This window comes from Propithecus coquereli, unplaced genomic scaffold (genome assembly GCF_000956105.1).
Source record: "Propithecus coquereli isolate 6110/MARCELLA unplaced genomic scaffold, Pcoq_1.0 Scaffold79, whole genome shotgun sequence".
Classification (NCBI taxonomy): Eukaryota; Metazoa; Chordata; class Mammalia; order Primates; family Indriidae; genus Propithecus; species Propithecus coquereli.
This window is the reverse complement of record NW_012154062.1, coordinates 5,191,597-5,261,382: the sequence shown is the minus strand read 5'-3', so window position 1 is coordinate 5,261,382 and position 69,786 is coordinate 5,191,597. Positions and strand designations below refer to the sequence as shown.

Here is a 69,786-nt window from a genome sequence, read left to right as displayed (position 1 = left end):
GGAGCATTCTGTCTGGGCTGTCTGGGTGAAAGAATTCAGCTGAGCTCTGGGCTGCACTGCCGTAAGCAAGTGCCCTTGGCAGTGTGAGCAGCCACTGGTCCTGGCTGGGAAGGGTAGGGCTGTTGGTGTGATGCTTCACATTTGGGGCAGGCAGGGCTGTTGCTGGGAGCTCCAGGGCATAAGATGTGGAGCAAGTGCCTGGAGGGGATGAATCATTTCCCCACCTACCAGGGGCCTTGGCATCAGCTGGGCCAGTCATGCAAAGTGGGCCTGATGGAAGCTGGATGAAGAGTCCTCTGCCCCAGATGTTTGTGTTGGGGGAGGGAACAGTTATGAGGATCCGGTTGTGTAGGGCAGTTTGAAGAACTAAAAGCACAATATCCAAATACAGTGTATAATTCTCCCAGTGTGTTTTGCCCCTTATCTGTGTGTGACTAGGAGTTAGGATTGCTATTGACTAGGAATCATTTGTTCATGTGGGGCATTACTGCCCTGAGTGCCACAACGTCAGGTGTCAGTGATCAGAGGCCATGGTTTGGGTTTATCCTGTTGTTTAAGAATGTGCTAGAGAAGCCCATGGCCACTTTGGACAAGTATCAGTAGGCAGGTAAGTTCTTCAACACAGAATGCCTTGTTCAGGTAGTTGATGAAGCGATTCAGAAGGGACTGCTTTTGAGGCCGGGCGCGGTGGCTCATGCCTGTAATCCTAGCACTCTGGGAGGCCGAGGCGGGCGGATTGTTTGAGCTCAGGAGTTCGAGACCAGCCTGAGCAAGAGCGAGACCTCGTCTCTACTAAAAATAGAAAGAAATTAATCAGACAACTAAAAATATATAGAAAAAATTAGCCGGGCATGGTGGCGCATGCCTGTCGTCCCAGCTACTCGGGAGGCTGAGGCAGGAGGATCGCTTGAGCCCAGGAGTTTGAGGTTGCTGTGAGCTAGGCTGACGCCACGGCACTCACTCTAGCCCGGGCACCACAATGAGACTCTGTCTCAAAAAAAAAAAAAAAAAGAAGGGACTGCTTTTGGAGGAAGAAAAAATTCGAGTAGCCTCCAGGAAGATCTTGACATTCAGAGCATTGTATGGAGTAGGCCTTTCACGTTCCTTCCTAGGCACACTGCCTGACACGCTGTCAAGATAGTGGCCTAAGGAAAGGACCCTGGAAATTCCAGTTTTATATTTTATCCTCTTCCTCCTGTAGCTCTATTGGGGCAAAATTAAGTAATCTTCATAAAATATTTTCAAATATTCATGCACTATCGGTACAACGCCACCCCTAGCATCATAGAAATCAGGGATTCTGGAATGTGCTGGAAAGTTTCTAGGGTGACGGATGCTTCAGGGCTTAAAGATGTCCTCCAATGAATGATGTGTGTCAGACAACAGAAATAGCACTGTTCATGATCAACTTAGAACCTTGAGCAAGCTCAAGGTCTAGAACCTCTTTCTCTCCCTCTCACCAGACCCTCCTCCCCAACTCCCAGCAAAGAGCAGCGAGCATTGGTTGACATGAGCCCTGCTTGAAAGTCTTATTTGCAGTCTTGGGCACAATTTTACACCCACCTCGTTTATGCAGCACATGTGAAGATACCTTTTTATTTAGATAGTTAAGTTTTTTGCCAGTATTGTGTATTCTTTGGAGCAAATGTACATTTCTAGTTTTCAAGTACATTGTTGCAAGGAGCAGGACCCAGAAGGAACTACCTAGGCTTGGTCTTGGGAGTGCCCAGTTCCCCAAATAACACTTGGGGAGGTTGAAAATCAAAATTAAATCCAACCAACTGTAATATGCAGCTTAGTATCAGTCGAAACTATAGTTGGTGCTTGAATAAGTTGACCCAAGTCTAGCAGGCAGCATCTATTTGAACGAAGATATGTTAGCTTATATTTTTTGACCACCTGCTATCCGCCAGGAACTTAAGAATGATCTTTGAGTTTTACAACAGTCCTGAAAAGTAGATGTCCCCTGTTTTTCCTTAAAAGGGTTGTTTTTTTAAAATTTTCTATTTTATAGATGAAATACTGAAACTTAGAAAATCTCAATGGGCCTGAGGTCACAGAGCTACTAAGTGGTAGAAATGAGACTCAATCCAGTTCTGCGTGACTCGAAGCCACTAGTCCATGCTGCTTACTTCAGTGGCAAGGTGGCAGTGCATTCAGCCTGTTCTTGGAGGAAGGGTGTGTGGCTGTCTGCATGGGTCACTGCTCAAGGCCCTGGGCAAGGTGAGCTGATCCCAGCTGGTGTTTGTCAGGAATACCTCGGACCCTGAATCCCAGTGATGCGAAATTTCTTTCCTCATCTGTCTCAGACACCCCCTGGGGACACAGTACCTTTTGTTAGCAAAGCTTATACTAGTATCAACCGTGTGAACATTGTATCCTTAAATGGATTGAATTGAATGTGAGAATGTCCTCAGCCACTTAGTCAAGAGCCCAGTGAGAAAATATTGGGGAAATAATTTCTCTCTTTCTGATGAGCCAGTCGCAGCCAACTTCTTTCTGGCACTCACTGGCTTTCCTTTGTGTCAAATGGGCATCTTGCCCTGAGTTCTCGGATTATAACCCACTCCTGGGCTCAACTGCGTGAATAATTAAGACCATCTGTTAAAATAGTCCCCAGACTTCACTCGGATGAGGTCTGAACAGAATACTCTCCAAGGTGGACCTTCCTCTTGCAGACCATACCCCTGCGTGCCTGTGAAACCTGAGCCTGGTTTGGTATGTGTGACGTGAGCTGCTGAAATTCTCGGCATATGTCTGCTTTGTCCCTGCTGATCTAGCTAGCAGACTGCTTTCTGCCTGGATTCAGGGTAGAGGATGTTCCCGAAATTTCCATGTGTGCTGATGCAACCTTGCTAGTGTAGACTCTTCTTGGGCTGTCGATGTGGAGACACTCTTGAAGGTCTTCCAAGGTGAATGCCAAAAATAGATCTTCCTGTCATCATCTAAAAACTCTCCCAACTATGGGATCAGAGAGGTGTCTTACCAGGCTTTTTGATTTCTTTTCTGAAATAAAGATCTCTGATCGACTTTAGATAGAGCAGGTATGAAAAAGAGAATGTGTCTTCCATCAATCTAAATGTCTTCAAATGTCCAGAAAGGTAGATAGAGAACTTACCATATTTGTTTATTGGTTAGGCATCAGAAAAGGTAAGAGACATATAGCACTTCTGTTTTGTTTTCTTTCTTTTGTTTTATTCAAATTAAAATTCAATCTTTTCTTTGTTTTTAATCATTTGGATCCTAGTAAATTTCTTAGTGAAGCTCAAATCCTTTAACCCAAGGCAACTTTTTCAGGTAAATTGTTTGCCGGGCAACACTGGATACAGAGCACACTTGTCTCAGGGACGGGGATAATAATGATCAGTGAATAAAGGTGTCTGCCCTGTTGGCTGGTTGGCCTGGGTGCACACTTTTTAGCAGTGTGACCATAGGAAAATCATGTAGCCTTTCTGTCCTTGCTTTTTTCTCAGGGAAATAGGGATGCTAATGGTTCTGTGTTCAGAGGGCTGTCTGAAGCTGCATTGTGCAATATGGCAGCCACCACCACATGGGGCCACCAAGCACTTGTAATGTGCTAGTCAAAGACTTTGTACAAAAAAATGCAGAATTTCTCATTAATAATTTTTATATTGAAATGATAATCTTGGGGATATATTCCATGAAATAAAATGTATCATTAACATCAATTTCATCTGTTTCATTCTACTTTTTGTATGTGTCTACTAGAAAATTTAAAATTACACATGTGGTTCACATCATGTTTCTATTGGGCAGTGCTGATCTGGACTAGAGGAGGAAATGAATTAATACCTGTCAAACACTTCTCACATGGGGATTGATACTGACCAAATACAGATCGATATTGTTGCATAATCAATAAATATTGGTTTTGTTTTATTTTTAAAAATCCAACTTGCTCTTTAAGAGAATCCCACCTTCAACACCAGCTTGTGTGGTGTCCAGGTTGCTGTATAAAAGTAGATGTCATCTTTTTAGAACAGCAGGCAGTAAATAAATACATAAAACAGGCAGAGAATAAGAAAGTCTTTATATTTGTAGCTAGGGAAACTACTGTGGAAGTGCTCAGTCCAATCTTTGCATGATAAAATTACCAGACCTCTAAAGGTTAAACTTAACACAATGCCTCTCAGCACGTTATTTATTGTTATGGCACAAAGCAGAGGGAGTCTTTCTTTCTTGTTTGAGCTCTGGCAACAGACCATCGCTCCTTCTCCTCTCTGAATTCTCACAACTGAGAGTTGACACAAGGCACCCACGGCATATCCAGGTGATCACTCTATAGGATGAAGCTGGGATTGGAGAAGTCAGCATGGGCTAAGATGGGACTCCCCATACGGTCATAAAGTTTCTCCTTGGCTTTGTTTTCATTCGCTGATTATGTTTTATGCGGGTCAGAATGGAGGTGTCTATTTCATAGAGACAAAAGCTGAAGAAGGGGAAAATGATTTTCTGGGTGTAATAGAGCCCACCCATTGTGCCAACCGAACTGTAACCTCAGAACTTCTGCCTGGTGCTCCACTCTGGTGCCTCTGTGAGCTCTCAGTTGTTTATAAATAATACTGTGGCTCTATCCACCATCAATGGGGCCTCTCCCAGGAATGAGGAGTCTTCTCTGACCCTCTTATTATCCTACCTGTTTTAAATAAGCACCTAACATGTGCCAGGCACTGTGCTAGGCTTGGGAGCCCAGTCGGGTGCCCATTCACCAACAGTATCCCTCTCTGTGTGAGCAACGTGAGCAGAGCAGAGAGGGGACTTTAGCTGCCATAGAGCCTGGCACAGCCTCTCCAGCACCTTCCTGACCTTCGGGCTGGGGCCAGGCAGGGAAGCCGAGGCCAGGGAGGCAGTGTGGTCCCAGCTCTGCAGGGTCCCTGGTCACCTGGAATGCCTGGCAGTTTTTCCCTCCTGAGGTTGAGTGGATACCAATGTGAAAAATGAATCTTCCAAAGCAATATGGAAAAACCTTAATAGAAAAAGGGGTAAAAGGCAGGAAGTCATAATCTCCAAAAAGAAATAATACCGTGGCCAATAAGCATGGGGGAAGGGAGCAGCCTGACCTCTCTCGTAGCAAAAGGAATGTTCATTCAAACAAGATACGCTTTTTTGCTTATCGGTTGGAGGAAAGCTTGAAAACATGGTCACAGCCAGAGTTTTTGAGGTTTGGGGGAAACCTACGTACTGCTGGCAGAGGTGCAAATTGGCTCCATATTTCTGGGAGGCAGTTAATACAGTTTTGCAAAAGTGTTGACTTTTTATATAGCCTTTGGCCCAGCAATTGCACAATTATCCCAACATTGTGCAAAATCTCAGCTGCAAGAGTATTCATTTTAACAATGTTTACAGCAGTCAAAACTTTAGAAATGTGTTATTGTTTATCCATAAGATTGAATACTAAGTAATGGAAATCTTATAAAAGAATACTCAGTGAGGCACAATGTTTGCAATATACTATTCGATGTGAAAAGCAGTTTACAAAGTAACATGTAGAAAACTATTTCATTTTTTAAAAGGAAATACATGCAGGGAAAAGACGCAGGGATATACAACACGATTTTGATAATGGTTACCCTGGATGGTGGTATTGCAAGTTATTTTCTTTCTTTTATTTGTTTGCATTTTCCAGACTTTTATCATCCGCTTGCATAGCTTTCGCAATAAGGGACATAAAAATCTTAAAGGTTATTTTTTAAAAAAGAGAGAAGCAGCTGAGTTTAATATGTTACAATCCCCCAGAGGAAGGAGTAGAAGGTCCCATAAAAGAAGCAAAAAAATTCGGGAGCTCTTCTCTAGGAAAGATTTAAGAGTTGAACACTGGCCATTCCCACAGTTTGGAGAAGCCAGGAAGATGGGTGGAATAGTTTATAGATACACAAATCCTGAGATTAAGATTTCTTTAAAAAAAAATTTCAAGACTGTACTTTTTTCTTTCTTTCTTTCTTTCTGGGACAGGATTAGAGGCTCTAGAAGACTCTGAAGCCCTGGTGGGGGGTTTGGGGAGAGAGGGAAAGGTAGGCAAGTGCTGGGCTGGAGCAGTAAAGCATTGTGGTGGGGGACACAGCAGAGCATCAGCTGCCCCTCCATTCAGATCCTGGCTTGCACTTACCATCTATGCAACCTTAGGCAACTTACCGAACCTCTCTGTGCCTCAGTTTCCTCCTGAGGATAATAACAGTGCCTACCGCATCAAGGGAATTAAAACACTAGAGCACTGTATTGGGAACGGTGCCCACACACAGGGGCGCTTTACAATGTTAGCTGTTTGTGAATCACTGTGTGTGACGTTTGGCAAGTCATTGACTTGCTTTCTGTCTTTAATTTCTGTAAGATGAGGACAAAGAGGCAGTGTAGAGGAGGAAAACCTTCCCAAATCCAAAGCCAGGTCGCCTAGGTGCAGGTAGTTCCATCCATGACGTCCAGGAGGCAAACCCCAGCTAGACTGTCAGTTTCATGTCAGCGCGCGGGAAAGAACATTCCTGTTCCACTCACAGCAGTAGCATCTCGATGAACGCTTGTTGAATGAGTAAATCAATTTGGTACTGTGAGCTGGATGGAGGTTAATCGTAATAGATTTATTTCCTTATCCATCATTTCCAAATATTTGCGGATGTTCTAGCCGTTCTTTTATTGTTGGTTTACAGCTTAATTCTACTGTGGACAGGCAACACATTCTGTATGATGTCATTGAGTGTACTGAGACTAGATTTATAACCCAATTTAGGGTCCATGTGTCCTCGAAGCAAACCTGTCTTCTACAGTAGTTGAGGACAGTTTATGGAAACTTGTGAATTGGGCAAGTTTGTTAATCATGTCATTCATATCTTCGGGGCCAGGATTTTTTGGTTTCTTTCTTCTGTTAGTTACTGACAGAGGCATATAAAATCTCCACTATGGTTATGGATTTGTGTATTTTTTTCCTTGTAGTGTTGTCAATATTTTATTTTATACATTGAGGCTATGTGTACAAATTTAGAAGAGTTATGTCTTCCTAGTGGGTTGACACTTTCATTATCATAAACAGTCCCTTTCTGTCTCTAGTAACGTCTCTTGTCCTAAAGTCGACATTATCTGACTTTGTACCAGTTTTCTTGTAATTGAGGTGTGCATGGTGTATCTTTTCCCATCCTTTTACACTAAACCTTTGTGTCTCTTGTAAGAAGCAAAGCTGGATGGTTTTGTTAAATCCATTCTGATGATGTTTGCCTTTTTATGAGAGTATTTATTTCTTTTAATGTAATTACTGATAGAGTTTTAAATCCACCCTCTTTGTGTTTTTTCTATTTGTGACAAATTGTTCTATGTTGCTTTATTGCTTCAATTTTGGATTAATCACCTACTTTTTATAATTCCATCCTCTCCCCCCTTTATTAACCTGTTGGTTGTACTATTTTTCGTTGTTTGTTTATTGTTTGTATAGTGATTACTGTAAATTAGGTGACAACATGCATCTATGAGACTTGCTAAAGTCTAACAGAAGATAGTGTATGATACTCTTACCACTTCCCCGACGACATAAGAACCGTAAAACACTTTAACTCCATTTAATCCCCTCTTGCCCTTTGTACCACTGTGCCTTGCATTTTAATAATACATGTATTTGGAAGCCCACAAGACACTGTTACTGTTTTACACAGTTGATCTTCATTTAGATTTACCTACAGCTTCCTGTTCTATGTCCTCATTCCTTCCTAAACCTCCATGCTAACATCTGGGATTATTTTTCCTTTAGCCTGAAGAACACCCTTTAGTATTTCCATCTTGTGGATCTTCAGGGGACAAACTCTCTCCGTCTTTGTTTGTCTGAATTGTCCTCATTTCACCTTCACTCTGTTCAGCGGGTACAGATTCTAGGCTGACTGCTGTTTTTTTCAGCCCTCTGAAAATGTTACGCCGTTATCCTCCCTCTCCTTATGGTTGTTGCAAAGCCAGCTGTTCGTCTTTCTGTTGCTTTCGAAGGCAATGCACTTTTTACGTTTTGGCTGGATTTAAGATTTTCTCTTTTTCTTGGATTCTCCACAGTTGGATTTCGATGTGCCCAGATGTGGTTTTCTTTGTAAACTACACTGCTTGGGCTTGCTATCTTTTTCAATTCTGGAAAATTCTTGGCCATTATTTCTTCAAATATTCCTTCTGCACATCCTCTCTTGGGATTCCAGTTATGTGGATGTCAGACCTTTCTAACAACTCCCTGCCCTGACTTCTGGACCGTAGCCCTTCAGGGACCCACAGGAAAGCCTGGGGCTGTTTAACAGGTCCCTTCGTCCTTAGCAGGCTTTGAACTCCTCAGTCCCTGGAGGCTGCCTAAGGCTTTGCTTAGCGCTCAGCCTGCCAAGCGGACCACTGACTGCCGTGGCAGAAGCACGTGCCTTCCAGGGAGCAGCAGAGACAAGCGTGAGCCCTCCCCCTCCTCCCATGCCCCGTGCAACTCTCTGTATTCTTGGCTCCTTGAGTCCCTGCTGTCTCAGAGGTTTCCCACGTGTTCAAACTTGTTTCTAGTATTTTATCTACCTTTCCTAGTTGTTCTTGGCAGGAAGGCTTACCTAACACATGCTAGTCGGCCATACCCAGAAACAAATCTGTTGCTGTGCAGAAATGACAAAAGAGATGATTTCTGTCCCTTGGGGCTGGGGGCCTGGTGGCAGAGCCAGACATGACAACAGTGTGAAGCACAAGCAAAATGTGATTTGAAAGGGAATTGGAAAGATACTCCATCTGATTAGGAGAACCTGGGAAGGACTGTGACAATTGCCATTTGGAGGGAGGAACATTGCTGTAGGTGGCGAAACTGAAGCCCAGCAAAGGCCGATAGGATTGGACATGTGCCATGGGAAGGCTGGGGTGAGGGAAGGGAGACACTGTCATTGGGACTGAAGCCGACGATGTAGGTGTGTGACACATTGCAAAGGCTTTTGTATCCCAGACTGAACCTGCACCGTTTTTACATGCGATGGTAGTTGGGAGTGACCCATTCTGGCTCTGCCTGCACTAACTGTGCAACTCTGGCAAAGTCCCTAATCCTCTCTGGGTCGTGATTGTCTCCCTTGTAAATTAAGAATCCTAATCACACCTGCCTCCACTGCCCGCCAAGGCTCTCTGGAGACATAGCTGAGTTTGTGGATGTGCATGCGCTTTGATGGGAGTGAATGTGGCTGGGACACTGTTTCCCTGCAGAGCCAGGTTACTAGTTGGACAGGCTGTGGTCTGGAGGGGGCTATGGCTGGACTCCCCCACCACTTTCTGGCCTTGCTTGTGAGTCATAGGATGAGGATGGTTGGCTCTCCGGTGATGGGCCTTCCAAAGTCCTTGGTTCCCACTGTCCTCTGGGCACTGGCATCTCCACCCCAGCATCCACCTTGGGGCAGTGGGCACTGCTGACCACCCGGCAGACATGGGACTTCCTCTGTCCGAGGCAGATCATCCTTCCATGGGCAGCACAGGACAGCTCTGACTATGGGAAAGTTATCCAGTCTTCCTCGATGGTAGCACAGAGAAGTTAATTATGTTGCCCACAGGTGCACAGCTAGTGCACAGAATGAGGATCCAAACTCAGACAGTCCCCACTGTGCTGGCTCACCCTCCCTGGCCTGATGACTGGCTGCTTGGCCCCTCTCGTGTTGGCCTTAAAGAGCTTAGTACCTCCCCTTTGAGCTAACAGCAGGCTGGTCTCAGCCCCTGGCACCCCTCAGGGACAGACTCCATGAGAAGGAAGAGAATTGTCACCAGGGCGTCCTTGGCTTCTCTGAGGGTGAGACACAGTTGGCTCTCTGAGGCTGCCGCCTGCAGAAACACAGTTCCACTAAAGACGAGCCCTGTCCAAGAGCTGTGTAAAGGGTCTCTGCCACTGACCTAAACCCAATATCCTGTGCCCACCCCCTTCAGACCTGCTGCCCTCCCCCACCAGCCCCTGTGCCCCAGGAGGCTGACCCACATGGGTCCCTCATTGTGGGTCCTCTCATCTGGGGCTTCAGGCTGGGTGTGGTTGTGTTTGTCCAGTAGGAGGCACCAGGAAGAAATTCAAGGCCAGGAGGAGAGTGAGTCAAGTACTTACTCTGCCTCCCCTTCCCCACGGTTGCTGTGGGTTGGTGCTGAGACCCTCCAGTGAAGGCCACAGCCCCTAAGAGGTGGCCCCCAAAGCTGATTCTGGTACCCACTCCCTCCCCCGGGGGACCCTTCAAGCCTCCCAACATAACTCCCCTGTGTCGCCAGCCCTGGGACACTGGCCTTTGTTAGATCCCCTGAACTCTGCTTACATCTCCGTGGTCTTTCTAAAACCTCTCCTCTAGTTAAGTGTGAGTGTGCCCGGCTCCCTGCCGGGAACCCCGCTGAACACAGCATTCCAGAGATACGGGAAGGCGGGTGGGCAAAGGAGGTGGGAGCTCCTGGAGCTGCACAGTGGAAACACGAGGTGGGAGCGGAGCCGGGGTGGCGTCTAGAGCAGAAGAGCTTTTGGTATTAAGCCAAGGACTGGGAGATAACCAGGTGTTTCACAGGTCCCTATAGCCCTATGTCTGATCCTACCGCATCTCCCCTCTCTTCCAGGAAGCTCCTGCCACCCCGCCCCGCCTGCCCTTCCTCACTGCCCCGGTGGCATCCTCGGCTGAGACAGGATGGAGAAGCTTCTGGTCTCCTGCCTGTGCCTGTGCGTGGCTGTGCTGGCCCTCCTGCCCTGCCCGAGCCTGGCACAGTATGACAGCTGGCCCTACTACCCCGAGTACTTCCAGCAGCCGGCCCCCGAGTACCACCAGCCTCAGGTGCCCGCCGACGTGGTGAAGATCCAGCTGCGCCTGGCCGGACAGAAGAGGAAGCACAACGAGGGCCGCGTGGAGGTGTACTACGACGGCCAGTGGGGCACCGTGTGCGACGACGACTTCTCCATCCACGCCGCCCACGTCGTGTGCCGGGAGCTGGGCTACGTGGAGGCCAAGTCCTGGACTGCCAGCTCCTCCTACGGCAAGGGGGAAGGTGAGCCACTCTGTGCTTTGGAACCAAGTGCTGTGTCACCCGGCACAGCCCAGGAGCAGGCTCCCGTGAGGTCAGCCTGGTGAAGGGGCCGTAATCACCAGGAAGTGTAAATGCCACCTGGGGATGCCATCCTCCTGTGCCCGCACAGCCTGTGGCCTGCGGGAAGGCGGGAGGGGAGGGGTGTAGGGACAGGTGAAGTGACCATCCTGATTGGCCTGGGACTGTCCTGGTTTTAGCATGGAAAGTCTCACATCTTAAAGAAACCTCTCAGTCCAGGCAAACTAGGATGATGGGTGACCCGAGGTCGGGGGTGAAACCAGCCTGTGCTTCTCTCTCCAAGGAACAGGCCCTGCCCTGCAGAAGTTGTGCCTCACTCCAGATCCTCCGACAAAGGAGAGCCTTTGGGTCTTCCTCACAAGGGCCCCCACACGCTAGCATTGGAGTTCCCTGCCTCACCCCACCTTCCTGCCCCCGTCCAGTTCATCGTTTTAATCCTACATGCTGTCATGGGCTCAGTCATGACAAGGAACAGAGTTGCTTTGGGTTTTTCACCTCTGGTCGGCCTATTGTTCCCTCCCTTGTTAGGTTCAAATCAATTTATTTATTCAGTTCTAAACTGTTGTAGGCGCCTTGAGGGAGGTGGGTCTTGGAGCCCCAAAGGTTGAGCTCAGTCCTGGTACTGACCTAACTGACTGTGTGCTTTGCAGAAAGACGCACAGCCTCTTTGGCCTCAGTTTCCCCATCTGGAAGTTGGGGTCTCTAAGAACGCTTGAAACTCTGATTGTCTGACCAAATGGGAAAGCAGATAAGAGTCAAGGGCATTATTTTTTTTAAAAAAATTTTTTTTCCAGGAGCTAAGAGTTCCCCATCCCCAGGTTAGTGAAGCCCCGGCACAGGCCCCAGCTTGGGCCTGGCTGCCGGCCTAAAGCAGAGCTGCCCACACCCCCTTCCTGGACAAAAGGATTAATGCCATAGTGACTGCCTAAGAATCGCCTGGGAGGGCCTAAAACACAGACTGTCTCAGATCTCAACCCATGAAAACCTGGTTTAAAAGGTCAGGGCTGGAACCCCAGGCTCTGTAGCTTTCAGAAGCCTGGGAAGGGATTGCATATGGTGCCAGGTTTGGGGGTCGCTGAAACAGACAACCGTCATGCTCCCTGCCAAGCCTCCTTTCTGTTACTCTAGAAATTATGGGAGGGAGGAAGTGGCGTCTCATGCACGTCTCCCCTCCACAACTGAAAATTTCCTTTTGGAGTAACTGGATCAGGAGACTGCACTTAGGGTCCAGTGTTCTCTGAAGCTCACTCTGGGTTCCTCGGCAGCCATGAGAGAGTGGCGAAGATGAGTTAGCACATGTGGGACTTCAGAGCTCATTTCCTGTCTTCCGTAAACAAACTCCTGATACCCCTCTGCACTCCTCTGGCTGGCTGAGCCGTCCAGAGCCAACGGCAGATTCATGTTTTCTGTTCCAGGCTCTCCCATCCTCATTACTTTATAACAGGTACTTTCCAAGGATGGTGGGTGTTTTCCAGGGACAACTTTATTTTATTTCTACCCAAATTTAAAATGTACCTGTCATCAGACAAGAGGGTTGTGGTTTTTTCCCATCGAGAGCAGAAGGGGCTTTACCTGGGTGTGACTTTGCCATCCAAGGATGATGAAGGGTGAAAAGTTGGAGGGAGTAGAGGGAACACGGAAGGGAACAATTCAAATCATGGTGCACGGAGTCCGTGCTGGGCAAGGAGGGAAGGAATCCGTGGAGGAGTTGGAGGATTGTGCAAAGCTGCTGGGACCGATGGGCTGTGGGTCTTTGTTGAGTTTGGGATCCAAGAAGAAGTATGCTAGAAAGATTGGGGGGCCATGAATTCAGGGCAGGAGGGTGAAACAAATTAAGGGGTACAATGACTGGTGGTGACAAGGGGCAGAGCAATGACCATGGGGGCAGCAGCTACAGTAGGGTGGAAGAAAGTCACTAGAGACTGGAGCTGTAATAACTAAGAGGCCGAGAGTTCTGGAAAGGTCATCTTTGTGGACATTGAAACCATCAAGGATTATGACAGGAAGAGTGTCAAAGAGAGGACATGGAGAAACAGATGCTTTAAAAAAACAAGAACCCTGTCTTATGATCAGGGCTTCATGAGTTAAGCTGTTTACATAAAGTGGTGCTTGATTTATATCCTGAGAAACCTTTCAAATCTAAACGTATTTGAATTTCATCAGCATCAGTGGAGGATTTTTGTTTCGTTTTATTTTTTTTAGCTCTGGGTACATGGTGGGCACTTGGTGGATATTAGCTGATTGATTCATTTTGATTAGGGAGAATATAAAAAAGAGTTGGCAAAAAGTGCTTGGTAGAGTGAGCCCAGAACACGGCCAGTGCCCCAGGGTTCGCTCTGGTGGGGTCTAACCTTCAAGTCGGGCTCTTTGGAAGAGCTGGGAATGCCGCAGCTGCCCCTCTAGGAAGCCTCACGCTCTGAAGTTCAGGCTGCAATAGTGGAGCTGGGGAAACCACCAGGGACTCTGGGTTTTCCAGTCTGGCCTGTCAGCAGGTCTCTCTCCCAAAGCATCTTGGAGTCAGGTAAACCATGGGCCCTTTTAGAGAGTTCTGGAGGGAGCAACTGTCCCATTTCTCACCCTCTGGGTGGGGCCCACAGCAACCTGAACCTGAGGTGGCTGCTCTCTTACACCTGCCTTCAGAACCAGGAGGCTGAGCCTGTTCCCAACCACCTGCCCCACACTTCAGATCAGAGTGACAGAGCCAGCGATAACCACATTGGGACCTTGAAGATTCTAACTCGAGCAATTTCCATTGCCCTAACAGAGCCCAGGGGCTCTGGCGTTCAAATGGAATCTCATTTATGACTTTCATCTTCCAAATGACCTGTGAATCTGCTCATATAGCTCTTCCTTCATCAGGAGAGGCATTGCGTAGAGTAAATGGGCGCAAAGTGTAAAATGAAATTTCGCCTCCGATTGAATGGCTTCTTTGTATCCAAAGTTCGAATCTCATCTGTGTCTCAAGGACTGCTTTCTTGGTAACTCTGAGGTGGCATCTATTGGACTGTGTCTAGAAGCACCCTGCATTTCAGCAGGCAGACCCAGAAGCTGGCTGCACTGGATTCAGGGCAGTCTAGTAAATGGGCACTAAGCATAAACAGGAAAAAAAAAAAAAACATTATCATGAAACCAGACCCAATGAGTAGACCGTGCATGGTGATGCTCTCTTGGGCTAAGTGCAGATTTTCTAATCTGCCATCTAAGAAAAAAATCATTGACCAAACATGTGCAGAGGGTAGATTATTGGGGGTCCGTTGAAGGTTCATAAGAGAGCAGCTCTTTGGGGCAGGCCCCTGGTATCTCTACCTGCGCGGGCCGCTTCCGGCCCTTAGCGAGGGGGATCTCTCACTGCAGAGGGAACAGGGTACTGCTGTCTCTCACCGTCTCTGTGGCTTCAGCAACTTAACTGCAGAATGTTCCAAGGAAGAGGCCCTGCTTAAAAACGCGGAGGGTCTTTTCCGTTGCTAGCACTTAGCAAAACAAACATCGGTTTGTTGTTGAGACAGCAATCGATTAGGGAGCATATGTTTCAGTGGAGCCTGACGGCTTGGAAACCCGGCCAAACTGAGAAACCAGTTGGAAAACCTCAGCCCAGATGTTTTCAATCAGCTCTTTGTTCCTCACAAAGCCTCCGAGGTGCTCTCGTTTGAGCCCTGACTGGCAGCCATCGGAGCAGACACGTTTCAGCAGGGCCTGGAAGTCGGGATACCGGATGCATGTCCTCCCTGACCTCGAAGAGCCTCGGCTTCTCTCCTTGGTTTTCTAATCTCTACAATGGGAGTGTTTTTATCTGCTTTTTCCTTGCGTCCTAGAAGCAGAATTCATTGCTTTTCTGACCATCTGGAAAAAGGAAGGGGACAGGGAGGTTGAGAGTGTGCTGGGCACACACATTACTTCGCTGAGTCTCCATGGCAACCTGTTTGTTGGACTCCATGGTTAGAAATGGGAAGCAGCCTTGGTTAAGCAGATGGAATTTGAGCCCAGGTTTGTTGGATTCTGCTAGTCTGAAGACTCCTACCAGGAGCTGTGAGAAGAATGAGAGGTTTGGTTTTGTTTTCTTTCATTTTGGAGTGGCACTTACAAAATCACAATTTGAAAACCCTCTAGCACTTTATAAATTTTTTATTTTTAATTGTAAAATACACATAACATAAAATTTACCACCTTAAGCATTTCAAGTGTACAGTTGAATAGGGTTAAGTACACTTAACATTGCTGTACAGCCGTCACCACCATCCATCTCCAGAACTTTTTCATCTTGCACAACTGAAAAACTCTGTCCCCATTAAGCAACCACTCCCCGTTTCCCTCTCACCCCAGGCCCTGGCTGCACTCTTCTAACTTTTGCTTCCGTGATTTGATTAATACAGTATTTGTCTTTTGTGACTGGCTTATTTCACTTAGCATAATGTCTTTACAATCCATCCATGCTGTAGTATGTGTTAGTTTTCTTCCTTTTTAAGGCTGAATAATATTCCATTGCATGGATAGAACACAATTTGTCCATGGATACTTGAGTTGCTTCTTGGCTATTGTGAATAATGCTGCTATGAACAAGGGTGTGCAAATGTCTCTCAGAGACCCTGCTCTCAATTCTTTTGTGTATATATATCCAGAAGTGGAATTTCCACGTCATACAGTGATTTGAGTTTTAATTTTTTTGAAGAAGCACCATACTGTTTTCCATAGCAGCTGCACCATTTTACATTTCCACTAGCAGCACACAAGAGTTCTAGTGTCTCCACATCTTTGCCAGCACTGTTATTTTCTGTTTTTTAATAGTAGCCATCCTAAGGGTATGAGGTGGTATCTCATTGTGGTTAATCCTCTAGCCTTTGCACACTGAATTCCCTACTTCGTGCAAGTGAGGTAAAAGAACAGGAAATGAGTAGAGTTGCATGGCGGCCTTCGGGAACACGAAGCAGTGGCCGTGTGGGTCAGTCCAGCTAGGCTGTCTCTGAATCAGCGCTGGGAAACGTCAGGCAGTGAGAAGAGCACTGGACGGGCAGCCGAGGTCCAGCTTCTGGGCTCAGGGGATGATGGGAATAATCACGCCATCTCATCCTCTTCCCTGTCAGATGGGAAGAGCAAGGAGGTAGCACATGAAAATGCCTTCATAACTTCAAGCCCTCAATTGCAGGATAGCTTAGCTTTTCCCTGAGGGGTCAGAGTTCAGCCTCTGCTGCAGGTGGGAAGTGAGGCTGGCTTGTACCACAGTCAGAGTCATTAAATCATCATCATCATCGTTACCGTGTTTGAGTAACTACGGCCAGCAATAAGCTAGGCATGTGCCATGTATTGTCTCTAATCTGCACACACCTCTGCAATTCAAGTGCCATTGTTATCCCCACTTTACTGATGAGAAAAAGGGCTTTGACCGAGGTCATACAGCTAAGTGGTAGAACAGGAATTCAAACCAAGCTTATACCCTAAGCCAAAACTCTTTCCACTGTGCCATGTGACTTGCAGGCTTAAGTCTGATTCCTGTCCTAATCATGTTCAATCTACCACATCCTCAAATCACATCAGCTGCCCACTCTGGCAAGGGAATCCAGATGGTCTAGAACTATATGTGATATCCTAACATAATAAAAATCAATCGATGGCCACACGCAGCTGCCTAAGTTAGAGAAGAATTCTCCTTCCACGTAAGAAACTGGCAGCCCCAAAGACTCAAACCTGCACTGACATGGTGCTTGATTTCTCTCTTCTCTGCTTCCTTCAGGGCCCATCTGGCTGGACAATATCTACTGCACTGGCAAAGAGGCGACCCTCGCAGCCTGCTCCTCCAACGGCTGGGGCGTCACTGACTGCAAGCACACAGAAGATGTTGGTGTGGTGTGCAGTGAGAAAAGGATTCCTGGGTTCAAATTTGACAATTCGTTGGTCAACCAGATAGAGGCAAGTCATATTCTCTTGATGACTTCTTCATATGGGCATTTTTCTTCTTCCATGGAACCCAATTCTTGCCTACTGATTGCAAGAAGTATGTGCGAACTCTAAGGAGGGGGACCCAATTCAACAGGATTTGGTGGAAAGGCAGTTTAGGGAAGGGTTTCTGGAGAACGCGGTCCCATCAGTGGGGAGAGGGTATTCCAGGCATGGAGAACAGCTTGGGCAAAGGCACACAGATGCGAGGGTGCAGACTGGGGTTAAGCAAAGAGTAGCACACAGGAGTACCATGTACATCTCGGAGCAGGGTGAACTGAAGCTAGAAAGATGGACATGAAATGCCTTCTGTGCCATGTTCAGGAGCTTGCCCTTTGGGTTGGGAAAATGTAGCAGTTATCAATTGCTGCATAACAAATTCCCCCCGGATTTCGTAGCTCAAAACAATGAACATTTATAATGTCACATAGTTTCTGAAGGTTGGGAACCAAGCAGCAGCTGAGCTACTTGATTCTGCTCAGAGTCTCTCATGCAGTGGCGGTCAGGCTGTCCCGAGAGCTGGAGGAGTCTCTCCCATGCCGACTCATCGGGCTTTAGTTTTGCTGGCTGTAGACTGGAGCCCCCTGTCCCTCTCTGCACGGCTTCTCTCTAGGCTGCCTGAGTGGCCTCAAGACACAGCAGTTGTCTTCCCCTAGAGTGAATGCTCCAAAGGAGAATGAGAGAAAGAACATGAGATGGAAGCCACAGTGTTTCGTAACCTAAGCTTGGAAGTGATACACCCTCATTTCTGCTGTGTTCTACTGATCACACAGACCAGCCCTGCTATGATATGGGAGGAGATTACTCAAGGGTGTGAATACAGAACGTGGGGTCGTTGGGGGTCAGCTTGGAAGCTGGCTACAACTGGACAGTTTCCAAATCTAGCCAGGGATCAGAATCACTTTAAAAATGCAGGTTCTGGGGCCTCACCCTTGACCTGCTGACTCAGAATCTTCCATTATGAGACCAGATTATTTTTCTTAAACTTTCCCAGATGATCCCAATCCAGTAACCCTTTTTCTACGTTTATGGCTAAATCTGAGGTTTAGCTTTTCTTCGCCCAAACAACTACATTAATAAGCACTTCTTGTACTACTCTTAAGTGCAAAACATGTGGGGCTTAGGACAGGAGGATTCGGCAGGCAAGACTCTTGTCCTCAAGGAACATGCTGGGTGTCACCCCAAGTGACTGTGGGATCTGCCAAGAAGCCAGGCCCGGGAGCTATCACTGTGCTTTGCCCTCCAGCTGCCCCCAGCTCTGAGGGAGGAAAGGTGACTTGAAATTGCCCTACTTGGGCTGCAGAGGAAGTTCTGCCCAGACTGTGGTCTTTACTCTCGTGACTCACACTGTCCCGCTCTTTTCTCATGTGCTCCCAGAGCACAGCAAGCACACTGGGAATTCGTCCACGCCTGCATTATAGCACGGAAACGGCTTTCCAGCCTTAGCTCAGCTGGAAGGATGAGACCACTTCTACTTGAAATCTTCGAATCTGCTATTTTATTGGTGATCACTAGAGAGATTGTTATAGAGTCAATGGACTTCATTTAGTGTTGCAATCGCCGATGACAACTTTGCTTGACCACAAAGTTTATGATTTAGAGGGTGGACCCAGTTTTATAAAACTTTCTATCTCCACTCTTTTTAACCTCATATAATAGAATAATTAGCACCCTGTTATATGTCTCTCATCTCTCCCATGAGATTGGAAGCTCCTGGAGAGCGGACAGGGGCTATAACTTATACATCATTGTATCCAATAGATAAACTGTAGGTACCTAGTAGGAATAATATCTCCAGCTCTAAGATTTTCTTCTCCCCAAAAATGTAAACCAGAGGTCATTATCTCCTTAGGTGGAGAATCTCCCGGGATAAAATATTAAACTAAACAGCAATGAGAAGCACATAGGAGCAAATCATTGCTTCATAGCATTGCCCCGCCTCGTAATAGGACAATGAGCTTAAATTCACAACATCTTTCGTAGGCCTCTGTTCAACCTAGAATTTGAGGGTAGTCCACTTGGAGTATCAAGTGAAGACCCCGCTTCTTGGCACAAGAGAGTCATTGATGGCTTGAGTAAAAGGAAGGAGGGCCAAAATGCCAGTGAGTTTTAGGCTGAGAAAACGAGAAGACTCATTTGCCACTAGAAAAAAATGATTTTGGAAAAAGGACTCTGGGAGTGGCACTTCCCTAGATAAATGTTTATTGAGTACCTACTATGCGCCAGTTCCAACGCTTCACATTTGAAGGGGATATAAGACGGGTCATATCAAAAGCAGGACCTTAAGCGGGTGGAATAAGCATAGAAAAGGTCGAAAAAACTATGTTGGAGAGAACTTTCTTACCTGGAAAGGCTGGGATTCTGTGATAGGAAAGCTTAGTATCTACCTTTATTCTGGACGTTTGTTGAGTGCCTGCTGCACACGCACTGTGGTCTGGGACATCAGGAGAGAAAGAAAACATGGCCCTTGTTCTCCAGGCCTTAGAACGCTCAAAGACAAGATGCTTGCCTTGGGGAAAGTGGGGTGGGCGGGGAGATCATGCTGAGGCAAGGAGCATGGACCCTGGTGAATTTACAGAAACCTAAACAGGGCAGCGTGAGAGACATCTGGTTTAAAGGGCCTTCCATGCTCTGCAATTTCCTAGAAGGCCTCCCTCTCACTGTCACGCAGATCACACTGGTTCCCACAAGCCAGGGTGGAGCTTTCTGGCCCAACCACAGACACCGAGGGAACTTTCATTGATGATTGGTGCCCTGCAGCTTCCCTTTGGTAGCTGCTGAAAGTAGGTCATGAAAGGGCCTAGACCACAGGATGTCTGAGGAGAACCTTTGTGAGTCGCCAGAAGGTTCTTGCATTCACGGCTCTGCGGCTAAGGCTCATGCTTCCTGGCAGTGCTGGGCTGATGGGCAGGGAGCCGCCCAGACCACCTACAGGGGCTGTTTGTGGGATATGGAGACATTTCTCCAAAATACCTCATGGAATAGCCTGTGTCAGTAGCTGAAGTCACGGAATCATTCCTTTCAGCTCAAGAAATGCTGCCTGTTAAATTTTTGTGGACAAGAGGAAGAGACGCAGCTTTGGTGGACATGCAGTTAGGCGGAGTCATAGCATGCTGAGTGGTGGCACCACAGGGCGAACTGGTGACTAATGAGTGTGGACATGGTGGATGGCCCCTAATGGTGGGCCTGGGGCCCTGCTCCTGCCTCCCCATGTGTCAGGAATTTTCATGGAGATTGAAATGCATGCTCATAAAATGTATAGGAGATACAAAACCAGGACGAGTTGCTGGAATAAAAAATTATAGAATGAAGAATCAGAAAAACTGCAGTAGGCTGAAGTAATAGGCCTAAGCCTATTATTTCATATTAACATATTAGGGATGAATATAAGGTCCTAGATCAATGTTAATGGAAAAAAAATTAGCCACAGAGTCCAGGCTTTATGGAAAGTGACTAAAAAAATCATTGATTATTGAAATAAAGAAAAAATAAATCTCTGAGAGGGCAATGATTGACTAAAAACTCAGTATAAGCCAAAACTTGGTATGGTTGCTAAGAAAGTGAATACAAACTGCTTTCCTGATAGAATTCTTTCCCTAAACTCTGCTTTTTGGACTAATACCTGACTGAGTGCAGGATTCACTTCTGGGCCCAGCTCTTAACCACGTCACCCAGAGGAGGGGCCAGCAGGATGGAGGCATGTCTGGAAACCACATCATATGAGGAACTGAAGACTTTTCGTCAAGAAAAGAGATATGGGGGGAGACGTGGTTCTCTTCAACTATTTGAAGTACTATTATGCAGAAGAATGTTTATAATTTATTCCAATTCCCAGAGCTAAGACGGAGGGGAAGGTAATAGGAGGTAGATCACAGCTCGGTGGAATCCCACAGGGGGTGGTGAGCTCCTCGTCATTGGAGGAGTTCAAGAAGGAACTGAACACCTCCTGCCAGGAATATTGTGGTCTGGTGCCTATGAGGGAAAGGAAGTGGGATTAAAGTGATTGCCAAATTCTAAGATCCCTTGTGCCTATGAAAATGCATCATCCCTGTAGAGGGTGAGCCCTATTTGGATATTAGCAGTGTGCACCACTGAGTAAATTGGCATCACACACACACACACACACACACACACACACACACACACACACACAGAGAAGGGGGATGCCTGCTGGTGTGTATGTTGTGTGCTCGGGCTTTCTCCCTGCCGCTTCTCTGGCCCCTCATGACCTTGGCCTTGAAACCAGGTGCAGGCTTTGCGCCCTTCACTCTTCCACACCAAAGTGTGAGAGTTAAAGCTCTCCCTCGATTTCCCCCAGTCTGGGGTCTGCGAGTTCAAAAGGAGCCAGGAATGAAGTGTCAGTGATTGCTTTCTCCATGTCCTGTGACCCCAGCTGTAAACCACCAGGCTGATAAATGGGGTGAGTACATTGCCGCCCCTTCCCATGCCTGCTGTGCGGAGCTGTGGCCAGGCTGTATAACATTCACCCTTGTTGACTCCTGGAGATTAGGGACAGATCACAGACCGTTGCAGATAGCCCTCCCAGGCTTGTGCCTCCTCCAGAGCACACTGGAATTCTCCAAGCAGAGAGGGGAAGAAAATGGCATCAGTCTAGACCAAGTTCATCCTACTCTGGGATGCCAGAGGCGTGAGTCACTAAGCCCTGGAGCCTGGCTGATGGAATTTCACTTAGTGAGCTAACTGTGCTCCCTGAAACCTTCTACATCTGCTTGGGGCATCCTTGGGGGGCTCCTTGGCACTTTGTAAATTCCCCTCTTGAGGAGGGGAAAATCACACCTTCTTCCCAAAACCAAGGAAAGTTCGCAGGGTTGGACCCTAAGCTTCCTGTAGAACAGCAGCCAGAACACTCTTCAAGTGTTGAATTCAACTGGGCAAGGGTTGAGCGGGTTGAATTCAGTCCTTCTGTGATGGTCTGTAATCCGCAGTAGCGATGGTTTCTCCATCAGAATGACACAACCTGCGCTCATCATTTATAAGGTCGTCTTATAAATTCTGTAGGGGGAAAAACAGATGATTTCTATAAAAGTGCATTTAAAAATCAGATGATTTCTATAAAAGTGCTTCGCAGACTATAAAGTGTTGAGCTAGGTTAGCCCTGCCACTGATCACCAACCTTGGTGCATTTCATCCAGGAAATTCACCCGGCAGGGTCTCAGCTCTCCCCCTTTCCGACACGGGCTGTCCCGCCATATCTTGCTGTGTAGTCTCAGTTTTGGGCCCCAGAGTTGAAGGTGGGGCCCCTGGGTTCCAGTCCCACCGGACACTGGAACTTGCAGCTACGTGTCTGCAGTGACTACCCTTCCTGGGTTGCTGGACACCACGCTGTAAAACAGAAGTTTGGCTGCATTCAAAGCAAATGAGATCAGTCCTCAAAACTTTCTTAAAAGGAGGCAAGTGGGAGCAAATAATGAAATATGAAATACTGTTGGTTCCAAATGAACAAATAAATCTTTTTTAAACCCAGAAAACAGAACCCCAAACAAACCTCCCAGGATTTCAGAGGCTCTTAAATCCCGAGGCTGTGTTTCCTGTCTGTGCCGAGTGGACAAGTTGGAAAAAGCATTGATAAGGAGAGATGACAAATCCAGATGCCCTGCTCAGCAAACCTCTGCTCCCTGGCAGCTCGCACGTTGCTCTCTCACGTGCTCCTAGGAGGCTCGTGGCCGGGGCCACGTGTTGTTAGATCAGGGAACGTTTGGGTCTCTTTTCTTTACCCACCCCCAGCCTCATCTTCTCTACTCGTTTTTAAAGGCTCTTTTGCAAGAAGCAATTAAGTTACCAGACTTGATTAGAAATCCTCAGGCTGTGAGATTTCAGTGCTGTCTATCCCCTAGGGGACCTCAGAGGGGCCAATAGAGGATGACAAGGACAGAGCCAGGAGAAGGCCATTCATTTTCAGCAGAGGGGAGAATCTGGTCCCCTGGCCTCTGCTGGCTCACATTTTCCTGCCAGGACGCTGAGACCTGAAAAAGCCCTTTTTTTCTCCTCTTAACCAACAGGGACTGTGGCTGCTGTGAATTTTTTAAATTCCAGGAATCCAGGTTTTTATTAGTCACGGTCAGCTGCCAAATGTTTCAGCCGTTGCCTCCTAGCAATGACTTTATCTGTGTCATCTGGGGGCTCCCGGGGGTGGAGGCCTGGCGCCCAAAAGGGACAGGTCTCTAGAAAGACTTCCAGAAAAGTCTGAGCATTTCCTAGCCAGGAGTCTTGTACCTCCCCCACACTCCCCCTCACTAGAGAGTAGATGGGACAGGTCGCACTGGGTGGCGGAGGAAAGAAAGGGAGTCTGTTTTCATCTCTGTGCAGCTTCAAAGGTAGGTGGTGGTCCCTCCAAGCCTAAATAGAGACCCCTTTTCTCTGGAAAAGGGCCTCCCTCTGTGGTAGGAAGTGAGATGGTAGCAAGAGGGCAGTCTGTACCAGACTTTTCAGCAAGGGAGGGGAGAGCCACAGGGAAGCCCACAGCCTCTGATCCCAGTCTCGCTGAACTGGCCGCTGGGCAGTCAGATGAAGCTCTCTTGGATTTTGTCTCTCCCACTTCACAGGGAGCTTGGGTAGGAGGTTGTGTGAGACGCTGTCAGTGTTCACATTCCGTGATTCTGTTTACCCAGAGCCTGTGTGTGACCGGGGCTTGCCAGCCACCGCAAGGGACACAGGAGAAGTAGCTCTAAGATGACCTATTTTCCCAACTAAAAATAGGTCGCAGCATCTGAAATGCAAAAGGGTGCTTATGTGGATAACAGAACAAAATATTTGAACTCGTGCACATCCCAGCAAATCCAGGAACCTGGATTACATTTACAACTCTTTGAAAAGTATAAATACCGTTGTAATTATCTGTGAAATGAAATAAACAAGTAACATTATACTGAGTTGTTAGATTATACAAATGAATGAGGAGCCTTATAATATGTTTTAGATGAAATAAATGGATGAACAGTATGTACTCAAACTCTGAACAGTGTGGATGGGAAGTTGTGTGGCAGTGTGGAGAAGAGAGAGATGAATGAGGAGAGACCAGTGGAAGAACTGCTGCGTGGAGGAGTGGACCCTCGAGCCGGGTGGGAGGAAGCCTCTCCCTGGCCCGGTTGAGCAGGTCCGCTGTGCAGGGCAGTCTGATGACATGACTAGGGCGGGGTGGGCAGTGCCCAGCCTGGCTCTGCCGTGGGCTCATTTGAATGGCTCATTTGAGTCACCTCAGCCAGGCCAGGTGGTCCATGCCAAGGAATCCTGCACCCCATCCCCAGGAGGCTGGTGCCAAGGATGCGTCTGTTCATTCACTCGATAAACATTTTAATTCAGCACCAGACCGTGCGCTAAGCATGAGAATAAAGCGGTTGATGAAGTGGACAGTCTTGCGTGCTCTGAGCTTACCATCCAGCAGTGGAGAAAGACAGTGGCGAGCATCATTACTCTGTTACCATGGTGGTGATGCTGAGAGAACCGCCAGGTTCAGGTGTGAGGTGGACGGTGGTCTGGCACTGCCCACGATTGCCTGGTTTATGGCCTCTCAGCGCCCCCCTTACCTCCCGTGCTGGGGCCAAAGGAACTGCTGGGGCAGAGGGGCTGGCTGCTGGAGCAGATGTCCCGCAGGAAGCGGGGCGGCAGGGCTTGCCTGTTCTCCAAAAAAGCAGCCTCTGTTACTCACCCAAGTGCTTCCAGCTTGGAAAATGAAGCCCGGAGCATTCAGTTTTCAGCATTGCAACACTCTTGATTTATAGGAGGAAGGCCCAAATGGACTGCAGGCTTTTTGCTCTGGTGGCGTCAGCATGACCTTACCTCTCCTTGCCGCCCCCTCCCTGTCCCCTGCCCCACTCCCACTGGCCTGCAGCGCCTAGAGCTGAGGAACAGAAATCTCTGAGATGCCTTTCCTCCAGTCTGAAGTCACTGGCTAGAGAATGTTTTGGCAGCTTCTTAAACTAAGAATTTCTGATTGGATCATCAAAGGGGATAATTACAGTGTAGCCAGACTCCGCTAATACAGCATGGCTCATGCCGGGTACATGAGCTAAGCCTGCTAACGGTGTGCCGCGCATCAGATTGGCTTTTAGTTCAGTTCGGTAACTATTCGTTGGTGTCAGGTCTTGAGGGAGAAGAGCTCAGGTGACAAGAGAGAGCCTGGACAAAGTGCAGATGTTCTCCACGTCTATCCATGAGTCACACCAGTAGTGTTTACATAAGAAAGGCAAGGACAGACTAGCTATTTATTTTGTATTAAACAAAGGATAAAGGGAGTCTTTAATAAATTTCTTTGGCTTGGGCATGGAGCGTGTCTAGCTAAGCTGAACTCCTGTTGTTGGATTTTTGGAAAGTTATTATTGGCTCATTCCAAAAATGTTTGAGGACCCACTGTGTGTCTGGCACTGGAAGCTGTGGGTAATACAGAAATGAACACAGCGTAGTTTTGCTCTTGGGGGGTAGGGGAGGATTCACAGTCCAATTGGGTGGCAAAAATATCCGGAAAGAAATACTAATGGGAGCCAAGAACTAAATTAGTCACTCAGAAAGCAAGTGTTAGAGGAATAAAGAAGAAATCAAATGTATGTGGATGAGATATTCCGGGGCAGGGGAGGGGGCTTCATGGAGACGGTGGTGCTGTCTCTTCCCCTCTGGATTAGGAACCTCGTGACAGCAAGGAACTGGCCTATCTGGTTGACCTGTGTGTCCCGGGGTCTCAAGCAGTGCTTGGCAGGGACATAGTAGCGCTTGACAATTTTTTTTTTTTTTTGAGACAGAGTCTCACCCTGTTGCCCTGAGTGCCATGGCGTCAGCCTAGCTCACTGCAACCTCAAACTCCTGGGCTCAAGCGATCCTTCTTCCTCAGCCTCCCAAGTAGCTGGGACTACAGATGCGCACCATCGTGCCCAGCTAATTTTTCTATTTTTAGTAGAGACAGGATCTCACTGCTGCTAAGGCTGCTCTTGAACTCCTGACCTCAAACAATCCTCCCGTCTCAGCCTCCTAGAGTGCTAGGATTACAGGTGTGAGCCACCACACCCCACCTAATATTTCTGAATGAATGATTAACATTGTCCCTGAGAGTTGGCAGGAATCTGACTGATAGGCGGAAAGGACAAAGAGTGGCCAGGAGTGGCTCCAGCCTATGGCACAGGATGGGGAACCAGGAAGATCTGAGCAGGACACCGGAGGTAAAGTGGACGAAGGTATCAGAGGATTGGATCTGTGATGAAACCAGAGCTGAGGACAGTGCAAAGTGCCTGAGTGAGATGACAGAATTATAAAGCCGTTCTTTTGTTTGCACGATTCTCATTGCACACCTGACTGGGAAATAGAAGTAGGAATGGAAGGCAGAAAAGGTATTGCTGTAGCCCAGGAGGCTTCGAGAGCAAGGAAGAGAGGGGGCGATGAAGGCTTGCAGTCTGCCAAGCTGGAGGGCAGGAGCCCCCTCAATGGCTCCGTGCGATGGTCTGTATATGGAAGACCATTTTTCTTTTTGGTTTGTTTTTAAGTAGCCAAATAAAGAAAGCTGAGGGCCGTGAGAGCAAGATGCAGTAGCTGGTTAGCAGGAGCGGGAGGAAGCACGCTCAGTGAGCAGAGCTTGCGTAGAGCTGACCGGTCGTACGTTCTAGCTGGGATGTTGGCGTGATGGCGCGTCTCCCCAACATGGCGCTCCCGCCCAACGCCACCCCAAAGATGACTGCTCAGGTGGGAAGGCCTGGGCTGATATTAAACTACGACTTCTAGAAGAGAGGGAAGAAAGAAGCTATTTGGGCTAAGATCTGGCCTTGCCAACGTGCCTCCCAGGAGGCAGTAGGCCTAGTGCAGAGCTGGTGAAAAATGTGAGGCGGATTCCTGCAGGCTCGCCTGCCTTGCGTGTCTTTGCGTCTTTCCTGATGCGCTCTCCAGCTGGACTTTCCAAACAGGCGGTTTTTTTCCTCATTGGCCACAGGCCCAGACTGTCACATTCTGGGATTTACAAGTCATTGGCAGATGCTGCAGATGTTAAATGTCACTCAGGCATAAGCCTGGGAGTCCGAGCCCCGTGCTCTATCCCCTTGCAACCTATGGGCTGAAGTGGGCAAGCCCTTGCCTGGCTGGGCCCTTTTGTTTTCCCTTCTAGAAACGGGTGGCAGTCACTCCCAGGACCTCAGGCCCTCCCTGAGGATGCAGTGAGTTCTGAGAGGATCACCTGTCAGGGAGTTTCTGTGACTCCCTTGGAGGGAAGTCCTTTGAAGGCCTGGGTGCGCGGTTGTCTCTGGTGAGAGGGACAACGTTCAGGTTTAAGTTTGAATTTTAAAATGTACAGGATGCTCGGCCAGGTTCTGGGGTATTGGGCTTCATCTTAAACTAGCAAGCCTAGAGAGCTCTTTGTTAAAAAAGAAGAACGTGTATATTTTAGTGTTTCAAAGCTTCTCTTCTCTTTTGGGACTAAACTCCTGGGAAAAAATTCCTAACCCTTGTGGTTATGGAAGGGATTCCACACCAGTGAAGTAAGGGAGGAGTTACGCCTGCGCGCATGTGTTTCCTGAGAGGTCTCCGAGCAGCCTCTGAGCTGCTTAGCTGGCGTGAGCGCTGGGTGTGTGCCACAGAAGGTTTCCCTGCCTGCGCCAGCTGGCCCGAGGACAGGAGCGCGGGAAGCCCGGCTCTCCCTCACGTACACAATCCCGTCTGACTCACGGCTCCTTGCGGGGGGCCCTGGACGTCCAATGTGCACAGCACCAGGCGAGCCCCAAAGGAGCCGCCCAAGTCTGAGCCCCAGGCCCTGCCCCGTGTGGGTTGCCCCAGTACCAGGCAATGTGTGGGGCACAGTGTGAGGGCAAGAGCTGCTTGGAGACCAGTGGCCACTGTGAGCCTGGAGCACAGACTGGGAGTCAGAGCGCAGTTTTCATCCTTCCTTACCTACTCGTTGGCTGTGTGAATGAGGATAAGTTGCAAAAGCTCGCCAAGCTGTCTCGTGCTTTCACCATAAATGGTATAACATCTGCCGTCGTGAAGGTTGTCATGGAAATTGAGTGAGGGAATGGATGTGGAGCTCTGTGCATGGAACCAAGCGTGCAGTGAATTGGTATTTGGTGGGTGACGCCCATCGTGGTCATTATTCAAAGAGGAGACAGGCGCTATGGTTGGGGTGTGGGGAGGAAGCCAGCAAGGTCCATGGAGGCTGTATTTTGTTGAATGAATGAATGCATGGGGTGGAGTCAAGCCTTATAGACTAGAAAGGAGTTGGTTCCTTGGAGGGAGAAGAGGAGACGTTCCAGTTTGAAAGAACAAGAGCAAGGCCCGTCCTGACAGCTTTCTTAAGGCATCGGAGGAAACAAGACCCTTTTGATGTTTCCTCCACCACACAGACACACACTCCCACGGACACACACTCCTACAGACACACACAGAGACATACACAGACACACACGCCACCGTGCACAGACACATATGCAGCGACCCACATGACACACGTGCACACACACAACCCTGCCACGTGCACATCGTCACGCACACAAGTACTTGCAAGACACACAATCCCAGAGACACGCATACATATACAGACACATACAGAGGCTTATACGACACATGGACACAAACACACACACATTACACACACTACCATGCACACATATAGAAAGAGACATGCACATACACACACACACACACACACACACACTTAATCGGTGGAGAAATGCAGACAATGACACCTGGCTCTAGCCCTTTCTCTTTTCCAGGCTGCATTGCTCCCACCCTGGACCCCCCCTCGCTGTCCCTCCAGTCATATTTCTGCTGAGGGGCCTGTCCCGCATCAGGGCAGGAGAGGTGCAGGCTCCTTTGGCTATTGGGTCGGCGTGTGCTGGCCTCAGGCCCCGTGGTCACCGTGGCCCTTCTCTACATGGTCTGCTGAGCCCCCCTAGCTGGGCATTCCTCCTTCTGTTGCAGCAGGAGCCGGGGGTCACCTCCCCTCTTCAGTGAGCCTGCACTGCCGCCCCCCAGCAGGGGAGGGGTCTGCGGATGAATGAGGTCGGCGAACCTGCTCGCTCGCGAAGCCGCGTGTCTGGTGCTGCGGGTGGCGACGTTCCTCTGGCATTACAGTCGCGGCCTGGAACCCAGCCCGGCTCCCGAGGTGGAGAGGGGCAGAAGGGAGCTGGCCATGGGCCGGGTTGAGACCTCAGGCCCTTTCTTGGCTCGTGTCTGTCCACGTGTCTTGGTGGCACGGGTCCTGCGGCCTGAATGAGGGTTGTCAAGAATCCAGGATGGAAGACATAATCCTGCCATTGGCAGCTTTCCTTTCGCCCTGCGTGGAAAGGAAGTGGAGCCAGATGCCAGCCCTCCAGGCCCACATGCTTTCTACCGCCTGGCAGGGCTTGTGAGGCAGCGCCTGGCTTGGGACCCTGAAGCCAGTGGCTAGGAGGTGTGAATCCCTGGGCTCCCAAAGAATGGCTCTGTTCAACCTGACGGTTCATTTGCATCCTGGCTGGACAGGGACAGGCCACTCGGGTTGCTGGGCTCCTCCCTCCAGCCCTGCTGGGACCAGCCCCCGCCCCTGCCTGGCCCAGCTCAGAGTGCGTGTCTCCCACTGCACCGCACGGTGGTCCCCGGGAGGAAACCGGAGTCAACTGGTTTTCTCATCTGTAAATAGGGATGACAGTAGCCATAAACCACCGCAGTACAGCGTTTGAGGAGTAAGAAAGAGACGCACAGAAAGCACTTTGCAAAGCCTCAGCACCTGGTCAGCACTCTGAGGTAGCTGTCACTATCATACTCTGCAGCTCGTGGTATCTGAGGGTCTACTTGAAGCTGAGATGGCGAGGGGGTGGGGGCAGAGGTGGAATCAGTCCCGCAGGGTGGGGGCATCTCGCTAAGTATTGGCTGTTACACAGGCAGCAAGGAAGCAGTCAAGGGACAGGTTAGATCTGTGTTGTAGAAAGAGCTCTCTGGTGGCTGGCCCTGCAGCCAACAGATGGAGGCGAGGACTCAGTCTGGGACTGTTGCAAGAGCTGCTAATGGCCCCATTTGGGCAGGGACAGGGGCAGAAAGAGGAAGGGCTGGCGTGAGAGATTCCGGAGGGAGCATCCAGAGTACTTGGAGACTGCTGTGTCGTGCCTTAGGAAAGCACAGAAAGTGTCGCTGTAACTCCAGGCAACCCCCCACCCCCTGTTCCTCTTACCCAGCTTGGCCTCTTAAGGCCCCTTCTCCTGCCAAACCCCTGGGACTCAGAGACATTCCAGCCCCCTGCTGAGGGAGGAGGAGAGCCCACGTGGCAGGGGGACAGGCGCCCTCCTCCCTTCCACCAACGCAGGCAGGCTTCCTGCACTTCCTCCCGAGGGGTCCCGCCAGTGAGTCCTTCCCGACACTCACGCCTCCTTCCCTCACTGCCACAGAAACAGGGGTGGCGTGGGTGTGAGAAGGGGGCTTTCCAAGGGGCTCAAGGTGCTTGGTAACTTTTCTTTCCTTGCCACAGCCAAATAATTGTCCCCCTCCCTCTCTCCCTGGTCCCCAAGCCACCATCAACTGCTAGGCAGGCGCGTGTCCCTCCACATGTGCGCAGCACTGGGAGCCTCCGCCTCCTTTCTCTCCAAAACCTGCCCCTTCTCCCGGGCCTCTCTGGGGACTTTGAGCAGACGAACGCCGACCTCTGGGGTGTGAACTAGTACGAAGGTGGCACCGCCTGCTCCAGAATATCGGGGGCCCCTCTGCCTGAAACTCCGGTTTTCCTGAACAGTTAGTGGGGGAGACACACTCAGGCACGCACGCACATGCTCAGAAGATGCAAACTCTGAACTGAAAGAACACTTTCTATCTCATGCTCTTGTTTTGAGACTTGAGTGGGAGGAGGCTGCTGCCCTCCGTTCTCTGGGCTCTTCTGCAGGCTGTGGGAGGGACTCCCAGGGTCCTCCACGTCTTCTCTGGCTCCTCCAGGTCACCCCGCTCCCACCTCAGGCTGCTGCAGCCTCACTTCCTCCCACGCATAGCGCTTTATAACTGTGGCTGGGCCCTGGGCTCCCGGGGAGAGCCCTTAGCCCATGGCAGGGCCTGGGGCGGAGGCGGGACAGCAGGGTGCCTGGCCTGCAGTCACCCAAGGAGAACTGGTTACCCGGTGTCTCTCCAAGGCCAGCCCAGGAAGGTGACCCTCTCCTTCCGTGCCCCCTCCTTCCCAGAACCTGAACATCCAGGTGGAGGACATCCGCATCCGCGCCATCCTCTCAGCCTACCGCAACCGCGCCCCAGTGACGGAGGGCTACGTGGAGGTGAAGGACGGCAAGCACTGGAAGCAGCTCTGCGACAAGCACTGGACAGCGAAGAACTCCCGCGTGGTCTGCGGCATGTTTGGCTTCCCCGCGGAGAAGACGTACAACGCCAAAGTGTACAAGTAAGGGCCACCATGCCAAGGGGGTGGCTTCCTGGGCACCTGCCCTCCTTGCCTTGTCAAAAGAGTCAGCCCTGCCTGTGGCCTTTCTGCGGCCAGTTAGCGAGCCTGCGCGGAGCTCTGTTCTAGGTCAGGGCTGAGTTCAAGGGCACCATGTGCCATCCTTACCTTTGGGGACCTCACACTCCTGGGGGAGACAGACCTAACCTCTGGAGCACGCCGAGGTGGGGTGGGGCAGAAATGAGGCGCGAGGGGCTCCCTGCCCAGGAAACCCCACCTCGGGTGCTGACGCCCAGCTCAGGGACCGCGTGGGCCGAACAAGGGTGGGCAACACTGAGGCCGGGCAGGGCAAAGACAACACCAACTCAAGAAGACGTGTTTACTTACCCTTAGCAAGTGATTATTCTGAGAAATCTGCAAACTGTCTCAACTGTTAGATAATTGATAAACAAATTCATTCAGTTCACTTCATCCAATCCCAGTTAAATCTGATGATGCTTTTATGGTCTGTAAGGTTAATATCTCTGGGGGAAAAGAAGTAGACAGTTAGGGGGACTTCAAGACATCCGGCCTGAGGAGTGTCCAGTGAAAGGATTCCAGCACCCCAAAAGCTGGTGGGTAGGGTGTGCTTGGCTGGTAGTGGGGGCTTCCTGTCTCCCCTTCGTCATGGAGGGAATACCAGCTTCTGTTTAGTGAGTGCTTCCTGTCTGCCGGGAACTCTTCTTGGTCATTTAATCTTCGCAACACCACTGGGAAATCGAGGTCTGGTTTTGGGTTGAGGAAGCTGAAGAAAGGTGATGGCACTAGGAAGTAGCAGGTCCAGGCCTCAAGCACAGCGTCTGGCTATAGGGTCTACGCTCCTGGAGAGTGTAGACTCATACACTGCCTTGTTCCTTCCAAATCAGAGAAAGGAGAGGGAGGGCTTCCGAGTCAGGAGGGTGGCTGCAAGCCGCAGCCCTACGTCCTCCCTGCACCTGGCCCAGCCAAGGTGGGCCATACTTTGGTCCAAGCCTTCAGCCCACCCCGGGGGGAGTGAGTGTGGCCACAGAGCTGCCCAACTGGTGGGCTCACAACACCTCTGGGGTGACCTCGATGGTGATTGTGACCCCACCACCCCCAGACATGGCACAGACTCGACCTCCCTGCTGGCACCAGGGGTCCTTGCCCACTGAATACTTTGGGGAAGTCCCACCAGCTAACTCCTTCCCTGGTGACATCTTCTTAGCTTTTCCTACTGATTGGAGCCAAGAGAAACAAAACCCTCCCCTGTCAGGCTTCTCACCTGGCTGGTCCCACTGGTGTCCCCCGCCTGGCTGCAGGCCTGAGCCGGGCACCACACGCCATGTTCAGATGGCATTTGAAAGCCATCAGTGGCTTCCAGTAGCATTGGACCATGCAGAGTCCTTCTCTGCTTTTAAGGAGAAGACCTCAGGCCAGCTTTGGCAGCTGGGCCCTGGCTAATCCTCTCAGCCGCCGGATTTGAGACCCCCTCCCTGCTCCCCCCACCCCCACATCTGTGGTTTTGTCTTTTCAAATGGGGGGAGGAAAAGGCTCCCACGGATGGGAGGCAGCCACAGTGCTGGTCATGGGCGGGGCTCTCTGTGAGAGGGGAGATGATCTGCAGAAGCTGCTAGAAACCAGCCCCTCCTGCAGACCTCTAGCTGGAGATGAGGGGCTGCCTGCCCAGCGCAGGGGCAGAAGGGTGCAAAGCCTCCTTGCCTTGTCTCTGTTGTTTTGGAGTAGTCTCTGCGACCCAGTTGACAGTTGGGCCTACGTGTGCCCCAGAGAGAGTGCTGGGAAGAGATTCATGCCTTGGTGGTGCTGCCAGGGGCTGAGGTGGCAGCGGGCTGGAAGGAATCTGCCAGCAAGCAGCCAGGACTCCCAGAGTGTGACCAGGCTCGGAGACCATCAGCCCAGGCCCTGGGGCTGCACAAGAGGAGACAAGACCTGGAGGGTAGCAGGCTCAGGGGGAGCACAGCCCACTTGTGTCAGAGCCTGCGTGACAGCCAGGCCTGCTGCAGGGAGGGCTCCCCACTGCTGTCCCCACCCAAGGGCCCCACTGCAGCTCTGATCCTCCTGGGACAGCACCAGCCAGTCTGAGGGCTGTGGCTGGGCTGGCCTGGGGATCGAGGTATCTGTGGTTTAGTTTACAGATCTGGAACCTCTTGAATAGAGGGGATCCTGGGTCCAATCGAGGAAAAACCTTGGTGCACGGCCAAAACTTGATCCTGTTGCTCTTCCTCCCAAGGGACATTGGAGCTTTCTCCAAAGGGACATTTTGCCAAGATGACTGTGCCCTGGGGAAAAGGAAATGATCAGACCTTCAGAGACACTGGACACTGGTTCTGAACTGACGCTAATTCCCGGAGACCCAAAACATCACTGTAGCCCACCGTCAGGGCAGGGACTTGTGGAGTTTTAGCTCACATCCGTCTCACAGTGGGCCCAGGCAGTCCCCCAACCCATCTCATGGTGATCTCCCCAGTTTGGGAAACCGTTATGGGGATAGGCGTACTCAGCAGCTGGCAGCATCCCACAAAATCTGGCCTTGGCTGAGGGAGAGCCAGCAGGACTTTGCATTCTCAGTTGAATCAGTCCAGCTCAGCATCCTTCCTGCTGCCCAGCTGCGGGCCTTGACACCTCTAGCAAGCAGGCTTCCTGCTCGGCAGAAGGCCGCCCCCAACTTGGGTCATCCCTCTAATGTCCGGGTCTGGAGTGGGCGGTAGACAGCCCTGGATCTCGCTGGGATGCGGGGCTGGGGGGTGGGAGTGGGCTGCGGCGCATTCCTGGGGGCTGATGTAAGAGAGGTCCCAGCTGCCTGGGGACGGCAGGCCCAGGGCCTGTGTTTGCTGTGGGCATTGTGCTTTCTACTCAGAGCACAGTACATCTGTTCCTGGAGAGGGTGGCATTCACTGACAGCTGGAAGCAGAAGGGTTTTCCTGAGCCAAGGCAGGCGGGGAGGTCTGACCAATCCTTGTGCAACCAATATTCGTCCCAGCATGTTCTCCCAATCAATGTGGGGACATCGTGGGGAACAAGCTGTAGGCTTCCAAGTTCAGGGGCATTGCAAGAAGTGGGGAGGGCTGGCTGTGGTTCCTGGAATTAATAACCCCCCTGTGAAGTTCTCTCCTCTGGGCTGCTGCTATGGTGAACACGCACCCCCCGCAATCACAGGTACACGAGAATCCTTGTAAGTCTCAAATTTTGGCTAAGGAAAGGTGATGATGGCATCTGTAGGATTTATCTCTTCTCTGTGTTCACATCCTGTTGGCTCCAAAAACCCAGGGCTGCCCAAGCAGCAGGGTTGCAACACTGCGCCTGCCCCGTCTGGGGTCAGCGTCATCTGACGAAGCAGATACTGTTACTGCCTCTGATTTGGGCACGAGGAAACTGAGGCACAATAACCTTTCCGTTAACCGATATATTACTTATTGGTTGGTTATTGTTTTAGAAAAAAAAACTTTGCATTACCTTGATCTATATTCTGCCTTCAGAAAAAAAAAGCATCAGAAGGAATGTTTTGCAAGTGTCAGAAATGCAGGCTAAGAGCTCCCCTAGGATGTGCTGTGGGGACAACCCCAACCTCATTGATTTCCCGGGTGCCAGGTCTGTGGCAGAGTTTCGTTACTGTGATAGTTTCCATCACTCAGGAAACTGTACTTTGGTTCAGCAGATGGAGTCATTTAAGACTGTTCTCCTGACTTCTTGTTGGATTTACACCTTTAATCTTGTGCATACCTCATTGGGAGAGCTTAGACATCAACTGGTACTGCTCATTGACAAAAGAAAATAGAGCTACAGAATGACAGCAAACCAGGTTGAAATTATTTGAAGATCAGGGTGACCAATCATTCTGGTTTGCCTGGGACTGATGGGTTTTCTGGGACCAGATCGCTTTTGCGTTTTGTATTAATAGGGGTCATTATTTCTTATTTCACGACACTGAGGTCGTCTTTTCTCTCCTGGAATGGAAGCTGCCTCAAGGCAGGAGGCCACGGCCACCCCAGGGGTCCTTCCGCAGTACCCAGAGTGGTGCCCAGCAGGGGCCTCACCTGTAAGGCAGCGCTGAGCTCCAGGAGCAGGGACAGTCTGTCTTGTTCTGCCTCATTGCAGAAGGAATCAGGGGAGGGTGGCAGGATGCCCTGGTCAGCTGTCCCCTCCCGCCCTCTGCAGGATGTATGCCTCGCGGAAGAAGCAGCGCTACTGGCGGTACTCCATGGACTGCACAGGCACGGAGGCCCACATCTCCAGCTGCAAGCTGGGCCCCCCGGTGTCGCGGGGCCCCATGAAGAACGGCACCTGTGCGAATGGGCTGCCAGCTGTGGTGAGTTGTGTGCCTGGCCAGGTCTTCAGCCAGGATGGACCATCGAGATTCCGGAAAGCCTACAAGCCAGAGGTGAGGATGGGGCAGGAAATGTGGCCACTTGGCACCTGTTGGAGGTTATGGGGTATTGAGTGAGCAGACAGGGACCCCCAGGAGAGAGTGACGAGAGCCAGCCCCAGCTGAGGCCACCATCACTGCTTCACTCTGACATCGGAGTCCCCTCTGTGGAGGAGGAACACTGGGGGGAGAGGGACACCCGGTTATCGGTCATCATGGGCTCTTCGTGTACTGTCTGCTGACCCTGCACAAGCAGACAACTCGGGGTGGCGGGACAGGGCCCTTGTGCCCCTGCACAATTCCCAAAGGACTCTTGGAAATGCAGTGCAACTGTCAAAAGCGCAGGACATCAGCTACAAAAGTCTTCAAATACGTTTGGGTTTATTTTGCAACAGAAGGACAACAATTTTAAAAAACATTCACCAATGTAGAAAACCTGCCGTTATCATGTCTAAGTCTTTGGTACATTAGTCACATTATACTTATGTAAACCAGCACCCGTGTGTGTGTGGGGAGGGTGGGTGTAGGTGTGGGGGTGTATGTGTAGAGAGACGTAGATGTACATTTCAACTGACTGATTTCTTAGGACAAGGGAATTATCCCAACCGTAGCAGACTTGGCCCACTCTCCGTAAAAGAGAAAGTGCCCTATTCTGTCCTCCCTCGCTTAGCTTTTCTTTTTCTGTATACTCCTCTTTTTTCACGTAGCCACCAAAGGGTCTCTGGGATCTGTATGTTCTGGAAACTGCTAACATCCGGCCCATGGGTGGGAACAGCGTGTGGGAAGAGGAGGGGAGGGGTAGGAGAGGTAGCCCACCATTATTCAGGGGCTGCTGCCCGGTGCCAGATAAAACCTCGGTACTTAGTAACCATCACCTTGGCAGCGGTGCATTCTAAATCGGCTCCGACCAAATCAGGTGTGAGAGGGAGCGGAGGAGGGAGAATGGCCCTGGGGGCAGATGGTGTGCCGGCCAGCTGTGCCGGCCAGGTCCTGGCAGTGGGGCAGAAGTAGCAGGGGCTGAGCTGACCGTCCCCCCAACCACCCCCTTGTATGTCCCTCCCTTCCTCCCCTCCCGTCTTAACCCTCTGCCCTTCCCTATCTCCCCTCCCACCAACCCTCAGACCTGCTCTTGGGCAGGGTGTCATCACAGTCCTCCCATGGGAAAATGGAACTAGGGCAAGAACCAGATAAGCCACACTGGGTGCCCCTTCCCAGGCTGGGGGTGTATTTGGACAAAAGTCGGAGCCTTAAGTGAAAGAAGTGAAATGAATGCCTGGAGCCCAGCCCTCCTCGACCAGAGGGTGTGGGAACTATTTGGAGTGACTTCCTGGCAAGGCCGACCCCTCCTCAGTCCCCTCAGGGGCCTCCCAAGTGCACGGAGGTGACCACATCGTCATTCCTGTGCACACAGGGCATGCCCAGCTAGCGCCACTTCCCGGCCCTCTATTAACCAGCACCCTGCCCCGCCGGCACACCCTCACTTGCCCCCTGCCACGTGATCTGATGGCCACATCCTCTCTGCAGCCTAGCTGGGCCTCTGAGCTTCCCTCGTGTGTCATCCAGAATACCAGACCCTACTGTTTTGGAATTCCTCTACAGTGCGGTTTAAAGCAAAGCAATCAAGTTCATACCAAACCAGTTAGAAAAAAGCGAGCCAGCCTTACGTCACATTTTCCTTTGGTTTCTGTCTTCCCTCTGGGGCCAGCTGACTCTGCCTGGCCACTGCCGGGCCGGGACAAGGTTATTTGACACTCCGCCTACATTAAGCTGGGTCATGGATAGTCAGCTCCGTGGGAAGGGGCCCCTGGCATCAGCTAGACAGCTTGGGAAGGCAGGTCGCAGTTCTACAAAAACAGAGGCCGGAGCCAACAGCTTTACTGCTTTTGTTTTTAAGCTAGAATAAAAGTTCCTGCAGCCACTGAGTGTTTTGCTCCCACTGCTCTCCCTAGTGGCAGGGTCAGCAGTCCCTGGGATCTGTACATCTGGGTGCTGTCCCAGCACCTCGCCCTGCCATGGCCTCTCCAAAACGCAGGTGATGGGGGAGAGAGACGTGTCTGAGCGTGGAGAGACAGGCTCTCGTTAGATGCCTTGTGTGGCCAGTGGACAAGAGTGCTTGAAAACACCGCCTTGTCCTGGCCATCTGTGGTGGGGTGAAGGGAGCCATAGGCTAAGGGCAGCAGGGCCAGGGTAGGCAGTGACTCTGTTCCGATCAACACACGTAGAACAGCTGCACAGTCGCCCTCACTCCCTCGGTGTGGAGTTGAATGAGGGTCGGCACCAACTCAGCCTCGCAAGCTTCTGGGCCTCCACCAACACACACACACACATGCACACACATGCACACATGCATGCATGTGGCCTGCACACACATGTACACACATGCATGCAGACATGCACAGAAACTGATGCAAACCTGGGAATGTGGACAGATGGAGTCAAGTAATCCAGCGCCCATCTTGCAAGACATGGTCCACTGGGGTCTTACTGCTGTGGAACTCAGTACAGCCCATAAGGAGATTAAGGCTTCCAGGCTGTGCGTGGGCACAGGGGTATCGAAGCTGTAATCCTCCACCCTCTCTGTGCATCTGGTGGGGCTGCATCTTCTGAAGAGTCAGCCCATTTGGACTTGGAGTAGAATCCGGGGGTGGCTGGGTGTGCACCTAGCTCTGGGACAGACCAGAGTGAGGCTCCCCTCCCTACAGCATCTGTCCTCTGAGTCACGGCCACGTTAGGGCTGGCTCTTCAGCTCCAGGGCCTCCCGTTCTCCTGTCTGCTCCCCCCTCCTCTCTTTGCTGTGCCCTGCAGAACCACCGCAGTGTGGTCTGCTTAGTGCTGTGGGGTCTCCCTGCAGCACTAGACTGCAGCACTCCGCATACACAGGGAGTTATGAGCCATTTGAAATCTGTAGGCTTTGTGGGGAAGGAGCTTCCTTCTGCAGCTCTAAGGCTGGAAGCTCTGGAGTGAGGGGTGGAGGGAAGTGCTGTGGTAGGATCCTTGAGCCAAGCGTGGGTTGGGGTGATGAGTGATGAGGGTCCTGATGGGCTCCCCAGCGGTCCAGGACAAAATCTCTATGTGGGGGCTGCAAAGGGAGCTTGCACCAGAGCTGACTCCGTAGAGCCCCCCGCTCCTCAACCCCACAAACGTGTGCCAGTCAAGCACAGCTCAGCTCCCAGACCGAGTGCCTGGCCTGGGGTGGGGCAGTGGAGAGGGGACGGGGGCACAGTGACAATGCCAGCTGAATGTGCATCAGCTTCTGCACTCAGCAGGACCGTGTGTCTCTTCAGCAACCCCTGGTGCGATTGCGAGGTGGCGCCAGCATCGGGGAGGGCCGCGTGGAGGTGCTGAAGAATGGAGAATGGGGAACCGTCTGCGACGACAAGTGGGACCTGGTGACAGCCAGTGTGGTCTGCAGAGAGCTGGGCTTTGGGAGTGCCAAAGAGGCGATCACTGGCTCCCGGCTGGGGCAAGGTAAGGAACAAGGAGGCTGTTGGGGGCTTCTCTTCCCAGGGAGCTCGATACCGCGAGCCAGCCCTGGCGGGCAGCTGTGAACACCCAGGGCTCTTTCTGCTGTCCCTCCTCCCTTCAGCAGCTGCTGCCTGGGCGGGAATCCCAGGCCTCTTGCCAGACAGTCAGAGCTAGAAGGGGCTTTAGAGAACATTGAATCCTCATTTTATGGATTTGGAAGCTGAGGCCCGGGGAAGGGAGAAAATGGCCAAGGGGGGACGACATAGTAGCAGCCAATGAATACTCCAACGTAGGTGTCATGGCTCCTAACCCCATGCCATCTGCTGCCCCAGGGAAAGCCAGGAGTCTCGGGCCCTCTCTCCAGGAGAGGATCTCAGCGTTCATGAGGCTGAACCACCCTGGACACAGAACCAAATACCATCTTACTTTTCCATCCTGGTGCAACCCCACAAACACCCTCTCCCTGACAGCAGAGAGAGGGAACAGGATGTCATCAGACACTAATTGAGAAGGTCCTGGTTTTCATTAAGTGTCCTGAACAAATCTCTCATGTGCACAAAGAACAGAAGCACAGGGGGCTTTCAAGTGGGTCACTTTGTCGAAAGCAGAGCTGTAACCATGAGACACAGAACAGATCGCTTCCCTTCCCCAATAAGCCCCATGAAGACCGCTCCCGCTTGCAAGCCCTGCAGGAGGAGGAGTCTGCCCCAAACAGACTCTGCAACGCAGTGAGAGCCCAGCCCTCCCCTTGAGAACTGTGGTTTGGGCAAGGGAAGCTAAGTCATTTCCTGGAATCTTTTCAGCACAGACCAACAGGGAGGCCACTGCAGACATGGGGAGCGTGGGCCGCTGTGGCTGGGAGGGGGGCAGGGAGGAGAATGGGCCGCGGACAAGGGTGGGTGTGCTATACTGGGGGGAGGGGAGGTTTCCACACTGTCAGACATGGGGCCATCACCCCACAGAAAGGAGTGTGGTGAGGTCACCAGTCACAGCCTGGAGGAAATAATAGTCCTCAATCACCCAGGGCCTGATACCCCATGCAGTGGTTTCCTTGCGCGAGACTCCAGGATCCTGTGTTGAACTTAACCCGCAGCTCAACTGAACAGCATGGAGCTCTCATGCATCTACGAGTGGAGCTCATCTGTCTAGTGCCATTGGTTGGCTCTTTCCGTTGCACGCCCATGCCCCGGCCCGCATCAGGGCAGCTCTTAAATGGCTCCCGAGGTTGGAAGGAGGGCAGCTTTCCAGTGACCTGGAGAGAGAGTCCTGGAATCCTAGATGGCACTGCCAGGGAAGACCTCAGGTCCTTAGTCCAACAGATGAAGAATTTGAGGCTCACGAAAACAAGTCTGAGGTCACCTCAATAGTCGGTGGCAGTGTAAGACTAAAACCTGTCTTCTAACTCTTAGATTTGGGCTTCTTCCTTGAACCCACCTTGGCCCAGTCCTATTGACACCAGAATGCCTCTCTACCTCCGTTCTCTAATCTGCGCAAGCTTCCTGGGTGTGCACTGAAGTGTGGGGGTCGGGGGTGGACATTAGTGTCGCATGGTGCCACCTGGCAGCTTCCATTGTGCTACACGACAGTCTTCCTCTCCTGGTCACCAAGCTCCTCAGGGTCCCCAAATCCATTTTACTGATCAACCGACGTGTGGGTGTGTTCTCTCAAGGCCTGCAGGACAAAGACCACTCACTCTGAGGGATAAACAAGCCCTGGATGACATAGACATTCCATTTATCATGGGTGTGTGCTGTGTGACCTAATTATTTCACTGCCCAGAGCAGCCAAAGGTTTCCAAGGGCCCGCAGAACTCTGGGAGAAGGAGGCATTTGGCGTTTTTGATGCTGTCCTTGAAAGAACCAAGGATGATTTATCACCTTCTGCCATACTGGGCAGGACCAACTCCAGTGGGCAGGAAGGGAAAAGTACCACATTCACTGTCAGGTCACAGAGCAGACAGGCTCGGGCCCTCCGTCCTGGCTCCTGCTGATGGACCAAGTGACCACACTCACAGCCAGGGAGAGGGAAAGGGCAAGGGCTGGGCGTCGAGCAATCTGAGTCCTTGGCCTGACGGGGCCACCTATTTGCTTGGCGACCTTGAGCAACCTTCTGGGCCTCAGTTCTTCACTGTAAAACGAGGTGGCTGGATTAACGGTGCCTGAGGCTCTGTCTGGCTGCAGCCTCACCAGGACTCAGCTGCCTGTTGACACATCACTTGCCCCAAAGACTGAAAGCCACGTGAGCAGAGGGCCTGTGCCTTTTATCTCTGTGTCCTCAGTGCCGAGTCTGTGCCCAGCATGTGGTGCTCCAGAGACGTTTATATTGTAAAGAAGGAAGAAATGAATGAACGAATAAATGCATCCCAGTTGAACAAGTAGGGTCAGCTGAATGAGCACTTGGTGAAGAAGTTCCAGTGCTAGACCAGCGCTGTCCAATAGAAAGACTGCATGAGCCACATGTGTCATTTTGCATTTTCTAGTAGCCACATTAAAAAAAAAGAAACAGGTGAAATTAATTTTAATAATACATTTTCCCAGTATATCCAAAATATTATGATTTCAACATGTAATCAATGCAAATGCTATTAATGGGAATGTTTGTTTTTTTGTGTGCTCAATCTTTGAAATCCAGCGTGTATTTTACACTTGCAGACATCTCAGTTTGGACTGCTGCATTTCGAGGCTGGCTAGACACATGTGGCCAGTGGCTACTGTATTGGACAGAGCAGCTCCTTTAAAACCCTTTTGCACGAGATCTGCCATCAGAAATACGCGTGCAAGGTTATGCCACGCACGTAAAACTGAAGCACAAATTCCGTGAAGCAAGTATTACCTTTATGACACACCAAGCCCGTGATGTGTGCTATTCTGTTCTCTTGCGCTTTCAAAAATCTGATGGCGACCAGCTTAGGTGACCGTTCAGCCCACTCCTTGGCCTGGATGCACAGAGGCCATAACGCTGCTCCGCAAGGTTACGCGTGGCTCTTCCACAGCACCCTGGTTCTGCTCCACGCCCCGTGTCACCCGGGCCAGGGTTTGTGCGTAGGGGAGCAGAGCCGAGGTGGAGGTGGGGATGGCACCGTGACGAAGAGGGATTCGGGAGGCAGTCCAGAACCCAGGAGCAGGTAAAAGCTGGGGGTCAAGGATCCAAAATGTGAAACCCAGTCAGCAGAAGGAACTGGGAGCCCACGGCCACCATGGGCAGGCTGCAGGTGGACATCTGGTCCAGTGTCCTTCAGTGCCCCCTCACCCTGCCCAACGGACCCCGCAACTGGGTGGGGCAGGGGAGAGGTGAGACACACTGGGTCTCCCCTCTCTGTGCCCTGCGCTGATGTGCCATGGGAGCGCCTGACTCAGGGGAACCCCCCAGGGCCTCATGCCCGGGTAGCTGAGAGGGCCACGCAAGTTTATATAGAAATTGGGCCGCAAGGAGACTGACTGATTGTGATGTGGATCTAGAGCACGTTAGGAGCTTGGGTTAGCCTGTCCTGTCCTGTCCAGTCCTGCACTGTGATCTCACAATCCACAAACGCTGATTGAGTGCTTTTGGGCTGGATCCGAGAATGGAAGAATTCATCGATTTCGCAAGCGTGGATGGCTCTGGTTTCTGCGCAGCAGAGGCTCCCTTTGAGTGGGAGAAACAAGCAGTACCCTGGATCGGGGGTAACGTCTGCGAACACATAGGCGACGAGGGATAGGAAATAATACTGGTAAAAATACCACCACCTACTGGGTCCGTGGTCACCTGGCATGCTCAGTCTCATTCCTCACAATCCTGACCCTGCAAAACAGACATTACAGCTTCCCTCTGGATGAGGAAAGTGGATTTCAGAAAGCTGTCGTCACTTCCCAAGGCTGCATCACCCCGCAGTCTTCAGTCCTGAGACAGACTCCAATCTCAGGCTGACTGCCCGGCTCGGTGCCCGCTGAGCGAGAGGTGTGAAAAGTAAATGCCGCGGAGGTTTGGACAAGGGTGAGGTCATTCAGACTGCACCTCCGAGGACGGATTTGAGGTTTTCCTTGAAGCCAAGCTTCTTAGACAGGAGGCAGGAGACAGGAAGAGCTTCCCCAGAGGAGGGAGAGCACGGGCGTTTGGACCAGGTCAGCCCAGCTCTTTCCCAGACAAAACTTTCTTTTCCAACATATAGTTTTCTTTCCTGAATGAGCCTCAGAAACTTAGCAAAGTCATGTGCGGGTCAGACTGCCTGGGTTGAATCCTGGCTCCCCCACTGGGCCGTTTGCTTAATCTTTGGTCCCTCGTTTTTGGGGGTTTGCTGTGATGATTAAATGAGTTACTATAAGCAAGTGCTTAGGACAGAATCCAGCACATAGTAAGTGCTCAATTAAATGAGAGTCACTTACCATCATCATCCTCACAGTCACCAGACAAGCCCCTGATCTGACTGGGTCCCAGGATGCTGCCTGGTTCTGTGACCCAAGAGCAGTGGCACTGGCTGACTCCCAGGGCCCTGTTTAGGATCTGGACTTTGTCACAGCCTTTCCACTCTTAGTCCTTGGTTACTTCCAGCCATCGTCACTGATGTGTTTTTATCCATTTTATAAAATTCCAAGGAATTGGAAGCTTCATCATTTATGAATTTCCAAGGAAACAGAAACTTGGCTCTTAACCTACTCATATGGGTTGGGTTGATCTAGTAGTTAATTTTTGGACCTTAGTAAGCCAACATATTGGCTATCTCCAGAGCCCCCCAACAGGGCTGAGGGCCCCTCCTCTGGGCTCCAAAGCACCTGCTGTGACCGTCACCTTTATTGCTGACAAGTCTTGTGTAAGTTCTGCCTCCCCAGGGCCTGGGAGCTCTCAGGGCAGGGCCTGCCTTGGCCGTCTTGGGTCCCTGGCACCTAGCACGGAGGATGACACGCAACAGGCGCTCAGGGAAGTCGAAAGCATCCATGTAGGCCCCACGTGGGCATTTCCTGTCTGCCACATGCAGACAGGCTCCCTGCCCTCGTGGGTCCTCCAGCCTAGTGGGGGAGACAGACATTCCACAAATAGGGAACCCAACTTAGACTGGGGAGGGGTCCCTGCAGGGTGCACAGGGAGCAGGGAGGGAGAGGGTCCAAGAGGAGGGGGCGGCGTGGCTCAATGGAGGAGCCAAAGGAGCCCTGTGTGGCTGAGATGGGAGGAGCGGGCAGGGTCCTGGGGCCATCTGGCAACAGTGGATCCCGTGCACTTTTCCCGGCGTGCAGTGAGAAACCACAGGAGGGTTTTCAGATGGGCATTGACGTGATTCAACAAGCACAAAGATCTCCTGGGCCGTTGTGGGGTGAATAGATTGGCATGCACACAAGGGCTGATAGGGTAGTGTTGTGGAGGCAGAAATGGGGGGAAAGCACCCAGATTTGAAGGGGTGAGCAGAATGTGGGGATGGGCTGGTTGTCAGGGGAAGGAAGTGGTCCCAGGGATGAACTCTGGGTTTTGGTAAGAACAACTGGGGCGGGGTGGGGGTGGTCAGAGGTGCCCTTTCCCCAGACAGGGTGGGCTGGTGGAGAACAGAGCGGGGAGATCCCACTGCTGGCCCTGGAAGGAGCGAGAACAAAAATGGGTGCTTCTTCCAACAAGTTCACCCTGAAAGGGAAAGGGGGGTGGTCAAGGGTGGGACATGGTAAAGGTGTGAGGTTTTGGAACGTGCTGGGGTGTGGAGGGTCAGGACCCAGCAGGAGGAGGACGGGGAGGACCAGGAGAGCAGGGCCATCAACAGCCAAGCAGGGGCCCAGAAGGTGGCAGTGGACACACCCCAGAGCACCCGGGCAGGACTGGACCCTCCCGCGTCCTGACGGACTGTAGGGAGCCGAGTTAGCTTTGTGAGCTGCAGTGAACGACAGTGGGCCCGCGTGGGATTACTCTCTCCCCGCAGCAGGAGGCTCACTCTTGCCATCTCAGTGCCTGTAAGAGAAGCCTCCCGGCATTGTCACCGTCTGCTTGTCATTTGCTGGATGTCATCCTTCTGTCGGGCCCACAGCGTCCAGAGCAGGAACGGGAGGTGGACAGAGGAGAGGGGCCAGGGTGTTTATTTGCCCTGTGAGGTCCCCATGGGTGCTGTGTTCCCCACCAGGGGGTGACAGCTCTTTGCCTGTCCTGGTGGGTCAGTTCTAGCTGCTTCTCCTCACTCTGCAGGGGTGGGATCTGTGCCCCAGTGTTAACAGCCCCTGGGTACTAGACTATCCTTTGTGATTTCCCTACATTCTATCCTTACCTTTACTTTATAAACCCCTTTTTCTAACTCAGACCGTCTAATTTGTATATCCCAGCTGTTTCCTGCAAGGACCCTGATACCGCAACAGTCTCCCCTTTCAGATCCATAAAGGCACAGAACATTAAAGTGGGGAAGGAAACTGAGACATCTTCTAGTCCAACTGCTTTATTTACGTGAGAAAACCAGTATTCAGAGAGGCTGAGTGATCTGGCCAAGGTCACACAGCAAGTTAGTAACACACTTACGCTCTTATGGGAGAAATGAATCCCAAGACAATTAGCAGTGTGCTCTCAGGGGGAAGAGGCCTGGGTCGCTGAGCTGATTACGAGAGGCAGTTGGGAGAGGCATGTTCTTATTGTCTGGGACTTTCTTTCCAATTCGAGAAAACCTTCAGAAGCTTTCATAGCACGTGTCTGTGTTCCCTCCCCAGGGATGGGCCCCATCCACCTGAACGAGATCGAGTGCACAGGCAACGAGAAGTCCCTCATAGACTGCAAATTCAACGCTGAGTCTCAGGGCTGCAACCACGAGGAAGACGCTGGCGTGAGATGTAACATCCCTGCCATGGGCTTTCAGAAAAAGGTGAGTCCGGACGCCTGGAGGGGACTGACGCGAGGGCCCAGGAAGTGTGGGCCAGCCGGCCTCACTCCGAAGGAGTCTAGAGGGGATATTGGGGTGGTCTGAGATGGACTCAGAAAGTGTGCAGGTGCTGATGCTGTCACTGCTGATGACGCTGTCACCGAGGATAGCATTTGCAAATGTGCCCAGTGAGGACACATGCATGTAAGCGCCACCCTCCTCAGTGGCAGATGTTGAGCACCCGCTGTGTGCTATGCCCTGCTCTGGAACTGGACATACATACGGTGTGACAGCAACGCGGTCATTTCTGCAGGGGATGCTAAGTCCATAGCTCCTGTGACATGAGGGAACCGGGTTGGGGGTGTGCGGACCCTTTCCCAGCGGAACGCAGATGTAAGCACAATACAGGAGTGTTCGGTAACCAGAGGGAAGGAGAAGGAAATCTTAGCAGCATTAAGACCAGAGACACACCCCTCCCTTCCTGAGACAGGGCCTCCAAAAACCCACACTGTGTGTCCTGGCTGGGGTGACCTTGCCCACAGGGGTAGCCAACAAGATGAAGTCTTCTTGCCGTGCATGAGATCTGTGCAGTCCCACACACAGGCCCAACAGATGCTTAATGCTCCTACTGAATGCTCTTTCCCTGTGCCATGAATTTGGTCAAATCTGTGTGACATCCGGCACAGGGCTGGCACGGTGCACGCTTCTTTTTAAAATGAACAAATGAGGACACATCCAGGTTCAGGATGGTCCCTCAGCTGGGCCCCTGCTCTGACAGCAGTCCTTGACCATGGCACCAGCAAGCCAAAGGCACCACAGAACCAGTCGGCCACAGTTTGTCTCGTGCGATTCGTCCCCAGCCGCGCTCGGCTAAGCCGTGCATTTGCAGGCGGGTGAACAGGTGAGGCCATGAGCCCCGCTATGCTGGGGACTCTTCACTTCGAAGTTGAACCGAATGAAATACCTCGGCCAAAGAAAGTGACATTTCCCAGAACTGTTTTATGGTCGGTAGAGCTGAACCAGGCCAGGTACCTGGTCATGCCGCAGAAGTGCCACCCTCCCAACACGAACCACCTTCTCCCTTCCCCGGGGCCCCAGGCTCCAGGAGGTGTCCCATGCGCTCAAGCATAGGATGGGAGAGTTTTACACCTGGATTTGTGGATTCTATTACCCGGGAAGGAAATGGGGAGAGTGACCCGGGAAAGACACTCCTGTGGGGCTGCACCAGTTGTCCTGCCACGGTGGCGGGCGGCTTCTGCGTGGTGCATGGGGCTGCAGAGGGTGTCGGCAGCAGCACTGGGCAGCACCAAGACTGGGTGCCTTAACTACATACCACAGCCTGGGCAGCTTATGCAGCAGGCGTTTGTTTCCTCACAGTTCTGGAGGCTGGAAGTCCAAGATGAAGGTGTCGGCAGGGCTGGTTTCTCCCGAGGGGTCTCTCCCAGGCTTGTGGCAGCCACCGCCTTTCCACTGTGTCCTCACACGGTCTCTCCTCTGTGCACGCGCGTCCCTGGGTCTTCCTCTATTTAGAGGACACCAAGATCAGATTAGATTAGCGCCTCGCCCATCTGGTCTCGTCTGACCTGGATCACCTCTTTGAAGGCCTTAGCTCCAAATATAGTGACATTGGGGTTAGGGCTTCAACTTACGAATCGGGGAGGGGGACACAGTTCAGTCTATGACACTCACACACTGGTTGATTACCTAATTAATCCCCTGAAGGAGTCTTCAGTCTCCGCTGAAATAGGTGAGGGTCCCCCCTGCCCTGGTCATTAGGAGCTGGGCTTTCCTCCGGAGTGGCCCGTAAAGGCAGCAGACTTGGAACCCAGTGGTCTTGCCCTCCCAGCAGCGGCCTAGCCTCATTTCCTTCCTCTCCGGGAGTGGTGCCGAGGTGGGAGGCCTGGGAGTGGCAGGTGGGTTTGCGGTGAACTAATCCGTACAGGGCCGCACCCTCGATGGCCTCCAGTTCACCTCTGAACCTCGGCCTGGCAGCAGCAGGCCTGAGCCCGTATGTGGAATGTGAGTCGGAAAGGCCCCTGCCCCCTTCCTTGCCAACATCTGGGTCTTGTTACCTCCCCTCTGCCCCACCCCCGCCAAAAATAGGTGTGGGCAGCCAGCCACCACATTATCAAAACACCCGCAGCCTTGCCGCCCTCCCCTGGCTGGAGGTGCTGTTTTGTCTGTTTGTCTGATCCTGCTCAGAAAAACTGAGCTGCCTGCATACTTCCCTCCCGTCTTTAAAACCCCACACTGCCGCCACCGAAGACCAAAGGAACAGGAAAAGGGAAACGCCAGGCTATTTTAAGAGACTTTAAGGATTGACCTTCCTGGGCACCCTCATTGGGTGGCGGGGTGGAGGGGCGAGGCCAGAGGCTCCCGGCTGACCCCAGGCCTCTCGGGATTCCATTGTCGCTGGCGAGGTCAGACCACCTTTGTCAGCAAGCTGGGTGACTTCCAGGACGCCAGTGCCCTGGTTGGGCCCCTGGGAACGGTGAGATGTGTCTTGTGCCAGGTTTGAACCTCACGGCCAGCCACTCTGTGCACTCCGGTCTTCTCTGGAAAATGAGAAACCCCCCTTGCCCCCACCCCGCCATGCATGAAGTGCCCAGATTCCTTCTAGAGCAACTGAAGCCTGCTCCCTGTCACACAGGCCTCTCCGGGCCTGGTCAAACTTGGTGAACAATGGCAACATCTTGGAGCCTTGGGAAGTGTCCCTGGTGCCCTTGGTGACCACGTTTTCCTGGCCCCAGAGTCAGTGTGGCAGCCAGCCATGTTCTGCATGCAGCCGGAGCACCTGGGACTTTCCTTGGCTTCAGGACCCCGGACAAGGACACTGCTCCAAGGCCAGCCAACTCAGGGGAGGGCCACGCAGGTGGCAGCAGACAAGGGGAGAGAGCCCTAGAGACAGGAGCCATCACACAGACTTAGCCACCACGAGAATGGGGGTCCTCCAGGCTCCTCCACCTCGTCTTACATGGACCTGGGGTGACAAAGTGAAGTCGGTTTTTGTGAGGCAGTGGCAGATGTAAGGGGCGGGAAGGGAGCCGTCTGCCCCAGGTGTCGCCACTGGGGACCGATGTTAAACTACTTGCAGATAAGCTTAATTAGAACTGCCGTGCATGCTGGGAAGGAGATGTGTAGGGAGTCCCAGGGTGCATAGCTGGGCGCTGACCCCAGTCGGAGGGAGGTCGCACTGGCGTGGAGTCTGGAAGAGGAACAGGGAGCAGCCAGCCAGAAGGGCACGTGTGTGCAGTGGGCTCCAACGTGAAATGTGTCGCTCACCGTGTGACGCAGCCGAGAAAGGCAGCCACGGAAAGTGAAAGCAAGCGGGAGGATGGCGTGAGCAGGTGTCTCTACAGCATGACTCTAGCCTCTGAGTGGAGACTGGATCTGTGACGGCAAGAGGCCCAGGCAAGAGGCGAGGGAGCGTGGGGAGGACTGGAGGGAAGAGGACACGGAGTCAAGGGTCGTTCCTCCATTTTTGGCTTGAATAACAGGATAGACTCAGGATCCCAGCAAGCTACGCCTGCAGGCCAAACCTATCCCCTAGGCTTGTTTTTAAAATAAAGTTTTATTGGAACAAACATGGCCATGCCCAGTCATTTATGGGGAGAGGGAGAAGATGACAAGTTCAGATTTGGGATCTCCTCCGAGATGCAAGTGGAGTTGTCAAACAGGCAGCTGGGAGGGTCTCAACGGGGATCCACAGGACAAGCTGAGAGCAGGAGCTGGACCCAGCCAGGCAGGCACTCTGGCAAGGAGAAAGGGCCTGGGGAGGGTCTCAGAGAATTGTGACACTTCAAGGCCCCTTGGGCACATCCTTCCAGGTGCCTGGTTGGAAGAGCAGCCCCGATAATAGGCTTCTGGGAGCAGTGTCAGTGCCTGCCATGGTGCTCCGTGGGGGTCAGTGGGATCCCCAGCTGCTGAGGCCTCTAGGGCCCCAGAAAGCCTGGGATGGAAGACTAAGCTGGCCCCACCGCCACCACACAGGGGGCTCTTGGGGACGCGGCTGAGTCTGAGCGTGTCCTGGGCAGGACCGCCTGGCTTCGGGGTTGGGGAAATTGGGGCCAACGCTACTATGGTGGGGAAGCTCCCCTCTGTCCCCCTAGTGACCATGCCTTCCTCTCCACAGGTGCGCCTGAGTGGAGGCCGCAATCCCTACGAGGGCCGGGTGGAGGTGCTGGTGGAGAGGAACGGGTCCCTCATCTGGGGGACAGTGTGTGGCGAGAACTGGGGCACCGTGGAGGCCATGGTGGTGTGCCGGCAGCTCGGCCTGGGATTCGCCAGCAACGCCTTCCAGGTGAGAAGCCCTGGCCGCAGACCCACACCTGCCCTCCGTGCAGTCTGACGTGCCCACCTGCAGTCCGCACCCTCTGCCTCGAACCTTCGCCAGCCACGCGGGAGGGACGGGGCAAAGGGCCCTGCACCCCGGAGGCAGGAAACTGTGCCCTGCCCCTTACAGCTCTGAGTCCTGGGGCAGGTCACCCTCCGCCTCTAGCCCCTGTCTCCCGGCTGCAGAACGAGGGGCTGGACTGTGTTTCTGTGGGGGCTCTTGCTCTGCACGCTGGGGTTCACCCTGGGCTGACGGCTGGTCCTGGGGAGGGTCCTGATGTGCCTTTTGCAGAAGGAAGCAACTCAGTCCCTCAGGGCAGTGGTGACCTCCCTCAGCCCAGGGCCCAACCCCCCAATTCCCCTCGCTTGCTCCCTTGGAGGCCCTCTCTGGCCAAAACATTTCCCAGCTTAGGGCCGGGCGCGGTGGCTCACGTCTGTAATCCTAGCACTCTGGGAGGCCGAGGTGGGCGGATTGTTTGAGCTCAGGAGTTCGAGACCAGCCTGAGCAACAGTGAGACCACTTCTCTACCAAAAATAGAAAGAAATTAATTGGACAGCTAAAATATATAGAAAAAATTAGCCAGGCATGGTGGCGCATGCCTGTAGTCTCAGCTACTCGGGAGGCTGAGGCAGTAGGATTGCTTGAGCCCAGGAGTTTGAGGTTGCTGTGAGCTAGGACACCACGGCACTCTAGCCCAGGCAACACAGTGAGACTCTGTCTCAAAAAAAAAAAAAAACACAACATTTCCCAGCTGGTGTCCAAGCCTCCCACATTCTCCCAGTGATACGAATGGTCTGTGGCAAAGCGGCCACCCTTTCATGCCTCAGTGTCCTCCCTGTGGCATGGAATGACTAATCCCAAGTCCTCAGTAGCCTGGCTCTAAACATTTTCATTAAGCAGTTTACACAACAGGAAAATGCTTTGAGATCCTCATCCTGTTATGTTAACTGTGACTCCAGCTCTCCTTCCCAAGTGGCCCTTCTTGAGGCCTAAGAAAGGGGTTTCTTAGGGAGGGAAGAGGAGGACGTCGGCGTCCTGGCTGAGCCTGTCCCCCACAGGCTGGCCGGGGCCCAGGTGGCTCTGACAGGATGTGCTGAGTCCTGAGCAGCTGCCCCGGTCCCTGCCCTGTGGCTCCTCATCCCAGCACCCAGAGGGGACAGTTCTCTGATACAGCTGCCCACGCCCTCTCGGGGCTCGACTTCCCGGGGCAATGCCGTGTTTCTGCTGCTAATATTTCCGACCAGCCAGGGCACGGAAACTGGCAGTTCTCCAGGGAGGATGGAAAAACAGCCACGTTTCAACAGAGCCGCTGTCCAGCTACTTTTGTTTCCCGTCAGCTCATTCCTAAGACACGTAGGCCTCAGCTGGGATCGTGAGACAGGCCCGGGCCTGACCTCAGTCCCAAATCTGCCACCGATTCCAGCCCCCATCTCTTGTCAAGGCCCCAGTTTTCTCATCTGGAGAATGAGGGGGTTATTGGTCAGGTTCTCTGGAGAAACAGAACCAATAGAATGTATGAGCGTGTCTGTGTGTGTGTCTGTGTGTGTGTGTGTGTGTGTGTTTGTGGGTAGAGAGAGGGAAGCTTATTTTAAGGAATTGGTTCACATGATTATGGAGTCCGGCAAGTCTGAAATCTGTAGCGTAGACCAGCAGGCAGAGACCCAGGGAAGCGCTAGTGTGTAACTGGCGTCTGAGGCGGTCTGCAGTCAGAATTTCCTCTTCTTTGGGGACCTCAGCCTTTTGACCTCTTAAGACCTTCGGCTGATGGGATGAGGCCCACCCACATTATAGAGGGTAATCTGCTTTACTCAAAGTCTACTGATTTAAATGTTAATCTCATCTAAAATTATTTCACAGAAACATCTAGAATAGTATTTAACCAAACATCTGGGTACTGTGGCTTATTCAGGTTAACATATAAAATTAGCCGTCACAGGAGGGTTCGGATGCAATACTTCCAAGGCACTTCCTGTCTTGGTCGTCTCTCTCTCTGAGGATTCGGGGAAGACTGCCCTAAACCCTAACCCTGCTTTAGACTGCAAGCCCAAGAGACCTCAGGAACACAGGCCTCTGTGTTCCCATCCCAGCTCTGTGCCTGACTGTCCCCTTCGGTTCCTCATTTTTCTCTACTGGGAACTTGTCTGAAATGTGGGAGTATATCCTAACCATACTTTAAAACCCCAGAGAGCAATGGGGCCCAGTAAATCTCAGCATCATAAACCTGGGGTCTCCCCAGCCTCTTTGCAGAACTACTCTATTAATTGCGTTTTAAACCAGGGAAAATTCTAAATCCAAGAGTTAGTCTTTATGACATATCTAACTAATTATTGACATTTGCCGATTCCCATCAATTGGTCTTGTCTTCTGAGATCACATTCAGGCTTAGAGGAGAGAGTGCTGTGATTGATTAGCAATGTCTGCCCTGGCTCTGGAGGAGGGAGTGGGTACCAGGAATTGCAGGCACCTGCCATTCCTGACATGCATCATTGCACAGATGTTTTACTGCAACCTTAGCTCTACTCTCCCAAGGGGGAGAGTGACAGAACCCAAGTGCTAGGATCAGGAGACCTGGATCCTCACTCGCTCTGCCACCAACTAATTGCATGGCTTGGGTAAGTGGCTCTCTGTGCCTCTGCTGCCTCCCTGTGAAAAATGAGATTGTAAAACCTCGGGGTTGTTGTGAGGCTGCACGTCGGTAGAATATGAGAAAGTGAAATTCGAGGTGACGCACTTGCCATTTCTTTTGTTGATGCATCCAGGAGACCTGGTATTGGCACGGAAATGTCTTCGACAACAAAGTGGTCATGAGTGGAGTAAAGTGCTCGGGAACGGAGCTCTCCCTGGCTCACTGCCACCACGATGACGAGGAGTACGTGACCTGCCCCCAGGGCGGGGTGCAGTACGGGGCAGGAGTCGCCTGCTCAGAAAGTGAGAGCTCCTGGGGGTTGTACCCCAACTGCAGATCCTTGCCCATGACATAGGGGAGAGGAACACTGGAGGGAGGGACTCGGGAGTCTGGTAGGGCAGGGCCACTGCCGACTATTTCAGTGACCTCGGGCAGATCACTGACTGGGGGCTCCTGTTCGTTCAGGTTAAATGAGGACAATAACATCTTCCTTCCTTCCACCTCCTCCATAGGTCATTTCAGGTTTCAGACCTTGGAGGTAACTTAGCTGCCTGGTGACTCCCCAGGAGTCCTAGAGAGATTAGGCATATGGAAGGGGAACCCCAGCCAGGATTCAGAATGACCCAGCTCCTGAAGGCTCCCTTGCACGCTAGGTAGAGGGGACCAGCCTGTGGCAGCTTGTCCTCCTGAGCCCAAACCTCACTGTCCCCACCCTGGCCTTATAAACCCACGTGGGGAACTGGCCAGAGAACTTGGGACCAGACCCTGCCTTATTATCTGAACTTGGCAAAATTAGTGAACCGCTGTGATCTGCAGTCGTTTTGTCATTCCTAGAAATTGGAACTCCGATGTGACAATGAATGTATGCACGTGCTTAATAAACAAGGCACTGTCAGTTTACACAATCACAGAGGATGAGGGAGCAGAGTAAACCCAGCTCCACAGTTCCATTCTCCCACCAACCCCTGCTAGACTCATGGGCATCTCCTAATCCTTGGAAAACAGGACCCTCAGCCCCCAGTGTGAGCTTCTCTGGGCAGACATCACAGGCCTCCTGCCTGAGAGGAGAGAGGGTGAGGCCACCACCCTCACCAGCCCCCAAGGGAGGGCATCTAAGCAGAAAGGAGCAGCCACACCCCTGCCAGGGGCATTTTCTTTATCAATTTATTTATATTCACAATATCCCCATTTCTTCAAAAGTAAATTAAGATAATAAATAAACCTAAATAAAATTCAAGATAATATAAAATAGAAACAGATGAAAGAAAGATAGGTGCTGTCAAAAAGGTAGCAGCTTAAAATGGAGCCAGGAGAGAGGGTAATTAGAAAAAAGACTGTACTATGGAGTTCTATACACTTACTATGAGGAGGTCATTAATTTCACAGTGAGCTTCCTAGCAGCCAGAGGAAAGAGGGAAAACTGGTCATTAATATAATTTACAGTACCTATGAGATGGAAACAAACCCATGAGTTAAGAGAAGCCCACAATTCTAGATACCGTACTGAGATTGAAGGGAATTTCTCTCTATGACAACTGAGAGTGACAATGCCTTTAATAGGAGACCCAAAAATGAGTTTCATAGGGCTACTGCTCACAGTGTTCCTCAGCTGAGGCTGAAGGCATCACTCAGAGCGTATCTGCAGAGGGCGCAACCACCGTTTGGACCAGGAACATAGCTCTCGGCTGGTCTGGCTAAATGCAAATTATAGTATTTAGGGAAATAAAGCAATTCTCCAGGCAACCCTTTATAATTACTTTTTCTCATCCAACCAATTACACACACCTGAAATCTGCACTCCTCGATAGCTCTCTCTTCCCACCATGCCCCATGTGCAGTCCCTCCTGACTTTCTTGACTCCCTCCCTGTCCTTCCCTCCCACTGTCACTGCCTGCATCCATGACCATCTTGCATAATGCATCACTGCAAAGGCCACTCGCTGGGGTCCCCACAGGGACACGGGCCTCCATGATGAGTTCCCCTCCCCATCCCAGAGACAAAGCCACCTCCCACTCCCTCCTCTGCTGCTCAGATCCCGCCCAAGACTCCCACCGCACTCTTGAGAACCAAGGGGCTGGCTCAGGCCTCGAGTTGTCCAGCCTCCTTTCAGGCCACCCTGCACTGGAAGGAGGCCAGCCTCCCTCAGGACTAGCACAGCCCGTGCAGAGGGGTTGTCCATTGGGTGCCAACAACTAATAAGAGACTCACACAACACCCATTATAAAAATAAGTGTGCCCAGAACACTCAGGGCTGAGGAATGCTGCATCCCGGCATACCCTCCAAGATGAAACACTCATCAGCAAACCGGAGGCTCCTGGTTTCTGCCTTTCATCCTCTACCCGCCCCCATCCCATCTTCCTGCCCCTTTCACTGCCCTTCAGTTCCACACCCAATGCTTGCGGGTGGGTCTGCTCTCTAGAGGGCGCCAGTGAGTTCATTGTTTACTGAGGACCTGCAGCCTTAGCCTGGGGACAGTGAGGGGAGGGGGACACACCCCCGCCCCCCCAGGTGCTGGTGAACTTGAGGGACACAAGGCTCACACACTACACTTGCTAGAGAAATTTACAAGCAACTTGTCAAAATAAAAGTTAGCAGGTTCTCGTAAATAACTCATGGGTGACATTTTTCTGAATTGAAGTGTACTTAGAAATGCTCCCCAAAAGCTCACTTTTAAGGGGAAACTGACAGTGAATCCCTTTGCAAAGAAGCTAAGCTTGCTAATACAATTGTTTAGTTAACTAGATCGTAGCCATCGGTCATTCTTTTAACACCTGCAATGTGCGGTGCACTAATTGAGTAAATTAAGCTTTTTTGAGAAGACAGGCACCTGGGGACAACAGTGTATATGGGTGGAAACTGGAAGAGCCTGTTAAGAAGGCAATTTGGCGATACTCGTCAGCCTCAAAAATAGGCGACCCTTTCTCCCAGCGAGTTCACTTATAGAAATATATTAAAGTTATATGCACAGATTTACTACAGGATGTTTAGCACAGCTTTTAAGTGAAAAATTTGAAATAACCAATATATCTGAAAATATGGGATAGGTAGGGTTATGCATTAAATATTATGTGGCCATGAAATGAATGTTGCAATGGATATATATTAACATGGAAATATGTCAAGATATATTTTAAAGGGAAGAGTTAGCAGACTATAAATCTACACATTATATTACACATGTTGGAAAATATATCAGTCCCAGAAGAATCAGACCAAGTGATTAGCAGCATTTTCTCTCTCTGTGTGTAGCACAAAATCACATCGTTAATTGTTTTTTGCTTTTTATTATGGAAAATTTAAAGCCACTTGAAAGTAGAGAGAATAATATAATGAACCCTCATGTGCCCGTCACCCAGATTCAACACTTGTCAACATCTTGCCCATGTGCCCTGATAGCCAAAGGGATGTCAAAGAGATCTCTTAGCAGAGGGCAGGAATAATTTGGGGTCTTCTTAAACAAGGCAGGTAACCTTGGGGAGTCCTTGTGCCCATTCCAGAAGGCGGAGGCAGGTGGAGGTAGGGGCTTGTCCCAGCTCAGGAGTCAGAGTGGAACCCTTGGGGAGGGGTCTCTTGTCTTGGTGACCACCGTGTCCTCCTCCCCAGCCGCGCCTGACCTGGTCCTCAATGCTGAGATAGTGCAGCAGACCACCTACCTGGAGGACCGGCCCATGTTCATGCTCCAGTGCGCCATGGAGGAGAACTGCCTCTCGGCCTCGGCCGCCAAGACCGACCCCACCACGGGCTACCGCCGGCTCCTGCGCTTCTCCTCCCAGATCCACAACAACGGCCAGGCTGACTTCCGGCCCAAGAAGGGCCGCCACGCGTGGATCTGGCACGACTGCCACAGGTGGGCTCTCCCTCCCTCCCTGCCAAGCTGCTCGGCTGACATCTGCAGGACGCCCCCTTCCTTGGCCGTCAGTCCGTGGTTTCCACGTGTGCCCACGGCAGGCCTGTGCGCTGCAGGGGACTCTGAGCTCCAGAAAGAGCTCTAGAAATGTATTTCCCATACCGGTGGATACTTTTAATATCTCTAGGAAGACAGTGGGTGTGGAGGCGAGAGTTCTAGGCCCAGGTGTCACGAGACCTGGTCTCTAAACCCAGCCAAGCCTCCAACCAGCTGCATGATGTCGGGCCAGCCAGGCCATATCGCCTGGGATGTCTCTTCCAGCTCTGTTCGTCTGCAGTGCTATAAATCCTGGGTGAGAACAGAATAGGGTGAAATCCTATAGCCAGCCCTAGCTGGAGCCCACAAAAGCCACTTGCTCTTCCTCCTGCCTTGGCTTTCTTTCTTTTTTTCTTTCTTCGTGTTGACTCTTTATCTACTCCAGAACCTGCTTGTCCAGGGATTTCCCTGCTCAGATCCGAGCCGGGCAGGTGGAGGGAACAGAAGCAAGCCCACTACTGACGAGGGAGGGAGGCCTGTGCCACCCAACACAGCAGGAAGCCCCTTCAGGGCTCCAGACTTTGGCCTTGTCATTGCCCTTCTCAACGCCTAGACATCTTGTCCGCAAAACGAAGCCTTTGCACTGGAGCCCTGCTTCTCAAGGGGAGGTCCCCGGACCAGCGGTATCTGCCACCACCTGAGAGCCTGGGAAATGCTGAGTCCCAGGGCCCATCGCAGACCCACGTGTCAGAATCTGCATTTAACGGGGACTCCCAGGTGACTGTGCGCACATCATAGAAGGGGAAGCCCTTGTCTACATGAGACTGAGCCTGCCTCCCAGCTCTATACTGTGGTGATCACCGATGGGGGAGAAGGACTACCATGTACTGGTCCCCTTTTAAGGGCCAGGCCCCCCGAATCCTCATTTTCATAAGTAAGAAAACAGAGGCTTGGAGTTATGTCTCTTGCCCAAGACGATGCAGAGGGCAGGGGTCACAACCGATGGCCTAGTCACATTCAAATCAGTTTTGGGATAGAGTTGTTCAACCCGTTTCAAAGGAAAGGACTATGATAGAATTTAGGGGTGTCGATTTTCTTTTAACGTGATCATCTGAATGTTCACAAGCCCTTAATTAGCCAAAGAATTTCTGGTCTCTGTACGGAAGCACATCAGTCTTCAGGGTGGAAGTGAAACGGGAGAGCTAAAGTCATGATGGTCTCGGTGCCTGGTCTCCTTCAGGGAGCATGTGGGTGGGAGGCCTGGGCAGCGGGGGCTGCCACTGCCTGTGGGTCTATAAGTGGAGGGTAATTGCATCCCAGCCCTGCATATGGCGGCCCACCCAGAGGTTACATGGCAGTCTCTGTGCCATTTACTTACTCTCCAAGGAATCGGTCTCTAAGAATAGTCCCATAGTGACATCCTGGAAATGTTCTTCTGATCTGGAGCCCTGGGAACTCAGACTGCCCCCATTTTCCTGTGGTCTGTTTTATGTCTTTGCTTGCAGATGTTCCAGTCAATGGTTTGGGAGGCACAAGAGGGAAGGACGTGCTGGCTCAGCATATGTTCCTCCAGCACAGGCACCAGCCCCCCGAGTCACGGATGGCTTTGCTGCAAAGGGGACACTTCTGTTCACTGTGCCCTGCCTCCCCCACAGGGGGAACAGCCCCCACACAGGGTCAAAACCTTCAAAGGTGATGTGGCCTCTAGGAGCCAGTCTCAGGCCCTCATCACACCTGTGGGGCTACCTGGCACGTGGGGATGGCAAGGTGGGGCGAGCAGAAGGGCCCCTGCCTTCGTAGCAGCACCTCCTGGGACTGGGAAACACGTCCATGTTCTGTGAGATGAGGACAGGAGCATTGCCCCAACCGTGGGAGGGAACCACCAGGACTGTCCATTCCGGAGGTGCCGAGGGCACGTGGCTGGCCTGGGAAGAGACACAGAGCGCAAACATCTGCACCGAGGTGCTGATAGAGTTTTACTGGGGCCACCAATGACCTAGAATAGCAAAGGACGTAGCCAAACCTCCCGTCTTTCTCTGAACCAGATTTACCTGTCATCCATGTATTCATCCAACACCTCCTACCCCAACTAGTTCCACGTCTTAAAACACTGAGCTCTGGAGTATGACGTGGAAGGCTGTCCTTCCTTTTGTCCAGATTGCAATGACCTCCATCAAGCATCGGGCTGTTCCTGTTCTTAGAGTTCTGTTATTTCCTTCCATGTCTGCGTTTCCCTATCTCTACCCCAGGGATCAGGCCCCTCCTAGACATCCGAGGGTCTTGACAGCTCAGCCTGGAAAGAGGAAGAGAGCCTTCCTCGCCCTCCACCTGCCCCACGTCCCGCTCTGTGTTTCCTGGGAGTAGTGGCGAGGTGGGGAATGTTCTAGGCTCTACCTCTGAGCAGCTGGCAGGGTGACGTGGCCCTGGGGGTTGCCCATGTACACCGACAGGTAAAGCAGAGATGCTCCAGACAGAGGCAGCCCACACTGGGAGGCTGCGAAACCAGTGCTCCCTGCCGAGTGTCTGCAGGGGAAAATCTGCAGCTGGGGAAGCCTCTTAAATCAAGTCTGCAGGAAGCCGCGGAGCGGGACGGCGGGGTCAGCCTTACAAGAGTCCGTCTGTGGACTCCGTCTAAATTCTGTTTAGACAACGGAACATAAACTCCTTCTCTTCAGTCTTTCCAGCCCGGTAAACATGGACACATAAGCCCCTCTCTGAGCGACGCAGACATTTTTTAGGCAGTGAGTCAGACCTCATGTCTCATCCTGCTCCTGCAGGAAGCCAAAATAGACTCTTTCAAAGTCATTGCTCCAGCCGCCACAGAATGCGTCCTTGTGCATGTTCTCCGCGGGCCCCTGGCTCAACATCGCCTTGAGGGGCAGCGTGAGTGACCAGGGAAGACCGACTTAGCAACTCCGGACATTATTTTTAGCACAAGCAAACGCAGGAGGAAGGGAAAAAGAGCCTCTCATTTCCTCTCAGAAAACCCACCCTTTTCATTCCCCTCTGCCCTCCTCTGTCGCCACGCGGCGGAGGGAACCTGAGGCCAGCTCCCGTTGGCCTGCAGTGACAGGAGTGACAGGAGTGACAGGGAGTAATGGGGGGTAATGGCGATGCGGCTACAGTAGGAGGAACCGAGAAGCCGACAGGTGCTGAGCGCTCACCTGTTACCGGCCTCGTGCTGGGTATTTTACGACATTTATCTCATTGAGTCCCAGCACCAGCCCTGAGAGTAGGTCATTTTCCCTCAGGTCGTGCACAGATGAAACGAGGGACTCTGGTCCCCGTGCCTTGGCCCCTTGTTCCTTAGTTTCCCCATTTTCCAAATGTCCCTGTCATGGCAGAGACAAGCGAATGGCGTAGTTGCAGATGCTTGCGACAATGCACCATTGTGTGTTGGGATCAGGATGGTGACAGCCCGGGCAGCGAGGGCCTCCGTCAGCTCCAGCCTGGGCAGCACGCGGCAGCCATGTTTCCCTCGTTTCTTCTGAACCAAGCGCATCACTTTCTGACACGCCACATCTGTTCTCGATCCCTCCCCAGTGGAGGGAAGGAAGTCGTCATGTAAACTGTCGGCCCAGGGGCCAAGCTCTCCCCTGCTCCCTTCCCACAGGGCCCCCACAGCTGTCTTCCTTCCCCTCCTCGTTTGGTTTGCTCCATGCAAGGAGCACAGATTGCTGCAGCTCGCATCCCCAGGGCCCCAGGCAGAACCGCAGGCCTCCCCTCCTGGTCTGAAGCACGCATGTCACTGGGCACGAGCGTGTCCCACACGGGACACACGCCCTACTTCTTAGCGCCTGTTCTTCGCCGCCTCTCCCCTGACTCACTACCCCTGCCTTTCGTTCTTTCCCTCCCTACCGTATTCCCACTTTCAAAAGTTTTCAAAAGACATCAAAATGGGATTTTTTCTCAGTCTAGAGAAAGTACACTGAACAGGAATGGGATGTGAGAGCCAGTTGAGCGCTCAGGAGGGTCCCTGCTTGCTAAAACCGACAGCGTACGTGACAGAGCACAGCACACGCTGGGCCGTGCCAAGCACGCCAGCCGCACACTGGCCCCCTTTAGCTGACATGAGGACCCAGGCTTGGCAAGGCCCGTGGGTTGTCGACTCCAGAGCCTGAGGCTCTCTCTAAAGCACAATTCCTGGCTCGCTCTTCTGCCTTCCTTCCTGTGCCCCTGTCACCCACGCCTGGCCCGGCCCAGCCCCGCTGTGGACCGTGCTGCGGGGTATTCCCAGAGCCAGGTTGCCAGCTGGGCCTCTGCTTGCAGGCAGCGGCTACCCCAGAAACTGACCTCCCGGCCCTCTCTCGCGCTTGCAGGCACTACCACAGCATGGAAGTGTTCACCTACTATGACCTGCTGAACCTCAATGGCACCAAGGTGGCAGAGGGCCACAAGGCCAGCTTCTGCTTGGAGGACACAGAATGCGAAGGAGGTACCTTTGTGTGGGGGGAGGTGGGGTTTCTGGGGGACTTGAAGGCTCCCACCCCCACAGCACCTGGCTAGAGCCCAGGCCAGACGCTGGACTCTGTGTCACCCTCAACCCTGCTGCCTTCTCCACCCTGGGCCTTTGGCTGCAGCTTGGTGCTAAGGAGTATGGGCAAGACCTGGCTCCAAAGGCACCTGGACCCTGCAGAGCTGTGCCAACGGACACTGGTAGGTCCACAGGGCCTCCCAGGCGAGGTCCAGACCCTCGGGCCTGACGCACGTGCCCTTCCCACTCTGGCTGCCACAAACCTTTCTTCCTATGTGTCCCAGCACCAAGCGCCCCCACCCCACCAGGCTCTCACCCTTCAAGTCCAAGCTCAAACGACGCACTCTGAGGTCCCGTGCCTCCCCCAGCCAGGGGCAGCACTCTGCTCCTGCCCCTAGGTCGCCACACCTGCACTGTCATTGCCCGTTAGTGCCCCTGCCACCCTCAGGGCTCTTCATGGGGAGACAGGTCAGTTCTTCCCACTGTACCTGCTGTCTTGAGTAGCGCCCCGACATGGCAGCCTCTTCAAAGACAGTGTGTAATTCGTTATTCACTGAAGCAGTCTGCCACCGGCATGCTGGGAACTCTACAGCAAACAGGTTTTGAGCGCCTGCCACGTGCAGACAACACGTAAGGGTCAGAGAGGCAACCACACGTACGCCTGCACTCTTGTCACTGATACTCCAGTGGGAGAGACAAGACGACCCCCACATTAAGCTCAACAGTGAACCCCAGAGATTTCCCCGAGGAACGTGCTGTCCATCCCCAGGCTGAGGGTTTCGCAGAAAGGCCAGAGTGAACCAGAGTGGCCAGGGAGGGCTTCGTGGAGGAGGGGGCCTTGAGCCCGGCCTGAAGGGAGGGCTGGGATGTGGGGAGGGAATTGAGTGGGAGGTTCCACTGAAATGAGAACAGATCAGAAACCCACAGAGCGGGGCTGGGACACTGAGCCCAGATGGTGGGGGATTGGGGACAGGAAGAGAGATGCGGCCATGGGCCATGTGTGCCTGGTGACGGGTCCCCCTCCTCCCTGCCTGCAGACATCCAGAAGAGCTACGAGTGTGCCAACTTTGGCGAGCAGGGCATCACCATGGGCTGCTGGGACATGTACCGCCATGACATCGACTGCCAGTGGATCGACATTACTGATGTACCCCCTGGAGATTACCTGTTCCAGGTGAGCCGGGCAGGAAGGGTTCCAGCCTTGCTCGGGGGTGGAAGGGAGGCTGCATGGAGGCCAAGCTGTCTGAAGTGCAGGGTGCGATCAACACCCAGAGGCCATCATAGTCCTTGGGTAACCCAAGCATGCGAAGCCCGTGGGCTTGGGAAAGAGGGCGCATGCAGGGCCTGGGGGAACAAGAGATGCCTGAGACATTCATAGCAGATGTGGGCAATGCCTGGTGCTTGCGGATCAAAACTTGCCTCCAGGCCGGGATCTGTCCCCCAGACTCTAACCCTCCCCTGCTGAGATACCCCTGCCTCCGTCGCCGTGCGCTTGCCCTGCCTCTGCCCATGCCGTCAAGGCGGAAAGCAGTCTCTCAAGTGCATGTGACCTCCCTCTCCCAGAAACATCTGCCTCATAAAAGAAGATCTGCAGAGGGGGCCATTGTCAATGCAAAGAAATGAATCTATAGTGGTAGATTGTCAAACACTGGAGACGGCCCAGCCAGGGCTCTGTTTTGTGGGGACTCTGCCCAGGTGGAAGGCCATCCCTGAGGAGGAACCAGGGGGCCTTGGCCTCCCACCTCCCTGCAAAGAGCCGTAAGCTCTGACCAGGCCCCTCACTGGCGGGGGGAGACGGGGCGCCTCCTGGCGCGCGTCGCCTGCAGAAGCTCCGTTCCACCCTCTCATTCCCTTCCACGACTCCACCCGTCTCGCGTTCCAGCCGGCCCTGTGGGGTGGCAAAGCGGATGACCAGAAATGTGTCATTCTGCCTTGAAAGCATTCCCGAGGGGGCATTCAGCCAGCCCAGGGCCGGGCCGCAGCCCCGCCGACAGACGGCCCTCTGCAGGAACAACACCTGCAGAGAGGTGACCACAGAGGGGCTTTGAGAGGCTTCCAGGGCAGTTCCAGAGGCTGCAAATCAGACAGCCAAGCACTTTCCGCCCACGAGCCCAGAGCCGCAGGCGTGGAGAGGCCCGGCCGAAGAGCAGAGTGATGTGTACTTAAAATATGAATATTCGTGGCTACGTGCACGTAGCCAGTGCGGTGCCTGTCGGTTTGGCTTTGAGGTTTGCTGTCACTCTGCCGGCCGAGTGTGTACCGTCATGTATTCTGACAAATGCCATCTATTTAATAACTGCTATTTGTTGCCCAAACCTGGCGAATCACTTGTCTCATTTCATCACCAAGGAAGGGGCATCGCTACTGTGCTCATTTCACAGCCAGGCAAACCCAGGTCACATCAACTCTGTATTTAGTGTTGTCGGTCCCCAAACTGTGCACTTAGCAAATGGACTCGTTAGGGACATGGTAATACTGATTCATCAAAACGAATATGTCCCCTGGGACCGGCACGGAGCATTAGGCACAGAAAGCCCTGGCCTGGGGAGCAGCTGGACGCAGTGCCTGCCGTGCAGGCCGGAGGATGGAGCGGGCGAGGAGGAGCCCCCCAGAAAGGCCACCCCACTGCCAGCACACGGGGCGGGTGCCGTGCTGGCCTTGGTTTCCACTGCATCTCTTTGCGTAGGCCCAGCCCTGCTAAGGGTCAAGTCCTGGCCCTTCCGGGGCCCCAAACCTAGAGATGTTCCTTACCAAGCAGCCTGCCCGCTGGGGTCGCAGCCCTTCAGTGTGGCAGGACCCTCAAGGTCCTGTGCACCTTCATCCACTGTGCCAGGCACAGCTTTTGTCCCTTTACCCTCCACCTCCCTCCCCTTTCTCTTCTCCTCAGTTCCTCACCCCAAATCTCCCCATTTCTGGCCCATCACAACCGCCTCTCGGAATGACAGCCCTTCCTATTCCTGCTCTCTGGGCTACGTCCGCTGACCTGGGGCGACGCGGAGGGAGGGGAGGGGAAGGGGGCCAGTCTCCACCAGCAGCCCCGGCACAGGCCCTGGACCCGCAGAGCAGGCAGGGGCTTGATGGCCTAGCCCAGCCCACTGATCTGCAGAGCCGGCCAAGACCCAGAGAGAGGAAGGGACGTGTCCGCAGTCACACAGCTGGGACTCGTCCCATCCTCCTGCTCCCCACCCATCTCGGCACCTGCACCCTGCTACGCCTCTCCAGCGTCTTGCTCTGGGGCCTCTCTCGGAGCTCCAGGAGGAGGTGACCCCTTTCTGAAGGCCTATCCTTGGCAGAGGGGTGTCTGTGTGACTCAACACTGAGAAGGACAGAGGGATGCCAGGTCTCCCTCCTCCAGGCCATGCTCCCTCTGCCTCCCTGAGCTCAGCTCTCCCCCAAGAGCTCTGCCAGAACCCACAGACCCCTCCGGGCAGTCTCGCCCTGGCCTCTTGGATCCCAGCACCTGCCTTTCCCTGAGGTCACCGGCTCTGGCAGCCGGGCTGGTCTCACAGAGCCCCAGGCCAGAGGTGGAGATGGCCAAGGGGGGACCAACAGCTTCCTCTGCCTTGCTCCTCCCCAGGTTGTCATTAACCCCAACTTCGAGGTTGCAGAATCCGATTACTCCAACAACGTCATGAAGTGCAGGAGCCGCTACGACGGCCACCGCATCTGGATGTACAACTGCCACATAGGTAAGGCCCGGGGCTGCCCCTCCCTGCCCGGGGCTGTCGGCCCACCCTCCGGGAACAGGCCAGCGCTACCCTACTTTCTCGAGGAACCAGAGGCAGCTTCCTAATTTGGGAAAGGAGCTTGGGGAATAGAGCCAGTGTCACATTTCCACGCTCGGGAAGGAAACCGCAGACACACAAGGCCGGGTGGGGACTGAGCTTTTACAGCCAGCTCTGGCCACAGCGGGAGGGTGGTACCGAACCAGGCCGGCCCAGGGCAGACCCCAGGGCTATTTAAGGGCTGGAGCCGAGGCCACTAACTCATTATGCACGTGGCCTCAAAAGTGTGGGTGTAGCAATTTGTGGGCTCTGCCTATCAGGTTTCCCTGTCACGAACTAGAAGCCAGCAAACCACTGTCACTTCTGGTCTCCAGTAAAGATAGTTTCCCTGGGTCATGAGACTTGGGGAACCAGAGGGAAAGAGCTTTTTCCTCTGCAGGAAGTGACAGCCCTCCCTCTTGGTGAAGGTAAAAAGTAAAGTGCTTTCACTCAGCCGTGCCCAGCACCCGCTCCCTGCCTGTTCCTGGAGATGGCCGGCACCTAGTCCCTGCCCCCATGGGGTCGCAGAGGTGGCCCCAGCAGAGCCCCGGGCCAACTCCCTGCTCAGGAGAGTGCCGAGCTTCTGATTTGCCCAGCTCTTTCTCCAATTCCTACTCCGCAGGTGGCTCTTTCAGCGAAGAGACAGAAAAGAAGTTTGAGCACTTCAGCGGACTCATAAATAACCAGCTCTCCCCGCAGTAAAGATGCCTCCGTGGGCTGGGTGCTGGCTCACGCCCGTAATCCCAGCACTTTGCGAGGTCGAGACGGGAGGATCACTTGAGGCCAAGAGTTCAAGACCAGCCTGGGCAACAGCAAGACCTCATCTCTACAAAAAATTTTTTTTTAAGAAATCAGCAGGGTGTGGTCGCAGCTGCTCAGGAGGGTGAGGCAGGAGGATCACTTCAGCCCAGAGTGAGACCCTGTCCCAAAAAAAAACAAAAAAAAAAGAGAGAGAAAGAGAAAAGCAGCCTCCGTGGTCACCTCCTGTCTTCAGGCCACACACATCTTCCCTGGGACTTCCCCCAACAACTAAGTCTGACCAGTCGCCCCATCCAGACCCCGCGGTGGCTGTGTCCAAGCTCAGGAAGAAGAGGACGGTCCCATCATCCACCGGGGCTGCCGCCTGACCTTTAAGGCCTGGGGAGGCCTCTGGGGGCTGGGGCTTGTCCACAGGCCGTGGGAGCAGCACCAAGAGCCAGCCTTGCCCAGGACCCCAGGCCCACAAACAGGTGGTCACCAGCCTGTCCCAGCCCAGCCACCCAGCTCACCACAGGTAACACAGGGCCGTTCTCGAGTTACCTGTGGGAAGATGTGAGCTTATCAACCCCAGAGGTGAACAGGCTGAACTCCGTATCTCCTAAGTTATTTCCAGCAAACTTGAATATCTGGACCTCTCTTCCAACTAAACCAACTGCCTCTACTTAGCCCGTTGCTATATACACACATATATACATGATGCTGCCACACTTTCTGATTGACACCTTGACTGCCATACTAGAAAAAATTTTTTTCCCCTGGAGCCACGGTGTTTTATTAAAACAAAACGATCCTGTCTAGTTTGTTATTTTTTACTGTTTTCTGTGCATGAGTTATTATGCAATGCAATCCATGTTTTTAGAATTAAATTACAATATTATTTGTAATGTTCATTGTTATAATTATTTGTAACATATTAATTGTTACAATATTAACTGTAACAATAAGAACATCAATAAGTAAGATTTTCAGGAACCAGCTGTAGGGCTTTTTTTCATGACCCCCGGGTCAAAACTAGCCTGAGTTAAATACAACTCACATGGCAGTCAATGTGTTAAATGAGCTCAGAGCTGGTGCTTCTCTCGCATTGTCACATATATAAATGATGCTGCCACGCTTTCTGATTACATGAGCTCATTGTTGATGCTTTTCTCTCTACCACCTTATATTTTTCAAGATACCAGTATTATATTTTCACAGACTTTGAAACACAAAGAAAGTTAGTGGCATTTAATAGTAGGCATCTGGACTTTGGGTAATACAGCTCAGAAGAAAAACCAGCCCACCTGTGTAAGTGACTCCTGTTCCTACTGCTCCAGTTCTGTTGGTTGTTGATTCAACGGTGCTATCCCCAGGGTGCTGGGTGACAGGATGCTCACCAAACACCATCTGTCATCAGAGACACTTACACATACTTGAAAATTGCAATAAAAGATGCAATAAAAGATGTATGATGATAGGCTGTGTACGGTGGCTCATGCCTGTAATCCTAGCACTCTGGGAGGCTGAGGCGGGAGGATTGCTTGAGGTTAGGAGTTTGAGACCAGCCTGAGGAAAAGCAAGACCCCATCTCTACTAAAAATAGAAAAATTAGCCAGGCGTGGTGGTGTGTGCATGTAGTCCTAGCTATTCGGGAGGCTGAGGCAGGAGGATTGCTTGAGCCCAGGAGTTTGAGGTTACTGTGAGCTAAGCTGACTCCATGACACTCTAGCCCAGGCGACAGAGCAAGACTTTGTCTCCAAAAAAAAATGTATGATATGCATCTGTTTCATTTGAACCACTGCACCTGGGCCCTGATTAGCAGAATTGCTGTTTGCTCGCCCAAAGCGGAGCTTCGGATACATTTCCAGTTTCCCTCCCATGGAGATGGGTTCCCACGTGCCCGGCAGTCCCGGTGGCTGTGGGGCCTCCTTCAGTAGAAAAGGTGCAACCTCTGGGAGCAACAGTCTAAGGAGATCACAAAAATGAGTAAGAACACGAGTCGTATCCTTTCTGGAACTCCTGCTGTTTTGTACTGGAAATTGCCAGGAGGTCCAGTAGCGTTAGCAAATGGGACACCTAGACTGAAACAGTCACAGGGCAGCGTCCCAAAGGAGTAGGGGTACGTCGGCAGAGCAGGAGCTCCAAGCTCTCCTGGCTGGCGGCAGTGGGGTGGATGGCCCCAGCCGGCCCTCTTACCCAGAAGCAGGTTTCCCGCTTGTGTCGCAAGCACGCTGGGGCTCAGCAAGTCAGAGCGTCCACGGTGACCTCAAAGCTCCAGGTGGGGGCACCTTGGCACCAACTCCACCCAAACCAGAAGAAATGAGGGCGCCACCCCCACAAAGATGCCTCACACCTGTTCCCAGTAGGGAAGCAAACTGGGCACGCATTCATCTCACCTCTTGGCTTGGTGTTTATTTCTGCAGGCACCTGGTGTAACCCACGCAGACAGGCACCACTGGGGCCAGCCCAAGTGTCCCAGAGCTGCCCTGCAGCACACGCCAGCAGGCTGGGACACCTGAATTATTGGAGGATCTGGGCAGGTATCACAGAGCAGGTACAACCTACCCCAAAACAGGCCAACTGCGCACAATGGCCCTCGAGGCCAGCTGGGATCCTCCGGGCCAATTTCCTGAGTGGCAGCCACAGCCTGCCCTGCGAAGTGGGACAGCACCCCCTTGTGTCACACCTCGGAGCATTACATTTTGAAGCAATTGCATTAGAACAACTTGAGTTTTTATTTTTTCTCTATTTCTGGGACTAGACCAAGCTAAAGCCCAGCACGCCCCACGGGGAGGCTCCCACGGTGGCGCTGGGCTGCTCTGGTGTCTGTAAAGGCTTGTGGTGTTGGGGCCCAGCTCAGCCCCGGCGGGACCCAGTCCGGCTGGGCCTCCGGGGCCTCAGGGCGACAGGAGAGTCTGGACAGCAGGCCGCTCTTTCTTCTTGTGTTGGAGCCCCAGGGCCCGGGCCACCAGCCTCCGGGCCACCGCCGCATTTGTCTGTGGCCTCTCCTTCGCCAGACGCAGGAGCTCTAGAAGGGAAGCCCCACGGTGGGGACCTGAACTCAAGGCCACCTCTACCCCCGTGACAGCAGCCTGAGGCCGTGTGAGCCAACCTCTAATGTCCTGTGGCTGGGGCCTGGGGCCCAGCTGTGCCCACAGTGTGGCGAGATGCTCACAGGAGGGGCCTGTTTAGGGCTCCCTGAGGGGTCCTGACCCAACCTGTCACCTCCAGCACCTTGTTTCTGTGTCTACAGTAGGGTGGGAGGGTTAATCCTGCCACCTCCTTGCTTTACAGGGTCCTTTGGGAGGGAAAGCAAGTCCAGATGGGACACCTGGAGCTCTTGGACCCACAGACAGGATATTGGTTGTTCCACGAAGCCGGGGACAAAAGCCATGTAACCAGCCCAGAGCAGGGACAGCCTCAGCAGGCCTCTCCCCGGCCTGTTTATTACTTCACAGTCATGGAAAACTGGCCCTAAACACCCCCATGCTTCCTGGGAGAAGAGGAAAGGGGAGGAACTAACACCTATTGGGCACCTTCTGTGTGCCTTTAGGGCTCCAGGCATGATCTGCTTCCTTTACAGAGAAGAAACCAACTCACATACCAAGTGACTTGCTCAAGGTCAACTGAAATAAGTGACAGAGCTGGGGTCACACCCAGGGCTGACCCCAAAGCCCAGGCTCCTGTTTCCCCTGCAGGACATGGTTTCCACGGCCCTCCAGAAGGAAGACCAAGCCTTCCCTGGGTGAGCAGAAGTTGCCACTCAGAGGGGCTCTCCCGCCCTCAGCACCCTCTGGGGAGGGGGGCACGGCCCCACTGGCTACCGCAGCCCAGGGCTTCTAAGGAGCAGAGAACTGAAAGCAGGGAACAAACAGAGGGGAAGACCCCAGCCCACCCCAACCAAACACACTCCCACTCCCGCAGCCTCCCCGCCAGGGACGGCCGCTTCCTTACTTGGCCTCTGTAAGGCTTTGAGTTTGGACTGCTTGGTTCCCTGCGTGAGCGGCCGGACCTTGAGCACTGAGAAG

At 52.4% G+C, this 69,786-nt stretch overlaps 2 protein-coding genes across 4 annotated transcripts in view; one reads left to right on the top strand and one right to left on the bottom strand.

Annotated features, from left to right (window-relative positions):
* Window positions 1–10,557: 10,557 nt before the first annotated feature.
* On the top strand, window positions 10,558–65,790 carry LOXL2 (lysyl oxidase-like 2). Of its 3 annotated transcripts, none has more exons than XM_012663009.1 (13): window positions 10,558–10,983; window positions 16,766–16,941; window positions 31,092–31,303; window positions 35,474–35,696; window positions 38,945–39,149; window positions 45,791–45,942; window positions 50,072–50,239; window positions 53,032–53,200; window positions 56,503–56,746; window positions 61,102–61,217; window positions 62,294–62,430; window positions 64,834–64,945; window positions 65,643–65,790. In XM_012663009.1, exons 1-13 carry the CDS (start codon window positions 10,629–10,631, stop codon window positions 65,720–65,722), a joined length of 2,349 nt encoding a protein of 782 aa, XP_012518463.1. In that variant the 5' UTR covers window positions 10,558–10,628; the 3' UTR covers window positions 65,723–65,790. The 3 variants fall into 3 exon arrangements, with proteins under 3 accessions (XP_012518463.1, XP_012518465.1, XP_012518464.1); XM_012663011.1 differs by having other exon boundaries at window positions 38,966–39,149; window positions 65,643–65,722; XM_012663010.1 differs by having other exon boundaries at window positions 38,948–39,149; window positions 65,643–65,722.
* A 2,682-nt stretch (window positions 65,791–68,472) lies between these two features.
* R3HCC1 (R3H domain and coiled-coil containing 1) overlaps window positions 68,473–69,786 on the bottom strand; it is an 8,131-nt gene continuing 6,817 nt past the window's right edge. The window contains exons 8-9 of the mRNA XM_012662918.1: window positions 69,713–69,786; window positions 68,473–68,786 (exon numbers count right to left, since the gene is read on the bottom strand). The exon at window positions 69,713–69,786 is cut by the window's right edge and continues 22 nt beyond it. Of these exons, the coding sequence (XP_012518372.1) occupies window positions 68,656–68,786; window positions 69,713–69,786 (205 nt within the window). The 3' untranslated portion in view covers window positions 68,473–68,655. The remainder of the gene's footprint in view (window positions 68,787–69,712) is intronic.

Excerpts from the sequence above, each read along its gene's own strand:
- LOXL2 (XM_012663009.1), top strand. The coding sequence starts at position 10,629 with ATGGAGAAGCTTCTGGTCTCCTGCCTGTGCCTGTGCGTGGCTGTGCTG. Across the intron at positions 10,984-16,765 it reads CTCCTACGGCAAGGGGGAAG|GGCCCATCTGGCTGGACAAT; the intron begins GTGAGCCACTCT and ends TGCTTCCTTCAG. Across the intron at positions 45,943-50,071 it reads CCATGGGCTTTCAGAAAAAG|GTGCGCCTGAGTGGAGGCCG; the intron begins GTGAGTCCGGAC and ends TCCTCTCCACAG.